General features: G+C 42.2%; 3 protein-coding genes across 9 annotated transcripts; 1 reads left to right on the top strand and 2 right to left on the bottom strand.

Annotated features, from left to right (window-relative positions):
- Positions 1-379: 379 nt before the first annotated feature.
- NFYA (nuclear transcription factor Y subunit alpha) lies at positions 380-34,367 on the bottom strand. 3 transcript variants are annotated; one of them, XM_004424170.3, is made up of 10 exons: positions 34,234-34,367; positions 27,918-28,065; positions 26,250-26,336; positions 23,273-23,419; positions 10,147-10,278; positions 9,849-9,954; positions 8,324-8,472; positions 7,011-7,184; positions 6,112-6,213; positions 380-3,050 (listed from the first exon to the last, which is right to left on the bottom strand). In XM_004424170.3, exons 2-10 carry the CDS (start codon positions 27,990-27,992, stop codon positions 2,997-2,999), a joined length of 1,026 nt encoding a protein of 341 aa, XP_004424227.1. In that variant the 5' UTR covers positions 27,993-28,065; positions 34,234-34,367; the 3' UTR covers positions 380-2,996. The 3 variants fall into 3 exon arrangements, with proteins under 3 accessions (XP_004424227.1, XP_014638221.1, XP_004424229.1); XM_014782735.2 differs by lacking the exon at positions 26,250-26,336 and having other exon boundaries at positions 8,324-8,490; XM_004424172.3 differs by lacking the exon at positions 26,250-26,336.
- A 267-nt stretch (positions 34,368-34,634) lies between these two features.
- Positions 34,635-40,380, top strand: OARD1 (O-acyl-ADP-ribose deacylase 1). 5 transcript variants are annotated; one of them, XM_087438557.1, is made up of 7 exons: positions 34,635-34,793; positions 34,988-35,088; positions 35,531-35,606; positions 35,967-36,111; positions 37,146-37,204; positions 38,215-38,327; positions 39,724-40,380. In XM_087438557.1, exons 3-7 carry the CDS (start codon positions 35,568-35,570, stop codon positions 39,824-39,826), a joined length of 459 nt encoding a protein of 152 aa, XP_087294683.1. In that variant the 5' UTR covers positions 34,635-34,793; positions 34,988-35,088; positions 35,531-35,567; the 3' UTR covers positions 39,827-40,380. The 5 variants fall into 5 exon arrangements, with proteins under 5 accessions (XP_087294683.1, XP_087294685.1, XP_004424230.1 ...); XM_087438559.1 differs by lacking the exon at positions 34,988-35,088 and having other exon boundaries at positions 34,642-34,793; XM_004424173.3 differs by lacking the exons at positions 34,635-34,793; positions 34,988-35,088 and adding an exon at positions 34,832-34,987.
- A 1,684-nt stretch (positions 40,381-42,064) lies between these two features.
- Positions 42,065-53,209, bottom strand: APOBEC2 (apolipoprotein B mRNA editing enzyme catalytic subunit 2). The gene is made up of 3 exons (XM_004424174.3): positions 53,013-53,209; positions 45,124-45,687; positions 42,065-42,697 (listed from the first exon to the last, which is right to left on the bottom strand). The coding sequence occupies exons 1-2, from the start codon at positions 53,141-53,143 to the stop codon at positions 45,144-45,146; spliced, it is 675 nt and encodes a 224-aa protein (XP_004424231.1). The 5' UTR covers positions 53,144-53,209; the 3' UTR covers positions 42,065-42,697; positions 45,124-45,143.
- Between the last annotated feature and the right edge of the window lie 5,655 nt (positions 53,210-58,864).

The raw sequence follows: 58,864 nt of genomic DNA, 5'->3' as shown, positions 1-58,864 counted from the left end.
TGTTTCTCTGCAGAAATAAAAACAAAATCTAAAAATTACATCTTTACTATCTTTAGTTCTACAATACCTAATAAATTAATGCTGTTTAGAGGGCTATTTTACTCATGAAATTACTTCATAGCATTTTGATTAACTCTTGTAGCACTAAGACGAAATATATGATCACCCCGCAGGTGACAGAAAATATTTCCTCAGCAGGGTGGGAGGGCCAAAAAGGAATAAAGAGATCAAGGGGAGAGGTACAGCTAAGATGCCTGGGCACTACAAGTGTGACTGACACTGTCCACAGAGCTCACGTCTGTCCACAGAGATCACAATTTCAACATCATAAACACAACCTAGAACCCAGGGGATGTAGATACCTCAAAATTCACATCACTTTTTAGTATTTTTATAAATTTATTTTAAAAAATAACAATTGCAATGACATCAATGATCGATCACCTGTACTCCCCCTACTGCTGGGGGAACAAAACCTATATAGTTGAGTCCCAAAGGAAAATCAAAACATTATTATCAGGCACCCAATAGCCAGAAAATGCTCTGTTGGTCCAGTGGTATAAGACACTGACATGTTCAATGTACCAGTGCAATTAAAATATATACATTTACAATTATCCTGCAAAAAAAATAAAAGCACTCAAGTGAAATGATGCATTAAAGCCATCATTCACTCATCCATTCACTCTTTCTGCATCTATGAAGTCATCACTACAGTCACAACGATAAATGAATAAAAAAACTTCTAGTAAAAATAAAGAAAAAAATCCAAACCTCAACCCCCCACTTTGTGGATTATTATGGTGTGCTAAAATGACAATAAAAAGGCCATGAGCTATCTGAAATGCAATGACAAAATGACAACTGAAGCATACCATTTCAAACAAAACAAAACTCAAACTGATAAAAAAAAATCTGCAACAATATGAGGTTGGTATTACTATGTACAAACTTACAGACACAAATAAATAGCATTTTAGAGCTGTTGTTGGCTTAAGTACTAGAAATTAGGTCTGAGGAATTTCTTTCTGAACTCTGCATCTTAAAAGACTTCTAAACAAAACAAGGCATATAAATTCCTCATTGTTTTTAGTAACCTATCATCTGAAAAAGTTGGGGCTTACTGAACAAGGTTAATATCTGAAACTCATGCCAAGAGCCAGAGGTTTCTAGTGAGCCTACCGAAGAATCAGCCCCTCCTGACATCTGGAAGCCAGGACAGATGCCTACATTCCAGAGACTAGGGAGATACTTCACTTCCTGATTTCTTTGCATAGCTCTGTACCTCTGTCTCTAACATTACAATGATTTCCCTTTGTGATGTTTTCTTTTAGAAGGTTTAATTCCTTTTCCCTCTTAATACAATTAGAATGAAATCAAAGAAAGAGCCAATCTTTACTCTTGGTACTTAAATCAAACCTAAATGTTCTTCAGAAGAATTAGGTTTTCTGTCTTTGTTTACAGAGAAGGCAGCAACTCCTCTGATATATCATCTTAGTTCTTTCCGGGTTCACCATCTAGAAAAGAAACAGACTTCTGAGGCACAACCCATTCTGGGAACTGTGGCCCAGTTCCTGACCCTGCAGGTATCTCTATTTCCAGTCCGTAGTTTATCCCCAGAATGTGGATGCAACGTGAAAACCTTTCTGCACAAGGACTATGGAGAAAAGGGGAAACAAATGGAAACTGGCACCAAAGAATCAGCTGCCACGAGAAGAATGAGAATGTTCACTCCCTGGGGCCAGCACAAAGCGCTGCAGGAGTGAAGCCAACATCCTCCTCAGCTTCTAGAAGGTAACTTGGAATATGTCCAGAATAGCTTGATTGAACAGTGCTTTCCAGAAATTGTCAAGGACCAAATCTCAGACTTCCCCCTTTCCATGCTTGTTAAGTTATAGTATAAATGTAAATTATTTTCTTCTTCTTAATGATCCATCCCAGGCATCCATCCACTGGAGAATCATGCTACACGACAACACATGGGTATATGTACTACTCTCTCTCTTCTTCTCCTAGATTGAAACACATATGAAGCCTCCTTTCCCCAAATGCTGTCATAAAGCCTATGACTGAAGATCTCTAGTTTGGCTTTCTGTTTAGGAGTTACTACAAATATCCTCAGCACTTCAGCATAGAATTTGTTGTATAGTTTTGTTCTCTACTTAGGAAAGGCAGTTTCAAGGTCCAATACCCTCTAAGTTGTCTTAAAAGTAGCCACAGCAAGAACTATGGTCCAGATGACCTGTCAACAGATGGACAAGCAGACCACAATGTGTCAAGCTAAAAAAAAAAAAAAAACGTTCAGCAATTTAAATTTTTAGTGCTTGAGTCTTTTATCATTCTTAAATCATAACCCAGGATTAGCTTTTTCTTGGCTGAAGTCCAAAAATACTAACCTATCATCTGGGTACACAGAGATTCTTATCATTACCACAGATTAGATGAATGTATCTCAGAGAATTTATTGTTTCCATATTATGAGATGGAACTTCCTTGCCTGGAAGCTGTCACTGAATACAAAGCATCCATTCAGTTAGTCAGGCTGAGATCTCCCATCAGAGGGCTGGATGCTGTTTAGATTCCATGGGAAGAAGTGGGCTGTGGCTTCCCTGATTGCAGTTTAGGTTGAGCAGGTTGTTCTCTCCTGCTGAGATGGCTGGCTGGCTTCACCAGTCAACATAAGTGCTATGTGTGGTACTGCTGGGCTGGCATGGTTCCCTTCCATCATCCTAATCCATGAAATGTCACTGTCATCAACAGTCTGAAATAGGTCCTGACTGAAAGGATGAGACAAAGGCCTGCAACTTCAATTTGCCAGACACTGCTGCAATTATAATACTGAGCCACTTATTAAAAACTTAAGTGGTTTCTGTCCTGTAGAAAAGGGCAGAATGTGATCGTCAGTGTCCCATGGGAAGAGTTGATCAATTTCCTGGAACAGTGGGAAACAGTGGTGAGGAACATGATCTTGATCAGCTCCATCACATGGCCTGGGGTTAGGACACTCGGATGATCTGTGTCATTGCTTCTTCATCTGCTTGGTTTGGATCCTAGAGACAAAGCATAATAATGATTAACATCCTTTGTAAAAGCAACAGGGAACTCGTGGCTCTCACTACTTATCACCAAGGGAATATACACAACTTAGCTAAGTAAACCAAAGGCCTGTAATGCATCAAAGTCCGCATACATGGATTGAAATGCAGCTCCATTAGGAAACAAGAGACAATAAACCTTATTCTTAAAAGGATTGCAAGTTTGGCCTGGCACTCCATTACTGAACACTCCAGAGCTAATAGTGTATCTCTTTCCTAAGAACCTGTGCTGTGCTCTACCCTTAAGGTTTAAGGGTCCTGAAGTGGCTAAGAAAAAGACCCAGAGAACTATGTCATGCTGTATTTTTGTGTCATTATTTTCCGATCGTATTTAAATACTGAGCACTCAACAGTGCTGGAAAGGACACTGGAATTTATTTACTTTAATGCACTCATTTTGGAGCTAAATCTGAAGTCCAGATGGGTAAAGTGATTTGCCTGGATTAGAGTAAAAAAAGTTAGTCAGGAGCCTAGCAAGGACTAACTCCTAAATCTCTTGGCTCCCCTGCTGCCTCTCACTTAAAATGTGCTGTGTTAAGATAAGGATCAGTCCTTGGAAACTTTGTGCAACACTCCACAATAACCTCCTTCAGTTCCTCCACACCAAGACTCTGAAGCCTCAACTGGCATTATCCAAAAAAAAAAGCTACATGATTTCTGGAGGTGGCAGGACCGGAGCTGGGTCTTAATCAGTGAACAAAGACAATAACTAGCATTTACTGAGTTCTCACCAGGCACTAGGTACTGTGCTAAGTAGGTACCTCTTGTGTCTTACTGCATGAAATCCCCACAACATTCTTGTGCAGTATCAACAGCACCTCACTTTACAGGTGAAGAAATTGAGGGTAAAAGAGGCTAAGTAACTTGACTGAGGTCCTATTGTTAGCACCCAGAAATAGGAATTCTTGGCACAATACCCATGGATGGTATTCCACATCTATACACTGCATGAATGAATGATGAGAAAGGAAGGGCTCTCAGACTACAGAGGAGGAGGAATTAGTGCTCACGTGTGGGGACACTGAGGAATCCTACTCTGACTATTGAGAGGGGTGATGAGGCAAAGTTGCTTAGATAGTAAGAGATGATGAACTAGCATGCCTCTTTGAGCAGGAGACTGACATGATTAAAAAGCATTATCTTATAAAGACTGATTTGGCAATAGTGCAGGTGAGATGTGATGGTCATACAGAATAAAGTATGAGTAAATGGGAGGGATCCATTAATTCTACAAACATTTACTGAGTGCTTGTTCTGGACTAGGCATTATGCTAAATCCAATATATACAATGGAGAACAAAATAATCCTTTACCGTCTACACAGCTTATAGTCTACTGAAGAAGACAACTACTGCATAATTACACAAAACAATTCGATTATTATTACACTCTAAAGAAAAGGAAGATGTGACAAAATAATGGGGTAGAAGAGACCTACTCTGAATACGGCCCCTCAGATTTAAACCAAAACCTAAAAGTTAAGAAGGGGATAGCTATGCAAAAAGATGGAGTGAAAAGCTTTGCAGATTGGCTATTTTAAAGACAAAGGTTCTATGACAGGAGATAGACCAATGAACAGTATAACAAGAGCATAAAGAACAAGGAGCAGGAGGAAATAAAACCAGAGGGAGGCAGGAGCTAGAACATGCAGAGCCTTCTTGGCCACGCTAAACATTTTGGATTTCAGTCTAAGCGCAAATGAGAAGGGGGTGTGGGACGTGGGTGGGGTGGAAGGGTAAGTTTAAGCAGGATGGTGATATGCTACGATATACATTTTAAAAAAATCACACTAAGATGTGGAGAATGGACAAGAGGGGCAGAAGAATCAAACAAGGGGGACCAGTAGGCAGCTGTTATATTAAGTGAAGCAAAGGAAGAGAGGATTAGGGCTGGCCCTGTGGCTTAACGGTTAAGTGCGCGTGCTCCACTACTGGTGGCCCGGGTTCAGATCCCGGGCGCGCACCGAGGCACCACTTCTCCGGCCATGCTGAGGCCGCGTCCCACATACAGCAACTAGAAGGATGTGCAACTATAACATACAACTATCTACTGGAGCTTTGGGGAAGAAAAAAAAAAGGAGGAGGATTGGCAATAGATGTTAGCTCAGAGCCAGCCTTCCTCAGCAAAAAGAGGAGGATTAGCATGGATGTTAGCTCAGGGCTGATCTCCCTCACAAAAAATAAATAAATAAATTGATTAATTAACTAAAAAAAAACAAAAAAAGAACAGAGGACTAGACCAGGCTGACAGCAGCTGGGAGAGAAAAAAGTAAACTAATTCAGATTATATTTTAGAGGTAAAACCAACAGGACTTCTTCAGAAATTGGACAATTCTAGCTTTAGTAAATGGGTAGATGGGTATGTCACTTGTTGAGATGAGCAACTGGTTTAGGTATAAAAAAATAAAATAAAAATCATGTTTTACTTTGGATATACTGACTCAAAAATACCGATAAGATACAATCAGTGGAATCAGACATCCTAAGAACCAGTATAATATAGTAGAGTAAGTTCTGGAATTATACTGCCTGGGTTTGAATTTCACTTGCACCATTTCATTAAGTATTTTACTTTAACTACTTAACCTCTCTAAACCCCAGATTCAACTGTAAAATTCTTACCTCATAGGGCTTGAAGTTGCTGTAAAGATTCAATGAAAAAAAACACATATAAAAATGCTAACATAATGGCTGGCACATAAGCAGTTAACTGTTAGCTGCTGCTGTTACTATTACTCTAAGAGACAAGAGAACTTGTTCTTTGAAAATCAAGAAAAGAATTTCAAAGAATTAATAGGAATAACTGGCAAAGATCAGGGGGAGAAAAAAGGCCATTGGATTAAAGACCTTTAGTGCTTTTAAGATGAAAGGGAATGTAAGAGACACAATGTTGCACATTTCAGAGAATGTGATTGGTCCCTAGTGTGAAAACAGAAAGAGGACACTGTGAAGATTTCCACCCAAGAAAATACAATACAGGCAATAAAGAGAAGAATGAAAGGTACAAGTCTTCTCACCTGCATATGGGGACTGTCCTTTTCCTTTGGAGAGAAAAATCGCCCACCTTCACCACGCTTCCGTGCCATGGCATGACGGTGCCGAGACTCATGCAGGTATTTCTAACACAAGAGAAACAAAATGACTAGATAGCTAGATAGTTATTTAATGCACAAATTCCATCCTCAAAAGTTTAGGACAACTGTGATCAAAGCCAGCAGGGGCAATTATGTCCTTGAATTATGGAGAAAACACTAGATAGCAGCTAACTATACATAATTATCATAAGAATGTGAATGATAAATGAAAAATAAAAAAAGATTCCCCAAAGGTATGGCAGAGATCACTACCTACCTCCCAATATATATCCTCTCCTTTGCTTTAATAACAGACCAAATTTTAGTAGGGCAAATGGCTACTCAGGAAAAAGACTGCATTTCCTAGCCTTACTTGCAGGTAGGTGTGGCTATGTAATTAAATTTTGGCTAATGACATGTATGAAACTTCTTGAAAGTTTCCTTGAAACAGAGGATGCCTTTCTTTTTCCCTTTGTCCCTAGGCTGGAGCCCAAGCATCCATTTGGATTATAAATAGCATACTAAGAATATTAGAACAGTAAGAGAGGAGGAGAATGAGTCTTGAGGATTGTGGAGATTTGCTACCAGCCCAGGACAATTTATCTTTGAATTTCTTTTACATAAAAAAAAAAAAAAAAAAATCCTTATTTAAGCTGCTGTTTTTTTTCTTTTGTTATTGTAGTTACAGCTGCATATAGCAATAACAAATGCTTACTTGTACAAAAAATAACAGCTAACTTCAATCGTTGGAATGTACTCAAGGAAACAAACCACATAAAAGGTAATTTCAAAGGCAGAACCCTGCTGTTCTCTTGCTATATCCTTCCTAATGTTATACATACCCTTCTTTCCTTTGGAATTTTCCCTTCTGCCTCTAGTTTAGCCCGGGCTTGTCTCCTCTTAAGTATACGGTGATACTGTTTGGCATTCACATAGAGAGGCTCTTCTTCAAGCATCTCTGCCCCAGGTAGAGGGATTCTTTGGATAGCTGGCACAGAGCCAGCACCAGGCACCATCTGTGTGAAGAGACAATCAAAGTTTATTACATAGTGGCAATGAAATTTAGACACAGGAAACAGTTTTTTGGTCTCTGTTAATCTGTTTTCTTCTGAATGCTACAAAGAGTTAACTTTTATAGGGCACTTAGTTAAATGCAGGTTCCTGGAGAACATTTACACTAAAGGTCTGCATTTTAAACAAACACTCCAGATGACTGTGTCATGGGGGGCCCAGGAGCCACACTAAGAAACGACACAACCATGTCCAAATTCTTGTCCATCTATAGGTCTTCTTTCTAGAAATGTGTGCTGCCATCTAATGGTCAGGAACAGAAATCATAAGACAATAAAACAGTACAAAGGAAAGTAGATACAGATTGACCAAGCACTACCAAATGCCTATGGTTATAGAAATAATTTAATCAAATAGTTAACTTACTGTATAATTCAATACTAATTTTTCAAAACAAACAAAAACAAAACATTGTACTAAATGTATAAGGAAACAAGTAACAGGTTCTTGTGCCCTACTCCCTTCCCAAGTATAACTGTTTCTTTTGGTAGCTTCCTCCACCTCTGTGTAAGCTTCTACTACTCATGTTTAATTTATCCATTTTAGGTACTGTATACTGACATCCTATTTTGACAAATGAGGATTTAGGTTTCACTCACACCATCCAACTCTCCTTCCCTATCTTTCCAATGTATTTACATCACACATTTTTTGGTTTCTCTATTGATTACAATCTTTCTAGTTTTTAGCTTATTTCTTATTTCATTCACTATGGGTAACATATTTTCCACTTCCGGAAGATTAGTATTTTATCCCTCCCTTTGTTATTTGAAGTCTGAATAAGATCACATAAAAGCACATATTTACATCTGTTTATCCACTGCTATCTCTCTCTAGCACCTAGAATAGTCCCTGGCACATATTAGGGGCTTAGAATGAATTATGGTTGATTGTAATGCTTATTGTAAAAGTACATCTCTAAGTACCCTAAGGATCAATCTCAATCCCAAGAGGTCAATATTATCAACAAGCTTTATGAGAGACATCAAATTTCAAGTTTAAGAAATTTTCAAAGACAGAGAGACATACGGAAAAATACACTACAGACATATGGAAAAGTGAGCTGAAGAATCAGTTTTCTTACCATGACCATCCCTCCTGAATTGACCACATTGCCTGCCACTGGCAGTGTCACAGTGACAGTCCCTTGCCCACTGCTGGTTGTGTTGGTGTTGGCTCCTGTCTGAACAATCTGTGCTCCTGCCAAACTGGCTGCTGGGATGGTGATCATGCCTGAAACAGGGACTGTAACTTTAAGAAAATAAAATATAAAACAAACAAAACACAGGTACACAGAAAGAAGGGAACACAGTTAGTCCCTCTTCTATCTGGCACGCACTCACTCACCCTGGAAAAACATACTAAACAGCATGAGGGGAGAAAAAGCACTCTCCCACTCTGCCTGGTTTGCTGTATATAATCCAAGTAATCACAATCTTTGTAATTCCATTAACTGTCTGGGTTCCAGTTCTGAATAAATCTATCCTTGAAATGGATACTTCCCTGGGCATCCCAATAACAGTTTTCAATGGGTGGTGAGAAAGTTCAGAGGCCTCCCCTTCTGTGGAGCAGTCTGACTACAGCTATACCTGCTGCTCTTGTACAATCTTGAACAATCTGCTTCAGGATGGAGATTTTATAAATTTATAATCTGTTTATCCTAAACTGACAATGAGCCAGCCAGTGGCAGGACTAAAACTTAAAATTAAATCAAGCATTCCGAGCCTCCAAACTATCAATAGCAGCACTGGAGGATTTGTCCACCACTCTTTTTTTGAGCTCCTGCCAGGGCTCGATCCACTTCAGGCCCTCTCCTGAGTCACATGACAGCACACTGTCACTGCACTCACTGGATCTTGTATACTGCTAAATTTTAATCACAAGTCAAACCTTTAGGTATGGAATCTAACTGAGATGCCCTTTCTAGATTTAACCGACAAATGCTTCCAAAAGCTCTCAAGTTCAATTTGAGTCATCTCCTCCCCTCTGATGTCCATTCTCCTACCAAGCCAAACAGATTTCATCTCTCCCTTGTTTACGCAACATCTATTCCTAGAACGTACCTCTAGAAGGGCTCTGCACTGTATTTATTTGTTCACATGTGTGTCTCCCTCATTAGACTAGAGGCTTTTTGAGAAGAAAACTCTCCTTTCCTAGCAAACTGTTACATACATGGTAGGCAGACAATAAGTCTTTTTATAATGATAGTGATAATGAATAACGAAGTGGCCCAGAAAAAACACAAAAAACATAAGCAACAATACTCCAAATGCAAACTTGACTTCTGATCTATTTCTCCCTCTAACAATAAAAGAAACTCTGTATTTCCAATCTTCTTTTTAGAAACATTTCTTCCCAGAAAGGATTAAAATCTTTATAATCCCTAGGACTAGTCTTCTAACAACCACTGTAGGAACTTCTACAAATGGAATCAAGGTTGGTCATGTACTGGTGACAAGAACTATCGAAGGAGACTTAGAGGAAATCTTTTTTTGTTGCTAAAAAATATGTTGTGTAGAGGTCACCACAAAACTTCTGAAGCAGTCATTTGCTCAAGGGATGAAAAACATGCCCACAAAAGTCCCACAGAAACAAATGGGCACACTTACCTTGCTGGAGAATGGTCCCGTCTGCATTAACTGGCTGATAGACAATGGTCTGCCCTTCAGCAGTCTGTGCCACTTGCTGTCCCTGAACAGCAATCTGCTGCTGCGTCTGCAGGAAACAGATCATGAGATAACTTAACAGATTCCAAAGACACCACAAAGAACAGGACCATGTAGTTTTTTTTTTAAACATTTTTAATGGCTTTCTTCCCCATTTCTACTACATGTGAAATATCTGGCTTAGCTGTCTGACCCTTCCAAATCAGTTGTGCTGTTGTATTGGGAGAGCTGGTGAAATTACCTGGGTCTGGCCAGCGGTGACGGCTGTCTGGGGCTGCTGGATGATGATCTGCTGGGTCTGGCCCTGCTGGCCCTGCACCTGCACAGCCTGCCCACCCTGGATCTGGATCTGTCCAGGTGGGACCAACTGTATCTGTGGAAGAGAACACAGAGAAAGGTTAGTACCCTGCTAACGCTGGTCTCTTGGTCCTGGAGCGTTAGTTACCAAATTCCTCTAGAAAGCAAGAAATGCTCTGATAAGGAAAAAAGACAGAAGTTCTGTTCTATTATGAATTAGAGATAACTTGTTTTCCATTTTTGAAACAATGCGGGAATTCTGACCACTAATAATTTGACCACAATATCTCAATCTTGGATGATATTAAGGAATCAATGTCAGTTTTTTAAAAGATGATAGTGTTGGCATAGTTATATATTTTTAAAAACATGTTCATTTAAAAATACACTCTGAAGTATTTTTTACAGATGAAATGATACTATATATATTCAAGATAATCCTTGCGAGAGTAGGGGAATACAGACGAAACTAGAAAGAAGACTGATTATGTGTTGAAAACTGTTGAAGCTGAGTGATGGGGATTTATCATACCATTCAGTTTTTGTCCATTTGAAGTTTTCTATAATAAAATGTTGAAAAAAAAATTAAGTTATTTCTAATTTTTCTAACTCTAAGCTGGGATTCTATAAATATGTATATATAGAATTCTTAAACATTAAAAAAAGTTCAAACTATCATATTAGACAGCCTGCAGTCATCATGTAGATTTAACAAATTAACTTTCTTCCATATTAGCTTCATTTCTTTTAACATTTTTAGATGGGAAGAATCCCATCTAAAGTTATAGTGATTACTATAACTAAATAAAACTGGTGACCACCCTTACAGAGCATATTTTACACATGTATATCCCTAAAATATATGGTACTGTTTCATACGTTTATAAATTTCATATAAATGGTACCATATTGTATCTTTCTGCAATTTGCTTTACTCAGTCAACATTGTTTTCAAGATACAGTCAGCTGAAACAGAACTAGTACATTCATTTTAACTGGTATAAAGTATCACATTAAATAATTATACTCTAATTTATTCATCCATTCCCCTTAACATTTGAGTTTTTCTCCAATAATTTTATTTTTACAAAAAAAATTTCACACACAAAAAAAATCAATGAACATATCTCCTTATGCAAATGTAGGAGTTTCTGAAGTATGTAAAAGTAGAATTCCTGGGCTGGCCCGGTGGCATAGCAGTTAAGTTCATGCACTCTGCTTCAGCGGCCCGGGGTTTGCAGGTTCGGATCCTGGGCGTGTCAAGCCCAGGATCCTTGACCAGCTTGTCAAGCCACGTTGTTGCGGCGTCCCATATAAAGTAGAGGAAGATGGGCATGGATGTTAGCCCAGGGCCAATCCTCCTCAGCAAAAAAAGAGGAGGATTGGCATTGGATATTAGCTCAGGGCTAATCTTCCTCACCAATAAAAAAAAAAAAAAGAATTCCTGTGTTAAAGGAGAAGTGTGGATGGTAGGCAGCCTCTACAATGGTTCCTAGCTGCCTTCTGGTAATCAGCTCTTTGTGTAACTTTCCTCATGTATGTGCTGGACGTGGTAACTCATTTCTAACAAAAAGAATATGGCAAAACTGGGATGTCACTTTTGAGATTAGGTTATAAAAAGACTGTAACTTGCATCTTGCCAACTTCTCACTCTCTCTCACTCCCTCTGAGGGAAGACAGCTGCCATGCTGTGAGCTGCCCTATGGAGAGGCCCACGTGGCAAGGAACTGACGTCTCTGGCCAATAGTCAGCAAGGATATGAGGCCCAGCAAGAGCCATGTAAGTGAGCCTGGAAGTAGATTCTCCCCCAGAGAATCTCGCATTGAGGGCAGCCCACAAGGGTGTCAAGGGAAACTCCGAGTCAGAGGACCTAGCCATGCTGTGCAAGGACTCCTGATCCACAGAAACTATGAGATAATAAATGTTTGTTGTTTTAAGCCATTAACTTTTAGGATAATTTGTTATGCAGCAATAGATAACTAATACAATGTGTCAAATTATATTCCTCTTATTCCTATGTTCCAGCATCCTCACCAATACCCAGTATTGTCATTAATGTTTTCTAGTCTTTCACTGCTTTAATTTGCGCATTTCCTTTTTGGCTCCTGGGCCTAGATAGCTAAACCTCAGATAGTAATACTGGATAGAGAGGGATCCCGTGTTATCCAAATCTATGTTCTTTCTTTTCTTTCTCTTTTTTTGTTGAGGAAGATTCACCCTGAGCTAACATCTATGCCAATCTTCCTCTATCTTGTATGTGGGTCACCACCACAGCATGGCCAGCGCCAAGTGGTGTAGGTCCACGCCCGGGAACTGAACCAGGGCTGCTGAAGCGGAGTGCACTGAACTTTTAACCACTAGGCCGTGGGTTTGGCCCCCCTCTTTTCTCTCTTTTTTAATGGCTATGGCTAATTTATTAGGAGGGTCATCATAAACCTGACAAGAAAATTGAAAAATATTACTCAGAAATTTTTTAAAACTAAAAAACCCTGCAACATTTTAACTGTTGGGTGTATAGAATCTTGTTTTCACATAACAGCTACTAGACACATTTCTTTTTTTTTAAGACCAAAAGAGAAAGCATTTAGGAATGTCCCACAGTTCAAAATTTCTATTATTTTCTATACAAGTACACTCCCAAATGCTTCAGAGTCAGAGTACACAGCTACTAAACACACCTTTCCCCCACAACACCCTCATCTCCCTGCTCTTCAGTTCTTGAATCAATCATTCATTCATTCAATCACCAGAAAATTTTGATCTGGGCATTGTTTCATCAGAACAGGGAGTTTGGAAGTAGAGAGGGTACTCTCATCTATCCAAAGATGGATTTCTATACACAGGTTGCTTTTCCATCCATGACTTCATCCTGGGAACCCCCTGGTCTGGAGAAAAGAGGACTCACCTAGAAAGCCTTAAGTTATCACAGAGCTAATCAATTGTAGGTAAAAGGCCTGCTGATGGAAGGGAGGGAAATCAGGCCAGTGCGTTCCATGTCTCCAAGACATTCATGGATCTTCCTTTGTTAGGAGATAGTTTGCCCAATCTTTTTTTTTTTTTAATTGTGGTAAACTATACAACACACAAAATCTAGCATCTTAACCATTTTTAAGTGTACAGTTCAGTGGTATTAAACACATTCATAATGTTGTGCAACCATCACCAATATCCATCTCCATAACTCTCTTCATCTTGTAAAACTGAAACTCTATACCCTTTAAACAATAATCCCCCATTCCACTCCCCTCCCCAGCCCCTGGCAACCACAATTCTACTTATTGTCTCTAATTTTGACTACTCTAAGTACCTTCTATAAATGAAATTGTATAGTGTTTGTCTTTTTGTAACTGGCTTATTTCATTTAGCATAATGTCCTCAAGTTTCATCAACATTGTAGCATATGCCAGAATTTCCTTCTCCCCTTTTTTTTTTGCTGAGGAAGATTCGCCCTGAGCTAACATCTGTGCCAATCTTCCCCTATTTTGTATGTGGGTTGCTGCCACAGCATGGCTGATGAGTGGTGTAGTTCTGTGCCCGGGATCTGAACCTGCACACCCAGGTTGCCGAAGCAGAGCATGCCAAACTTAACCACTAGGTCACGGAGCTGGCCAGAATTTCCTTCCTTTTTAAGGCTGAATAATATTCCATTGTACGTATATATCACTTTTGCTTATCCATCCATCTATTGGGTTGCTTCCATGTTTTAGCTATTGTGAATAATTCTGCTATGAACACAGGCATACAAATATCTCTTTGAAATCCTGTTTTCAATTCTCTTGGGTATATACCCAGAAGTGGAATTGCTGGATCATATGGTAATTTTAAGTTTTTGAGGAACTGCCATACTGTTTTCCACAGTGGCTGCACAATTTTACATTCCCACCAATAGTGCACAAGGGTTCCAGCTTCTCTGCATTCTCACCAACACTTGTTATTTTGTTTTTTTTGTTAGTAGCTATCCTAATGGGTATGAAGTGGTATCTCATTATAGTTTTGATTGGTATTTCCCTGATGATTAGTGATGCTGAGCATCTTTTCAAGTGCTTATTGGCCATCTGTATACCTTCTTTGAAGAAATATCTATTCAAGTCCTTTACCCAATTTTTAAAATTGGGTTGTTTGCTTTTTTGTTGCTCAGTTTTAGTTCTCTATTATTCTGGATATTAACTCTATATCAGATATATGACTAGCAAATATTTCTCCCATTCTGCGGTTGCCTTTTTACTCTGTTGATAGTGTCGTGTGATGTACAAAATTTTTAAATTTTCATGAAGTCCAATTTACCTATTTTTTTTCTTTTGCTGTCTGTGCCTTTTGGTGTCATAGCCAAGAAATCACTGCCAAATCCACTGTCGTGAAGCTTTTGCCCTATGTTTTCTTCTAAGACTTTTATAGTTTTAGGTCTTACATTTAAGTCTTTGATCCACATTCAGTTAATATTTCTTTATGGTGTTAGATAAAGGTCCCGCTTCATTCCTTTGCATGTGGGCTTTCGGTAGTACTGAATTTTTTTTTTTACTGAGAAATAACTGACATAACATTATATTAGTTTCAGGTATACAACATGATTCAATATTTATATATACTGCAAAATGATCACCACAGTAAGTCTAGTTAACATCTGTCACCATATATAGTTACAAATTTTTTTTCTTGTGATGAGAACTTTCAAGATCCACTCTCCTAGCTACTTTCAAATATGCAATTCAGTATGATTAAATGTAGTCACCATACTGTAAATTACCTTCCCATGACATATTCCTTCTATAACTGGAAATTTGTACATTTTGACCCCCTTCACCCATTTTGCCCACCCCAACCCTCTCTTCAGCAACCACCAATCTGTTCTCTATGAGCTTGGTTTTTTGTTTGGTTTAGATTCCACATATAAATTAGATGATTTGGTATTTATATTTTTCTGACATATTTCACTTAGTGTAACACCATTAGGTCCATCCCATGTTGTCCCAAATGGCTAGATTTCATTCTTTTTTATGGCTGAATAATATTCCATTGTGCATGTGTGTGTGCACGCCTGTGTGCACACTGATGGACATTTAGGTTGTTTTCAAGTCCTGGCTATTATAAATAATGCTGCAATGAGTATGGGGGTGCATATATCTTTTCGAATTAGTTTTCATTTTCTTTGGATAAATACCCAGAAGTGGAATTACTGAATTACATGGTAGTTCTATTTTTAAATTTTGGATGAACCTCCATACTGTTTTCCATAGCGGCTACACCAATTTACATTCCACCAACAGTGCATGGTATTGACACATTAACAATATTAAATCTTCCCATCCATGAACATGGGATATGTTTCCATTTAGTTATGTGTTAATTTCTTTCAGCAAGGTTTTGTACTTTTTATCATACAAGTCTTTCACCAACTTGGTTAATTCGTGAGTATTTTATTCTTTTTGAGGCTATTGTAAATGAAATTGTCTTTCTAATTTCCTTTTCAGATTGTTGTTAGTGTAGAGAAATGGCACTGATTTTTTGTTGACTTTTGTATCCTCCCACTTTGCTGAATTCATTCATTAGTTCTAACAGTTTTTTTGTGGAATCCTTAGGATTTTCGACATTTAAGATCATATCATCTGTGAACAGATATAATTTCACTTCTTCCTTTCCAATTTGGATGCTTATTATTTCTCATTCTTGCCTAACTGCTCTGGCTAGAACTTCCAGTACTATGTTGAATAGAAGTGGTAAAAGCAGACATCCTTGCCTTGTTTCTGATCTTAGAGGAAACACTTTCAATCTTTCACCATTGAGTATGATGTTCACTGTGGGTTTTTCATATATGGCTTTTATTATGTTGAAGTAGTTTCCCTCTATTCCTAGTTTGGTGTTTTTATCATGAAATGGTGTTAAATTTTGTCAAATGCTTTTTCTGCATAAACTGAGATGATCATGTAGTTTTTTTCCTTTCATTCTGTGTTTTTGGTGTATTAACACGGTAGATCAATTTTTGTATGTTGAACCATCCTTGCATTCCAGGAATAAATCCCACTTGATCATGGTGTATAATCTTTCTAATATACTCTGAATTCAGTTTGCTAGTATTTTGTTGAGGAGTTTTGCATCAATGTTTTTAAGAGATATTGGTCTGTAGTTTTTTTTTTTTTTTTTTTCTCTTGTAGTGTCTTTGGCTTTAGTATCAGGGACCGGCTTCAGAGAATGAGTTAGGAAGTGCTCCCTTCTCTTCAATTTTTTTGAAAAGTTTGAGGACTGGTATTAGTTCTTTAAAAGTTTGGTGAAATTCACCAGTGAAACCATGAGGACTTTTATTTGATTACTGATTCAATCTCCTTACTAGTTATAGCTCTATTCAGATCTTCTATTTCTTCTTGGTAGCTTTGTGTTTCTTGGAATGTGTCCATTCATTTAGGGTATCCAATTTGTTGACATACAGTTGTTCATAATACTCTCTTATAATCTTTTTTATTTCTGTAGAATCGGTAGTAATGTCCCAACTTCCATTTCTGATTTTAGTATTTTAAGTCTTCTCTGTTTTTTTCTTAGTCCATGTAGCTAAGGATTTGTCAATTTTGTTGATCTTCTGGTTTTACTCATTTTCTCTATTGTCTTTCTATTCTTTATCTCTGCTCTAATTTTTATTATTTCCTTCCTTCAGCTAGCTTTGTGTTTAGTTTGTTCTCTTTCTAATTCTTCAAGTTGTAAAGTTAGGCTGTTGATCTGCAGTCTCTCTTGTTTTTTTAATATAAAAGCATTCATAGCTATAAATTTCCCCCTTAATACTGCTTTTGCAGCATCCCATAAGTTTTGGTATGTTGTTTACATTTTCATTTGTCTATATGTATTTTTAAAATTCTCTTGTGATTTCTTCTTTGATCCATTGGTTATTTAAGAATGTGTTAATTTCAATAAATTTGTGAATTTTCCAGTTTTACTAATGTTGATTTCTAACTTCATCCCACTGTGGTCAGACAAGATACTTTATCTGATATCTATCTTTTAAATTATCGAGACTTAATTTGTGACCTATACACGTATCCTGGAAAATGCACCACGTGCACTTGGGAAGAATGTGTATGCTGTTGTTGTTGGGTTGAGCATTCTGTATACATGTGTTATATTTAGTTGGTCTATTTTGTTGTTTAAATCCTCTATTTCCTTGTTTATCTTTTTTCCAGTTGTTCTGTCCATTTATTGAGGAGGGTACTTAAGTTTCCAACTATTGTAGAGCAGTCTACTTCTCCCTTTAACTCTGTCAGGTTTTGCTTCATATATTTTGCTGGTCTGCTATTAAATGCGTAAAAGTTTATAATTGTAATATCTTCTTGTTGTATTGAACCTTTTATTAATATATAATGTCCTTCTTTGTCTCTTGTAAACCTTTCTGATTTAAAGTCTCTTTTGTCTGATACTAGTATAACCAACCCTGCTCTCTTCTGGTTACTATTTGCATCAGGTATCCTTTCACTTTCAGTCTATTTGTGTCTTTGGATCTAAAGCGAGTCTTTCATAGATAGAAAATAGTTGGATCATATGTTTTTATACTTTCTGTCAATCTCTGTCTTTTGACTGGAGAGTTTAGTCCATTTAATCCATTAAAGTAGTTACTGATAAGGAAGGACTTATTTCTGTCATTTTGCTATTTGTTTTCTATATGCCTTATAGGTCTTTTGCCCCTCATTTCCTGCATTACTACATTCTTTTCTGTTTAGTTGACTTTTTGTAGGGAAAATGTTTAAATTACTTTCTCATTTCCTTTTGTATATATTCTATAGCTATCTTCTTTGTAGTTATCTGAAGATTACATTTAGCATCCTAAAGTTGTAAAACTCTAATTTGAATTTATACCAGCTTAACTTCAATAACATATGAAAACTCTGCTCCTTTATAGTTTCATCCTCACTCCTTTTGGTTGTCGATGTCACAAAATTACATCTTTATACATTGTGTGCCCCCAAACATAAACTAATAATTCTTTGAAATGCATTAGTCTTTAATATTGTACAGAAAATGTGGAGTTACAAGTCAAAGTTCCAACATTACTAGCTTTTAGAGTAATAATTCAAAAAATATACTAGTCTCGGGCCAGCCCCGTGGCTTAGCGGTTGAGTGTGCGTGCTCCGCTGCTGGCAGCCTGGGTTCGGATCCCAGGCGTGCACTGGCGCGCTGCTTCTCCGGCCATGCTGAGGCCGTGTCCCACATACAGCAACTAGAAGGATGTGCGGCTATGACATACAACTATCTACTGGGGCTTTGGGGAAAAAAATAAATAAATAAAATTAAAAAATATATATATACTAGTCTCAAATCATGTATAAAACAAAAAGTGGAGTTACAAATCATTGTTACAATAATGCTAGTTTTATAAATGCCCATGTGTTTATCTTTATTGAGGCTTTATTTCTTCATGTGGCTTCAAGTTACTGTCTAACGTCCTTTCATTTCACTCAGAAGGACTCCCTTGAGCATTTCTTTCAGGACAGGTTTATTTGTAATAAACTCTCTTAGCTTTTGTTTATCTGGGAATCTCCTAATTCCTCCCTCACACTTGAAGGATATTTTTGCTGACTACAGGACTCTTGGTTGACAGTTATTTTCTATTAGCATCTTGAATATATCAGACCACTGCCTTCTGGCATCCAAAGTTTCTGATGAGCCATCTACTAACATTTGTATTGAGGATTCCCTGTAGGTGACAAGTCACTTCTCTCTTGCTGCTTTCAAGATTCTCTCTTTATATCTGACTTCTGAAAGTTTGATTATAATGTGTCTTGGTATGGGTCTCTTTGAGTTCATCTTACTTGGAGGTTGTTGAGCTTCCTGGGTGTTTATATTCATGTCTTTCATCAAATTTGGGAAGTTTTCAGCCCTTATTTCTTCAAATATTCTCTCTGCCCCTTTCTCTCTTCGGGGACTCCCACAAACGTGCATGTCAATCCACTGGTTTTCTATCTCTTTGTTGATATTTCCTTTTGTTCACACACTGCTTTCTTGACTTTTGAGCATCTTTCTTTAGGACCGTTATTTTAAAGTGCTTGTCTAATAAATCCGTCTTTTTCAAGGACAGTTTCTGTTGATTAAGTTTTCCTTTGAATGGGCCATACTTTCCTGTTTCTTTGTATGCCTTGTGATGTTTTGTTGAAAATTGGACATTTGAATCAAATAATGTGGTAACTGTGGAAATCAGCTTCTCCCCCTTCCCCAGGATTTGCTGTTCTTTGTTATTGTTTTCTTTTGTTGTAGGCTGTCTCTGTACCAAGAATCAGCCTGAGGTGTAAACTTAAGATCTTCTCAGGTCTTTTCAGAGCCTGTACCTTTCCCTGGGCATGCACGGTCACTTTCTAACCTTTCCCATATATGGAGTTGCTTTTGAATATCCTTTAGTATCTTTGAATATCCTTTGAATATCTTTAGTATCTGACTCTCAAAAAGGAGAAAAGATGGAAGGTAGGGAAGGGGAAGCGTGCTGGCCTTTTAAATGCCCTGGAAGTCACCTTAACTGGAGGGGGAGGAGCTTATAGCAATGGGGGAGGTGCAACAGAGGCTGCCCACCTCTTTGTCTGCATCTCTGTCATCAGAAGCAGTAATCAATGATCTCTGATATCTGGAGGACAGGGGCCATTTTGCCCACCCCAGTTTCTACAAGCTATGTGCAAGCTGCTCCAAGAACCATGCACAGTTGCCTGCCAGGGGGCTGGGTAGCTGCTACTGGTCTACCAGTTGAAACTGACTTCAAATTACCATCTAAGTTTTCTCCTAGATGTTACAAGCCTTCAACAGATTCTAGAGTTCCAAAATAGTTATTTACATCAGATTCTGCCAGTGCAATTGTTGTCTGATTGGGGAGACAGACTCCTGGGGATTCCCCCTCCACAATCTTGCCAGCATCCTCTGCCTAGGTCTTCTTAACTACTTTTTCCAAATACTAAGCTCATAGTTGGCACTTAGCAAGTGTTGGTAAAAGAAGAAATAAGTAAACAAATTTATTTGGTGATCCGAATCCATTTTCTTGTGTTCTGGATAGCAAGGAACACCTGTTATTGGTCATTAGGGTTCCATCTATTTACATTCTTTGCCCATTTTTCTACTGGATTGTTATTTTCACACCAATAGATAAAAGTTCTTTATGTATTCTGGATACAAACCCAGTTATATGTGTAAAAAATATCTTTTCCAAGTCTGCACCTTATCTTTTACCTTCACTTGTGATACATTTTGATGTACACAAAAATTATAGTCAAATCAATTTGTATTTTTTATGTCTTTAAGAAATCTTTCTCTACCCCATACCATAAAGAAAATTCTCCTATAAAGAGAATCTAAAAGTCTCCAAGTACGCTTTTTTACATTTAGACCTTTAGTCTATCTAGCAAGTATTTTTGTATATAGTAAAAGGTAGAGATCAACTTTCCTTTTCTTTATCATTCTTAAACCATTTCTTCACTGATATTTTATATTATTTTTTTATATATCAACTTCCATTACTCTTGCACCTATGTCTGGCCTCTCTACTGCAGTTCCACTGTATATTTATAAGCCAGGGATCTTAACCTAAAATTGTACACAAAATTTTGCACATATCTGGACATCTGCACCTCTTCTAAGAAGAGGGCATAGGTTTCACTGGAATTCTGAAGTAGTGAATGCAATCCAAAAAAGGTCAAGAAGTACTGTTCTAAAAGCAATGGTCATTCAAAAAACACTAATGAGAAGCAAACTCTTACAAAAAGGGGTTGAAACTTTAAGCATTCTAAGGAAGGCTATGGAATCTTATCTAGAGGCTTATTATATATGTTAACAATAATTTTTCCAGGATGGTTTGATTAGTTACAGTGCTGCTTGGAGGGAGGGGAATAAAATAAATAATCTTTTCAAAGTCTCTCAAAGGCAAAAAAAAAACTCTCCATAAAATCATAGAATTTAGAACTGGAACGAATCCTAAAAATCACCTGATATACACTGGGTTTTCAGGTGAGAAAACTGCCTATTACATGACTTAGCCAAGATCAGAAAGCTTGTTTAACGGCAGACCTGGGAATGAAAGTCAGGTCACCACAGTCGCAGTACACTGTTCCTAGCACTACATCACACTGTGTGGAGAGGAAGTCGTGGTAAAGGGGGTGGAGAGGAGGCAATAAGAGGAAGGACAGAAATGAAACAGCAGTGTGGAATTGAAGAAAGTACACACACTGAAAATGTACTTAAAGCCTCATACATTGATGCATGGAGAAATGGGGAAACTATTTTTAATCCTAACTACAACTCTATCTTGGCAAAAATATGCCAAAAGCCTTAAAAATGCTATTACCTTTTGCCCAAGCAATCACCCTACTCCAAAGAAATTATCCTAAGAATTAATACAACTGAAAAATAAAGTTATCATGCTCAAATACATTTACAGTAATCTTACCTACAAAAGCAAACAAAGAAAAAGAAAACAAAACAAAACCCTAAATATACTTTGTAAATTGTAAATTCTGATTCACCAAATTGACCATTATGAAGGAATTAAAAATGAGAAAATCATGTGGAAACAAGTTAAATTTTAAAAAAAGAAAAGCAAAAAGAAACTACATGCATGGTACAATTGTGCTCAAAAAGTATGCATAAAAACCACAAGGGAATATGCAAAAATTAAAAATTTAATTTATCAAGCAGTGTGATATGGCTGATTTCTTTCAACTTATATTAAATTCCTCCAGAAAAACTAAGACTTTAATGTGATCATTATAACTGTTAAAACAAAATATATAGATATAGTAACAAGTTAATAGTCCTCCCTCATCCCTATTTCCATACTCATAAACACATATACCCATAGGGTTTTGGCTATTAATTACAAAGATGCAATCACATAGTATGTATTTTTCTTCAAATTATTTTTCACTAAAAATACTTCAATAATAATCATCTCCATGTCTACAGTTCATCTTTTTTATCAATGACATAATACTCCATGTATCGATATAGTATGATTTATTAACCATTTCCTTATTCTTTTCTTATTAATAGACATTCAGGTTACAAAATATTTTGTTTGTACAATCCTGCAATAAATATCTCTGTAGATTTCTCCCTATGTATTGATGCTTTTCTTCCTAAAGGATAGATGCTCAGAAGCGAGTCAGGCAGATCAAAGATTTATGTATTTAATAGTGAGATGCCTTTCCAAAATGACTTCAGAATTTGAAATTACCAAAAACAATGAGTGTTTCCGTTTCTCCACACCCATTCCAGCACTGGATATAATCACTCTAAATTAATTTTTGCCAATTTCACGATAAAAATATCCCTCTAATTTCAAAATTTGATGCCACAGAGTTGTACCTAACATTCCTACATAATTTTAATCTCTTATACATCTTTGTGTTGTTTACCTTTGTGTTCTGTTTCTGAATCAGTCTTTCCAGTGGATTTATCTAACTACTTTATTGGTCTGTTTCAAGAATCAGCTTTTATTTACCCTTTTTACATTTTTGTTAGTTTTCTACTTCATTAATTTTAACCTACTTTTTTGCTCATTTTGTTCTTTTCCTAACTTCCTCAGAGAAATACCATTCATTTATTTTCAGTTCTTTTAAAATAAAGTATATAAGGTTACAAATTTTACTCTAAGTACAGCTTTAAGTGTGTGCAATGGGTTTGGACTAAAATATTTTCTTTTTCATCACTTGCTAGATAACTCAAATTATAAATTACATGGAAAGAAATGAAAGGGTAACACCTCTGACCAAAAACAACAATCTCCAAAGCAGATTGTAAATTCCCTTCCCCTGTGCCTAAAAGTGCGAACAAAGGTCACACCAATGAATTACTTCTATTAAACAGAGATTTTCATCTCTTTATAATCTTTACATCGTTTCAAAATCATGCCTAATATCTCAGTCCCTATCAGAGATGTCCAATTTCTGTATAGTTCTGCTTTATATCACTGGTACAACAAAGGTGGAAAATCAACTACATACAAATATAGAGGGTAGGAAGCAATTAAATGCAATATCAATTGTCAAACAGTTTGTAACAAACTATTCTTTAAAACCTCTCTTCTGATATTCTGTCTAAACATTTTTTTTAATACCACTCACCTGCTGCAAACCCTGTGTCCCAGATACAGGTACTTGCATGATTGTTTGACCTTGTCCACCAGGGACAGCCTGAACCATGATGGGCTGGCCAGTTGATGTGATTAACTGGCCTCCACTGACCTGTACCATTAATGGCTGCCCCTGGACCTAGAACAAAATAAAATAAGAACAATGAAATAACATAAGACACAAAATGGTTTTTACCAAAAGACAATCACTGGAACTATTCTGTTGCCTTGCTAGAAGGGGAAAAGGTAGGAGAGACCATAAGAAAATAGGTCTCAAGTCCTTGTCCTCAAGTTATCTTCTTGAAATATCTACGATATCTTTGACTAAATGCCAAGTTGAATACTTTAAGGTCAGATATAATGGAGTATATCCAGAGTCTTTGGGAAGTCTCAACAGATATAAGGCATTTATCACCAAATATAGGCTAAATCCATGAGAAGCATTTAATCAAAACATCAAGGCTATTTGTCTTTTTAGATCAATACCTGGGAATGGTCTCTACTGAGGGCTGGAGAGCATGCCCAAGAGGGATAGCTGATGGTGGTTGAGTGCAAATTCTAAATAACCCGGAAGGAGTAAATCAAACTGCACTCAGCAATGACTCCAGGAGGCTGGGTAGCAAACAGCCCTAGAAGTTTACGTGGAAGACCCTTTATCCCCATCGTCAGTCTCTCAAGCATAAATGAAATGTACACCTTTTACCCTCTTCATGTTACGCTGGGAATTCTAGTCTGGTGGTTGTTTGAAGAGCCCACTAGTAAAAAATGCGTAGAAATATTTTCTGGTCAGTTTGTAATCTCTGTGGTGGAATTCCTCACATTAGCTATTCTGCAATATCTGCACAGTTATTTTAAATTTAACAGAAGCAATGACAAATATGGAAATTACATAGAGCACTCAATCATACTAAAAACCTCCCAACTTTCAAGCTACTATGAGGAAACAGAATATTCTGGAAGCCAGGACATTGTAAGTGCTCTGTAACATCTTGAGTCCCAATATAAAAATACCTAGCTAACAGAATGCTTTCTGGAAGTAAAAAAACAAGCCACGTTAGAAGTGAAAAGGAATGTTCAAGAGAATAGCTAAAAGTCCGAAACTTTCATTTTCAGATTCTATCTTTGTTTTGAGGAATTATTTGTAACAGAACAAAAGAATATTTGTATGACTAAAACATTCAGTCTTAATGCCAGCCAAAATATGTTCAAATAGAGGTAATTAGTTAACATAAAAGATCAATCTGTCCTAGATGAGTAGATTAGATATTAAGACTCCCTCCCCTCACCACCAACACCAATGTATCAGAATCTTCAGGAACATTCAAATCCTAGGTTTTGTTAAACTGTTCATTGAGAAATTCCACTTCACCTTCAAGGACTGTACAATCTCCTTCTCTCATGTTTTCTCCTTCCCTTACATCCCCATCCCAAATCAAATTCCCTTTGCTAAACCAATGCTTGCATATGCTCTATCAGGAAAGATTTTTCAGAATATTTATTGCATGAATAACTGAAAGAACTATTTAAAATTCTCCAAAATAATGAGACCCCTAGAGGAAAGATTTCCATAAAGTGTTTCCATTTCTTTGAAATAAAATCTACCTAAGTAGGAAACATAAGTTTTAAGGCACAACTATTAATAATTTTCTGGCTATCCATCATCTTAACTTCTCCCCTCATGGACATGTTATATGTGCACACAATAAACCATCTGAGACTCTATGGAGCCCACTGTGTTTACAACATATGAATGACTACAAGGACACATGCATCAGACAAGAAGCCATACAGTTAAGAGCATGTTACATTCCCATTCCACAAGTGGTTAATGACAATACTGTTTTATATATCAATAAGATGAAGCAAGCATGAAAAACATGAATAACAAGCTATTGAACTTTGAGATTTGAACATAGTTTGGGAGTACCTACAAGCTCAGCTTCTTTCAGCCTAATTTATGTTCAGAATTCGCTGTATACCATCATCAAACACTACGGGTGACAGGTGCGGGAGTGGGGCTGAAAGGGTCAAGTGAAATGATTATAACAAGGGGTAGTTAACTGCAGGATGCCTAGAGCACTAGTAACAAAGTGAGATGCCAGTTATACATTCTAGGTCCTACTCTGAGTTATTTCCATTCAATGGAAGAAAAAAAGGGCACTCAATCTTGCCAATTTCTCAAAATTATGGTCAGTCAAAGCAACCTACAGACAGAGAAAAGACTAACGCTTCTACTCCTATTTTTATATAGGAACTGGCCAAAATACAACCCTAATTTAGGATGTTTAACTTCACCATACTAATGTTAGGAAACTGCAATAGTTAAGTAAGAATTCTTATGGTGGCTTTAACACCTAAGACTTAAAGAAAGCGTATCCCACCTCTGTCCAACCACTGGTATGGGGTAATCTTTGCAGATCTAGTAGTAAGGTAGGTCATGATTTCCCCAGGAAAGATAGTGAAAAGGCAGCAGTTAAGAGATCAACAAGATTCAGAGATTAGATAAACTTTGCCAAGTACAATGATTATTTTGCAGCTGAGTTGCCTTTTTAATAAAAATAAAACACAACCTAGCCTAGTTAATGTGCATATATTTTCTTATCCACCAGTATAATACAAATTTATGGAATTATACCATGCACTCTGATTACAGAGTTTGAGCTCTAAAAACGTTCTAATGCTGCTTGTAAGAATTTCTTCCTGTTATTTACACTGCTTCTTTCCCAGGCATTCCCAAAGAAACACACTAGCCAAAGGCAGTTTTCAGAAAATTGATACTAGGGTCACTATATGACTTGGCGTGAAACATTAGGAAACCAGCAGCTTGTAAGCCTCAAAGACAAGTTAGCAGCTTCAAAGACATGCAACTGACTTTGCCATTCCTCCTTGAGATCCTACCACAAACAGCACCAGACATGAGGAGAGGAGAAGTCCATGCAGTGCTTACAGAGAATCAGAGAGGGCACCACTACCTGGAGGGTCTGGACTTGCTGGCCTGAGGCGGATGCCACCTGGGCCTCAGTCTGCAACTGGACAGCAGTGACACCACCCTGCTGCTGAGAACAGGAACAGGAAGAGCTTGAAATGTGTCAGGAAGGAAATGTATAGTTCAAGACATGAGATCACCTTACCTCTTGCAGGAGAGGGAGGGAGTCTTCTTTCACCAGTCCCATCCTACACAGGACTTTCACACTGTACAGACTCCCTATACTGAAGCTGTTTTGTGGAAGGTAGCACGATTAAAGATAACAGCCCTTTGTTGCCAGAGTGGAACTCAAAACACTTTTATGACTCAAAAAACATCAAAATAGTTGTCATCATTAACATAAAAATTTTTAACAGTCTTTCCCTCCAGAAACAGGCATCTGATCCTTCCGCTTATAGTTATTTTAATGCTCTTTTTATTTCCTCAAATGAGTTCACAAGAACAAAGTTATCAGGTTTCAACAGCCTTGAAGCTACAATGAAGAATTTCTGGGACTCAACGCAATCACCAGAAAGAAAGAAAGAAGGAATCACTGTGAACCAAAATCATCTTCATGAGGTCACTGCTCTTCTGCCCCAAATCTAAGATTACTTCTACTCAACTGGACTACCTTAGAAGCAACGTTTTCAGTGATCCAACCTAATTTTTATATCCTCTAATGGTAAGTTCTGACAGAACAAGAATTCACCCACCAGGACACTGGTATGGATGGAGGGCCCTTTGTGGAGTCCCCTTTTCTAAGCAGGCAGTAGAAGGAAGCTGCCAGAGCCACAGCAGCTGTGTGGAAGGAAAAGCTAGAAAAGGAATTTAAATAATTAATCTCTTGCTCAAGAGTAGCTCCTTCCTTTGATCATTAATTAGCTAGGAACAACTTACCATCAAAACTTCCTTTGCCCTTCCTACTAACTGCTCTTCTATATTATGTAAGTTCCATTTTGGAAACAAAACACTCCCAATCTTGGCCTAAGGTCAAATAAATAATAATAAATTTCTTCTAGAGAGAAAAACAAGTGAACTTTTACTAAAATAAAGCCAGGTATAAAGCATCAGAAAATGTAACCTCTGTATGAAATTCAAGAAAGCAACCTATCTTAATTAGGAATAAACCAGCAGCAGGGAATTCCTTTCTAATATGTGCTTATCCATTAAGAGCGGCTGTCTGAATGTTATCCTCATACTAAACTAGAGCTTTGCAGAGTAAGCAACTGTGGTGGATCAAAGCAAGGAACAGTGGATTTCTTGGAAGCTGACTACCTTGGTTTGTCTGTCGTGGCCAAAGTCTCACTAGATCACAAGCTTAGCTTAATCAAGAAGAGAAACAACCAAATTGAATTCAGAAAAAACAAAAACTCCAAATTTCCAGCTGAAAATAGAGCAGGTGTTGTGACTTTTAATAAGATGAGAGGGACAATTTACTATTAAACCAGGCTCCCATGAAGAGCAAATTCTAAGTGGTCATGGACTAGATAAAGCGTTCTAACACAGAGAACAAAAGAGAAATCACAACAAATCCAATCTTCAAAAAGCACTTCAGCACAAGTCATCAGACTCGTTATTCATAAGATCTGATACTTCTCAAATCATTCCCCAATTTAGTGGTGCTGTTATCAGCTCCACTGCTGTGATGTTTAAAGCAGTTTTACTCCCATACCTGCTGCTGAATCTGTCCAGCCTGTACAACAATCTGCTCTGTCGAACTATTGCTGTTTGCTGTATACTGCTCCATGGTCCCTCCAAGGTAGAATCCTGTCCACAGTGAGTTTCACCCCGGAGATCCAAGAAGATTGCGAGACGCACCCCTATTAAAAAGTTTGGGAAAGAAACTAAAGTGAGATTGTCAATAAAGGACCTGCCAGATGATTAACCTGATAACTTATCACTGTACTTTATTCGCGAGAAAACAGAATAAGAGAATGGGAAATGTTTATATTCAGGATCATTTTGAATTAGTATTACATGGCACAACCATGACACTATCATAACGCTATTTCATGTTTTTAAAATGTTTTTAGTCATTTCCCATCATCAACCTTACTTTTAAGTACTATCAAGCTGCACCTTAGAAACACTCATTAAGCTACAATATCACTTTGTTACAAGGCCTATTTAATAGGATTTTCAGGTCTGCACAGGTACTTCAGAGATTAAACTGTTTCTTTAATTTGTAACACACATTTGCTGCTAGCCATACCAAACTCTAGTCCACTACATATATATAGTAAGCAATTTAAAACTTCAGGATTTATTATTTAGTAAGTAAATTACCTAGACCTGAAGATTTTTCTTTTGCTTATCAAAATCTCCATTAAATAGTGTTAAGAAAGCAAGCCCTGGTGAAGATTTAAGAGCTTGCATTTTAAGCAAGAGCAAGGAATAAAAAGGAATTATACTAATGCGAAAATGATATTTATAGATAAGAGAGAAGGAAAAATTTTACATGACATATTAAGACTATGATTTTCTAAAAGGAACTTAAGTCTTCCCCACTCTTGAATTTGAATGCCTAATAATATCCCATCCTTTATTATATAATTTTAACTTTTTATCATGGCAATTTTCAAATATATACAAAAGTAGTGAGAACATTGTAATGAACCCCCATAGCCATCATCCAACTTTCAACAATTTTCAATTCACGGTCAATCTTGTTTCACATATATCTAATCCACTTTCCACCCACCCCTGGATTATTTTGAAGCAAAACCCAGTCACTATATTATTCCAAAAATCTGTAAGTACTTGAGCACCTATCTCTAAAGACTCGTTGGTCTTTATGATTTTATCACAATGATATTGTGTCTCTACAATATCATTTCAAACATTAAAAAATTAATAAGTCCTTACTATCATCAAAATACTCAATGTCCAAATTTACCCTTCTCACACACCTTAACAGCTGAAGACTCCTTTTTGAAATGAGGACACAATTAGGTAAATTGAAGTGATATTTGAGAACCTTAAGGACAGACTTGATTCAAAAATTTAAAATTATAGAAATTACCAAAGGAGGGGAAGGTACAGGTATATACAAACAAAATGTAAATAAATCTTTGCCCCTCAATTTTTCTCCAGGCCTTCATAAATTCTAAAATTTAAATGATAAAGTTATGTGAGCTATATGAGCTGCACATTACAGCAGCAAACAACACACCACTCTCCATAAATCCAACATGGTGGATGAGATTAATCACTTGTAAGGTGTCTCAATATGGTGTGAAAGAGATCAAAATATATTCAAATGCATGTCCACTATTTAGGAAGAAGTGTACTGATGCCTAAAATTCACATTGAAATGCATCATAAAATAAGATGGATTGATGGATAAACGGATGGAGAGATGGACAGATATCTGATAAGGCAAGTATGGTACAAATTTAATGCTAAACTCTAGGTGACGGGCATCCAAGTATTCATTGTAAAATTCTTTCAACTTTATGTTTGAAAATTTTTATACTAAAATGTTGGGGAAAAAATACTGTAAAAATTAATAGAGCCTATTACTCATAACCAAAACATACGTAGTATAAAACAGCCATAAATAAGTGACAGGATGACTATGCCATCACAGCACCATGACCTGTGGCCATATGGTTCTCCAACTCACTACCCTTGCTCTAACGGAATTCTCACCAAGCAAATATCTAACTGTAACGAGGATTTACATATAAATTAGCCAACAGGGAGCAAATACGATCTGCAACACAAGTAAACTTGTTATTCTCACTGCATATTGACAAACTGGCTTTCTGATTTTTATATCCATCTCTTCTGAATTGGTTGACTGACTCAGCTCCAGAGAGATTCTGGAAACAGTAAAGAAGTTGGGTTTTTCAGCCAGACTAAGGGGCTCTGCCAGGGAAGCGAACAGTCTTCCCTAAACTCTATTTTGCAGTCTTCCCTAAATTCTAACTGCAGTACACACAATACACTTATGTTTCTAAACTACTCAAACTAAAGAATTAAAGGTCATGATACAAAAGTGTATGGGATTCCATTTATGTGAAACTGGTAAAAGACAGCAATAATCTAGAGACAGAAAGCAGATCAGTGGTTCCCTGGAACTGGAAAATAGGGGAGAGGCGAAAGTGAGAAATTCATTGGGACAGAGCATCTAGAACTTTCTGGGGTGATGAAAATGTTTTATTATTTTTATTGTGGTAGTGGTTGCATAAGTGTGTAAATTTCTCAAAATTCATCAAAATGTACACTTAAAACGATTACCCTTGTGTCTAAACTATCATCTCAATAAAGTTGATTTAAAAAATAAGGATCATGAAGGAAAGTCCTCCATTATTTCAACATCTCCTCCACCCCAAACCCCTTCCTGTATGCAAGTTCCTTGACCACTAATTCCCAGAAATTTACATTTGGAAATGTAAAGAAATATATCATTGACATGGCAATGACTAATATATTGTCATGCAGATTTTCTTCTTAACTAGTTCATCCTAGTAATACAAATGCTCCAATTTTAAAATATTTAAATCTATTATCCTTCGAAGGGTGAAAAAGGAAGCAGCTTCAAATCTAATAGTAACTCTCTCTCACACGAAAGAGGCAGTTCAATATGAGCATGATATTGAGACTGCTAATGGTGAATGCTGTGTACAACTTGGCTTCAGTGAATCCATGTTCCCACTACTGTGAGTCTCAGGTAGCAGAACTGCAATGTAATCCACTATGGCTTTTCCTCAAGTGCTTCTCTGCCCACGATTCTGATCAAATTGAGTCAGCCAGATTTAGTCTGCCTACCTCTTGCTCCTAACCCAAACTTTTGAATGATTTTTCCTCAGAGACAAAGAGTATGTGTTTATTGTGGCTAGCATGAAAATTCTCTTCCTCCCCAATTCAAGCTGCAGAACCTGAAATGTAGCTAACTCATATGTGGCCCTACATACATTTTACAGCTAAGACTTCCAGAAATTCAACTATACACATGTGAAAAGCCCCTCAAAATTACCGGATTTGACAATCACTACCAGGTAAAGACTAGAACAGTAGCTTTCAAACTTTTTTGACCATGATTCACAGTAAGAAACACATTTCGTATCACAAATCACTGCACACACAACATATAAAAAAAGTAACTGAAAGAAACGTTTCACGAATACTTATCTTTATGTAACATAAGATGCACTTCGATATTTTCTATTTTATTACAAAAAAAATCAGCATTGGCCCACTAAATTGATTTCACTAAATTGATTTCACAATGCAACCAATGGGTCCTGATCTGTTTGATAAAAGATTAGAGAACACAGCGTGTCCAGCTTCCGCACTGTCTGAGGTTTCTGGATTGGAGTTCCTAATTTGCTCCTCCTCTCCACTAATGATGTGCCAGACACTGTCCTGAAGGTTTCAGAAATAAAAAGAAAACTCCGACAAAGATTCTAACTTCAAAGAGTCTTTAAGTTTAGTGAAGGAGTAAAAATGTACTAGAACCCTAAAAGAGGAAGAAGGTAATATGGGAGTTTGGAGAACAGAGATTTCTTTGTGAGGACAGAGATTTCTTCCTGCTGGGAATAGAAAAATCAAGAAAGGCTTTAGGAAAACATGACATCTGACCTGGTCTTAAGTGTGAGAAGGATTTATACTATATGATGATGTGGGAGGGGGCAGAGTACTCCAAACGAAGAGAGAGCATAAAAACAAGGACAGAAAAATTTCAGCATAGCACAACAGACTAAAAGGCCCCATGTCAAGAGAAGGCTGGCGGCTAGACCACTGCTCTCAAAATTCCAGGCAAAGAAGTTCTTCTTGCAGACAGGTGGAGGCCCTAGAGGTGTTCAGCAAAAAAGTGACCAGACTATAACTGCCTTTTAGAAAGAAGTCTAGCGAAAGTGTTGAATGGTTTTCAAGTGACCAGATATACCTGTTTTTGAATACCAACGTTAAAACATGTATTCCAAAGGCAAATGTAAGTGTTCTAAAAAATATCTAAGACATGCTTCTCCTTTAATATGGATAATGTAGTAAGAATTAAATGAATTTAAGAAAACGATTTAAACAATGAAAAACATTCTAAAAAGTGAAAACAAAAACTGTTTCCAAAGTTTGACAAGTAGAGAAAGCACTGGACTAGTTGTTTTCTGAAACCTACCAGTTGTATGATCTTAGTAAATGTGATTAGAAAAATGGGCACCATATACTGAAGACCTACTGTGTGTGCCAGCGACTGCACTAGGTGCTTCAAAGGAGTCAAAACTTCTAAAGGCCTAGGAGAAAAATCTCCCTCTCTTCCCCCAAAGAAGTCAGCCGCTGTTACCGGGCAGAACCCCACAAATCAGAAACTTGTTTTTCCAATCTTAGAAAAAAACATACTTCTAGATTTCTTCTATCTGAACCTCCACAAAATAACTGCTTCCGCAAAATTCCTCATCAAGATATACAAATGCTCGTACTAACTCGGCTTTCCAGTCTCAACTCGCACCAGCATTGCCCACTGCCCTATCCTATCTTCGCCTCAAACGCACGGCACAATTTGCTCTTCTCTGTGAGCAACGCTCTTCCATTCTTTCCTGTTCGAAAAAAATACCATCGTCCTTCATGGCCAATCGAAAGTGTGGCGATGTTGAGCCTTCCACCGAGGCTGTTGGTAGCTCACACATCAGTCCTTCACTGAACTGAACTTGGCCCCGTTACAGCCATTAGGTACTAATCAGCTGTTCACCTGTCAATCTCACCAGGCGGAAAAGGTTATTTCCCTCTACCTACTTGCTGCCCAGGACACAGATCTATGCCCGCTTGATACTAACTGCTGGAGACGTGGTTGTCAATGGAGAGTCCCTTCCACCCTAACGAAAACCCCACAACACTAAGTTTCTACAAACATCTGCTAAAAAAACGTTAACACGGGATTAGAAAGTATATTAGAAAAAAAGTAAACCAAGACATGGCTATGAACTGAGCTAAGAGACAAGCCTTACACATTCAAAGCGACAAAAGGTGAAAGAAAAGAACTGTACATTCCCAAGGACGGGAGAGTTCACAAGACGAGGAGTGGGTAACACTAGTATGAAAAGCAGGTTGTGCAGCCTTCGGGAAAAGGAATGAGCAGGGCTAAGAGTCTTCTACGATGAGGTTCCAAGCACCGAATGGACCGGCCTTACAGCCCAGCCAAGAAACGGAGACCGCTTGGTTGGACTCCAAGCCGGAGGTGTGCGGTGCTGCCCCGGGAGCGGGGCGGGGAGGAGAGGAAATGACGAGCCAAAAGGGGGTGGTAACGGCGCGGGGCCGAAGACCCGGGCCGAGCGTGCGGGAGGGGCGGCGGGGCAGGGGAGTGGGCGCACTAACGGACCCCTCCCCGGCCGGGGAGACGGCGGGGCGGGCCCGTGGGGCGCCGGGGGGGGCCCGCCCCCTCTCCCGCTGCACCCGAGGCCCTGTGGCCGCCGCGCGCGTCCTGCCCAGGCCCCCCTTCCCGACCCCGGAGGGCTGCAGACGGCAGACGAGGCTCACGGAGGGCTGGGGACGCGGGCCCCGCGGGGGGGACTGCCCGGCCCGAGGACCGGAGCGTGGAAGGTGCAAGGGCGGGCTTAAGTGTGAGGCCCGACCGACCGGGAGGAAACGGCCGAGGCCCCGGGCACGTGTGTGCGCCGGAGCGGAGGAGCATCCGCGGCAGGCAAGCCCACCACCCCGAGCCTGGGGTCTGAGACCCTGGACCTAAGACTCGGGGAACGAGGACGCATCCCCAACCGGCACCAGCACCCCGCCGGGGTCTGGACCCCGAGGTGCCAGCTCCCGAGGGCGCCATGCCCGCACGGGGCGGCCCCCTGCAGGCCTCGGCCGGGAGTGCCCCGGGGCGCTCGCAGGCTCCGGGCCCGCACCGCCAGCCGCCCGGCTCGGCGAGGCTCAGCTCGACTCCCCGGGCTCGACGGGAGCCTGGGCCTCTCCTGAGTGGTCAGCGAGACCCGCCAATCGGGGCGCTGGGGCCGGCTCTGGGCCGCTGGATATTGGCTCCTCACACTCACCGTGCTTCGCTCCCCCGGTTCGCTGCCCGCGCTGATTGGCTCCAGTACCGGACCCCGAAACCCAATCAGAGGCTCCAGCCGCCGCTGCCGCCGCCACTGCCGCTGCCTCGCAAAATGGCGAACCCGAACAAAGGGGAATCGGGCCTCCCTCCAACCGCCTCCGCGCAGGCGCCTCTGAGACCACGCCCACTAGCCTCTGCTCGGGGCTCGCCCCACCCCCACCTGAAGGAGCATTGCGCAGGCGTCCCCTGCGGCCACGCCCACTTCCCCGATTTGACACCACCCCCCGCCGAAGGATTACGCAGGCGCCTTCTGGAAGCGCCAGACCCTTCGACTCAAACACCGCCCTGAACATAGTACTACGCAGGCGCTAACTAGCTCCTGTGCCAACTGCCCTCCCCCTTCTATGCGGCCACTGGAGACACACCCCTGGGGCTAATGCGCAAGCGCCGTTCTGCCCCGCTCGCGGTGGGCTGTGTCGTTACGCATGCCCGGGCGGCGGCGGGAGACTCCGCGGAATTTACCGCCGGAAGTTCGGCGGCCACGACCAAAGAGTGGAGGTTCGGCTAGTTAGCTAGAGGGGCTCGTTTCCGCCCCGCTCTCGGGGTTGGGCGGCCATCTTAGGCGCGCGCAATTAAAGGCTGTGGCGGGATTGGTTCCGCGTATGGGCTCGTCCCCCGCTCCCCACCTACCAGGGCCGGATCCGGAGCCCTTCCCCGCGGGGCGGGACTCCTAACGGCCGACTCCTTTCCAGGTGAAGGGTAACCGCGGGACGTTGGGACTCTGGGCGAGCCTCCCCGCTCCCTCCCGCGGGACTCCAGGACAGGCCCCACGCCTTCGCTGACCCGCCTTGGGGTAGGAAAAGGGGAGGTTCTCTAGACTCCTTCCCCCCCAAAAAAGAGGGGGTGAGCCTTCCCCGTCCCCTGCTTGCGGCTCGGCGGGACACTCCCCCCGCCCCGCGCCCTCCCTCGTTGCGGCTTAAGGGGACTGTGGCCAGGTCATTCCTTTTTGCTTCTAGGCCATACCCGCTGGGGAAATGCTTGTGCGCGGTGCAGGGAAAAGGAGATTGTCCTAAACCCGCCTGGCTCGGGCGGGAGAAGGGAGGAGGCGTGGCTCGGGAGGCAGGCTGCTGCTGCTTGCACCAGAGAGTTTTGTGTTACTTTCTAGAGGCCGAACGAACTCAAATTCAGCGATAAACGTTGGGGGGGGGAAATTACTAAGTGCGTGGTCGGGGCAATCTGAATGTATAATATGTTCAGGCTGCCTAAGCATCCTAGCTTCCTTTTCCTTCTCATAGCTGAAGAAACACATTCTGGAAATAGCCACTCAGTATCATGGCCGGCAGCCCTAATGAAGATCCTGAAGGAAGCAGAGTGCGTAACAACTATTAACTTATTGCTGAACTGAAGTTCAGAAGGATTGAGGTCAAATGCATAAACACTTTTTAATTAAAGCAATAATTGAATTGCCTTTTTTTTTTTTTTCTCTTTCCAGCTGATTTACTTCTGAAAGGCTAATACAGTGCTAGGCAGAGACCATCCATCTCTTCCCTTTTACATGTGCTTTAATTCGTGGTCGTTAACTCCTTAAATTAAATTCTGAGGATTTGGCTTTAAATCAAGGAGGGGCAGGGGAGGAGAGGGAGTGGGGGACACAGTAAAGGAAAATGAGAGAAATAGCTTAATATGTTTTTGAATCTAATAAAACATTTTCTTTCCTTTTGCATGTTTTAGATCACTTATGTGAAAGGAGACCTCTTTGCATGCCCCAAAACAGACTCTTTAGCGCACTGTATCAGTGAGGATTGTCGAATGGGTGCTGGGATAGCTGTCCTCTTCAAGAAGAAATTCGGAGGAGTGCAGGAACTGATAAATCAACGTGAGTTTTGAAAACAGCTTAAGTCTGCTGCCCTAGCTAGAGCATCTCTTGACCTCCTGTTATACTTTAATTATTAAACAAAATATACATGCAAAGAGGGAGTTCCTAATCGCTGAGTACTTTTAACTCTTCAGATTGTTTCCTCTACAGAAATGGCCTCTAGTCTGAGTCCTTATCACATCAAATCTGAATTGTAAAAGTTTCTAATCTTTTCCTCCTCTGTCATAAAACTTTCTTGATAATATTACTCCACTTCTCTGAAACCTTTAATAACTCCGAAGTGCTTAGCAAAGTCCACAGGTGTTAGCTTGGCATTCAAGATTCTCTCTTTATCCACATTGTACTTATTCTTCAAAGAGGAGTTTAGAAACCTCCTCTTCCTATACAGACCCTCCCATCACTTTTCTACCAATGATTTTAAACCAGAGATGTGTATTCGCATCACTTGTGGAGCTTCTGAAACAGTTGCTCAGACCACAGTCCAGGCTTACGGAGTCAGTTTCCACTGATGATTCTGACCCCAGCCTTTAAAAGAGCAATTTCTTACTGCTTTGTATTGTAGTTATTTGTAAACATGACACCTACTCTTGATTGAAAACTGTTTAATTAGGAACTCTTTTATACCTCTGTTTCCCCATAATGCTTAACATGTTAGCTTTTTGTATGTAAAAAAGATGATTATTGAATGAACACACATTTGGCGGGTAAAAAATGCTGTACATTCTAAAACATTTCAAAGCAGTAGACATAAAAGTTTCTTTAGTGAACAAATAAGGATGTATTTGAAAATAGGGGCAGGAGAAAAGATGGGGTGAGAGGAAAACAATTAAGAAAGCTGGAAGTTAAGGAATATAGTATTTAGGAAGGCGATAAGGAGCAAAATGTTCGTAGGAGACAGTAGGTTTCTTCAGAGTTGAAAATTATTTCTCCTGAGGTAAACTCAGATTTGTAAAGATTTTTTAAAAATCTAAGAGTGGAGATCAGTGTTTTGGTTTTCTTTTTTCTTTCTGCTATTAAATAACTGTTTTTCTTAGAAAAGAAATCTGGAGAAGTGGCTGTGCTGAAGAGAGATGGGCGATATATATATTACTTGGTAAGACGGGGCTGATTCTCAGTACGCTCTGAGGATTGGTGAACAGATGGGCTGCACTGCAGTTGTGTTGATCGTGATGTTCCAGTCTAGACGAGCCAAGGATGTCAAGAGCTTCTGATCTCGATCCAGTGGTGGTGGCTGTTTGGAGCACTGGATTAGAAAGAACATGAGGCTGCATCCCAGTTCCATGGAAAGAGTACCGTGACATCCGCCAAAGGCCTGGGTTCTAAGACTTGCAGAAGTTAGGGATGCCTTCCATACTTAATTCCTTCCTAATCATGGTGAGAGAGAAACAGTAGTGTCTCAAGAGACAGATTGTCCAAGGAGGTTTCTCTCTCATTCTTCCCTATCAAATCCAGGTAATACTCGGCTCCTTTCCCGCCTGCTGCCTCAATGGGATTTTTCCACTGTCCAAGTGGTCTTCAGCCCCAGAAGGAGTGTGGTTTCTTGGTGATGGTGCTGGGTGACATACAGCCAGTTCACTATAAGCCTGATTTGGAAAGCAGGCTGAGTGGGGACATGTCCTAGCCCCTTTGAATGCTGTCTTTAAGGCCAATGGGACTTCTTGTTTGGAATGCTACCAGTTTCTCTGTTCTCTTATAGAGAAACAAAAAGCAAGCAAGCACAGTTTCTAAATAAATAGACTTAACAGGAAATTTTCAGGTGGTATGGGTTCTTACAGATACGCAGCTTATCTCTTGGAAGTGGCACAAAGGCTTGCACCTACCTTGCTTAAAAACAATAGACAATAGGCATAGCCTGCTAATCTCCTGGGCTTATTGGGAGAAGGAAAGAGTATTACATGGCAGTGTCTGGGTTTCTCAGGCCCTATTTAGTGGATTTTCCTGAGGGCCTCACATAACTGGAAGGGACAGTCTGTGACATTTGTCATCCTTGCTCTAGACTATTCTATAAAAATATACTTAATTAGGATGTTGGGAGAATGTGATGGTTTTTCTTTGGCTATCATTTTGGATTAACAGAAGTTTGAATTTGTTCTTTGTACTCAGATTACAAAGAAAAGGGCTTCACACAAACCAACTTATGAAAACTTACGGAAGAGTTTAGAGGCCATGAAGTCCCATTGTCTGAAGAATGGAGTCACTGACCTCTCCATGCCCAGGCAAGGAAATCCAGGGCCCTAAATGAAGACTTAATTTAGGTGGTGGGGTTTACTGTCTTACCCAGAGAAAAATGACTTAAAAGCTTAACTTAACCCAAAATATAGACTTAAAGGTGGACAAATTTCAAAACTTTTTAAAATCACTAGTGAACCAGTTGTCAGGCCTTAAGTTAAGGCATACCTATTTCTTAGCCTGGGTTGAATGAATCAGGATGATTAAAACACACACCTGCCTCAGCCTACTTAGTAGGGAGGAACCATTGTTAGTCACCTTGGTTGAATTCTGGGTATCCTCTATCTGAAGCTTAGCTGCTCTCCCTAAAGCAGTATAAGCTAAAGAGCCAAGACTGAGCAATTGTGATTTCTCTCTGGGCCACTTAAGATGTCCCAAACCTGTTAATCCTATGTGAAGAAAGTTGTAAATTCTCACTGCCTTTTAAATTGCATGCTTGTTTGTGGTCAGCGTGGGTTGTAGCCAGAGAATATGTTCCTGATGTAACATCTTAGATCCCAGCTATTGAGAACTTAAGGGAATGACACTGAGGGTTCAGTATCCCCTTTGCTTCCTTTTCAGGAAATAGGCTTGGAGTCACCATTTCTTGTTTTCTCACTCTGGTTTTGAGTCAGTGCTGACCATGCAGGTTTATTCTAAGCCCAAGTTACTTTATGAATGTGGCTCAGGGTCCCTCATCTTACACTGATCTTAATATGTTCATGGCTTATGTATCAGGAACTTTTTTTTTAATCACAACTTTTGGGGGGACTTAATTATCCCATTATATGAAATTAGCAATTTTAAGCCTTTCGTTTTTCCCTGGGGATGTTGAGGGTCAATAATAACCTGTTGGAAGGAAGGTGCCAGGTAGTAGTGTTGTGGGCTGGTTGAAGTTTCCCACCAGCATGTTGAGAAGACCTGAATTGCAGTCAGCTTGGCATTTCGCAGCATTCCATCTCGACTTCCTTTTCACAGAGATCCTGTCCTTTGTCCCTCTTCTCCATTTTATCTTCCTTAACGTTCTGTTATCATAAGCGTATTTTAAAAATACCAACCTTTTTCCATCCACCCACAGCTAGTTTTCATCAGTAGACACAGAAGGATAGTGAGTCACTCATGTCACGGCAGGTATACATTTTTAAATGTAGTGGAAATAATCGGGAAGTGGTACCTTATTAGGCAAAAGAGAAGTGACAGCTATAGGATGATAGGGCTGTCTAGGAACAGTCTTGGGTAACTCTCAACAGGAATTAACTTTCAAACTCCCACTATGGCTGCCTATCAGTGTGAGACCAGATAGTTTGTCTTTGTGCTATGGGTAGATGTAGCCTAAAGAAGAGGGAAGGAGCGATTTCCTAGATACCTTCATCACAACCAATGGAGATGTTTTGTCTTTTTCAGGATTGGGTGTGGTCTTGATCGTCTGCAGTGGGAACATGTATCCGCGATGATTGAGGAGGTGTTTGAGGCAACAGACATCAGAATTACTGTGTACACACTCTGAACAGAGGAGCATTTTGGATGTGTCCACATTCTGTGTCATCCCTGCTGGGCCAAAGGACTGGGAACACTGACCTTAGAATGGTCAGAGGAAAGTTTCATGTGAAGTAGTCTGTGTCACAGGCCAGACTTGGGTTGTTGTATTCCCATGATTGTTCTGGAACCCTGGAGGAAGGATTGCTTGGGAAATGTTGCTGTGTTTTTTTTTTTTTTTGCTGGAAGGTAAGGAGTAAATGTCCTGATAAGAGGCAGGGAAACCAGATGTTGGGCCTATGACTCCTGTTTTGCTTCAGGATGCTAGCTGATTTGTTTGGCTTGCCACTAGGTGGCAGCATTGATCCTACTTCTCTGCTGTTTAAGAGAAATTTCAGGAAGGATGAGTATTTCAATTAATTTTGCATCTTTTGTCATTTGTTCACTTGGTAATATCTTTATGTCATCAAATTCATTCTAGGAGAGCATTATGGGTTTTGTTTTGTTTAAATTACAAAGAAGAGTTTTATGTTGTTAAGGAATTTGTGGTGACAAAAATGGAAAAATAAATAGCTTTTTCTTGGGGTCCAGTGAGGTTCTGTGCACATCTCTGTGTTGTTCTGGACTTGGGTAATGGCGGATTTGCCTGTAACTTAATTTGGAAGAGTCATACAGAGGGTCCAGTGGGAAGAACAGCAAGGTAAGAAATAACTAGAATGGATAAGAACTGTGGGTCAACATAGTGGAAGGGCAGGTTTTTAGAATCTCCTCGTGGTAAACTCTTCCTCCATTCTGTGCACCCCATAGTTTCTGTGATTGAATCAATCATGAAATAAATGAAATAATATGTAGTATGTTAAATGCCTGACAAAGTGCTTCGTGCGGAGTAATGACAAGTGATGACAATAAATGAAAATAAATCACAACAAAATCTGTGTGAATCTTCTTAAGAAAAATAAAGGTCTACTTGCTCCAAAAAAAGTTCTCATTTGGTATAGAGGGAGCTGGGGGATGGCCGGCTTTCTTGGTGTTTTTAAGCTCCAGGGGATTCTGGTGTGCAGCCAGCTGGGATTGAGAATGGTAAATATTAGTCTTTTCTTCCTCAGCCAAGAGAGCAGCACTTGTCCACTCTTGTTTACATGGTGGGGGAAGAAGGCTCATGGATTTAGCCAGTGGTTCAGTATAAGAGGTGTTGGGAAAGCTAGTGGAGTTTCTTTTTTTTTCCCCTTATTGTGGAGTTATGAGTTAAAATAGCCTGACCTACTATTGATTTTCTCCCCGGAGTGAATCGGTCTGTCACGAGACTTGTTGCTTTCCCACGTGTAAAAAAACTGGATTCTAGAAGGGGCTTTTTGAAACACCAGGAAAACACTGGTTAAATATAATCTCTGTACTTTAGACTTGTGTTCTTATCACATTTCAGCCTGATATGAGGCCACAGTTTCAGAAAGTATTGCACTTCTTTTGTATCTCTGGAACAGAAACTTTCCATGTTGGGGTAGGGGCAGTGCAGGGGCAAGCTCTTTGTCAAGCTTTTACGCTAAGGCTTTTCTTGGAGCTTTGCTTCTGTCCACATACAGTAAAATTGAAGGGAAGAAAAGGAGGGAATGTCTATATAAAACTGAAAATAAGAGTAGGGTGATAAGCGGTAACTTAGAATTAAAGTATTTTGCTTAACTATGCAAATAAATCTTAACACTTGGGTCAAAACATTGGTTTTCTAAGAGCCTACGTTTAAAAGGATTAGGGTTCATTTTTTTCATGGAGTAAACCTGGTCTCTTGGAGGACTGGCTGTTAAGTGGAATTCTGGGACCAGCAGGGATGTGATAAAGTGGTTTGTCATTTGCAGATAGTCTTGGGGTCAAATTCTGATGACATCACACTGAAAGCCTGGGGAAAGGAGGCATTGCCTGATAATCAGAATGAACACATTATTCCTGGAAACCTAGTTAGAGTTTGGCAGACACCCAGAAATGCACATGTGAAATGTTGCCTCTACATAGGACTCAAACAGGCCTGTTAAGAAATAAGCCTTGACATCATCCTGTCATCACCAAGTAACACGTATTGACTACTCTTACGTTATGTGTACCTGAACATTGCCATCCCACTTCTCACCGTCCCCTCTTTAATCAGGAAGCTAATTGCTTATTAATTGGCAATTGGGACCTGGATACCTTATAAGCAGATTTCCCATGCCTTTTGTTTCACCGTCTGTCATAGTCCTTGTTTTCAGAGAAGGGAAAAGGAACTCACAAGTAATCTCAGAAAAAAATATTTTATGAAGGTCAAAACCAGGGTGGGAAGTCTGCATGGGAGAGTTAGTGTCCTGTGTCACCTGGACAAGTCCTGGGTTAAGCCTCACCGTACAGCGTTGGCTTGGTTTATAGCTGGGGACATCCCTATTCCTGGGATTTGCTCAGTGTCCATAGTAACTTCTCAGTGTCCAAGCTCCTTAAAAAACCTGGTCACAGAAAAGCCACACCACTTCTTTTATTAATGTTGCTGTTTTTCTTTCTTAAAAAAAAACCAACTTAACATAAAATGTATTTCTGGACATATTTCAAAGATCTGGCAGAACTTCGGTCTGAGGCTCTTCATCTTAAGCAGCCCATTTGGGGCATAATTAGGACCTTCAGCCCCACGATGCCCGGTGCCCATATATGGTTGCCATTTCTCCCTTTGCAACTCACTTTCCTCTTTCCCAGGAGCAGCCTTAGAGAGGGAGGCACGGCTTAAACGATTTACAGCATGAGAAGTGTATTTTGAGTCCTCGGAGGGCCTTGTGCGGTAGGATTGGTTGGTGTCACATGTTGTCTGGCTCCAAGTGGTATTAGGAAGTCAGGCACGTCCCAGATGGCGATACATGTCACTGCTGTGTCTCGGTGGAGGCAGGCAGACCTTAGTGAGAAAACAGAAAGCATGTTACTGAGAGCCCTGCTGGCCCCAAACCATGAAGAGTATTCCCTTTGAGCTAAGGTTTCTGTGTGCCTTCCTCAACAAATCCCTGAATTTCTCCTCCATAGTCTCCGGTGCTTTCTAGTTGACTCAGGATTGGATTTGTTCTGTTCACGTTTTGGTATGGTTCACACAGAGCCCCAGAAGAGATCCGCTCTAACTGTTCTCTTGAGTTAAATATATGGTTAAATCCTGTTCTGTCATTATTTTTAAAAGATGGAAGAAGAAATATGAGGCAAATTTTCTTTAACAAATGCCCATTTCTTGGAATTATTTTAATTAAGCAGAATTGTTCTTTTGGCCTTTTAGATTACAACTCTATCTCATGCCAAAAAAAGTTTTTTTTTAACTTGGTGCATTTTAACTTTTCTCTTCAGGAACATGAGCAACACAGAGTACAGGGAAGCATGTTAATGGGTCCAGATAATACAGTTATGTACACTAATGGAAGGAGGCTTATAACGTGACAAACGTCCAATAATATTTTATTTTAAAATAATTTGACTTAGAAATGAACTTTTCCCCTCACACTGATTTATCTATTTTACTTCTGTTTAGATTAATATATGACCCTCAATTATCTAAAATAAAAGCTCTTTTTAATTCTTCTTGAAATGCTTAATTTTATAGCAAATTTAGCTGCCTAATTATTTGACTTAATGGAAAACAAACAACACATAACGCGCACACAATTTCCTGAGGACTTGCTAGTTAGGCAGTTGGAAGAAGTGGCCCGTGTCTCGGAAATATGTTTAAGAAGAAAGTATACTGGAGTTAAATTAAGCTAGCGGTCGTCATCCTGTAGAATCTATGTAGAGTTTATAATTACAGTGATAGTGCCTACACTAATAAGATCTTCAAAAAATTTAAAAGTTAATTCTGTATTTTCAGAGGTCACCCTTAGAAACCTGTTTTTATGACTATTCACCACCACTCAGCATGGTGTCTTCTTTTATGTGAGTGGAGAACCATGTGACATTACCCCATCATTATCTCACTGAATTCTGTGAATGGGTCCTGCTTTTTGTAAGAAATGGCTGAAAATCGTGACTTCATGGATTGGTGAATGCTCAGCTTGAGAGTCACCAGACACCCTGTGTGCGTGTCTAATACCAAACACCTGCCGACGTTAAGCTCTGGAACATGGGCATTTCCAAAATGTGTCTACGAAGTGACATCTTCTCTTAAGAGTATTAACAGTAAGAGACACCATAAATCAATGGAATATCTTCATGGAAGCATGCTGCTTTTGTGTTTTATTAATATGTGAGTTGTTCCAGAATTAAAGTTGGATAAGAGGGCGATGAAGACCCTTTCTCCGTTACTGGGGGATTTTGATCAGTAACTTAGGCCTTGTAAAGGGACTTAGTCATAGCATTTCTGTGGGAGCAAACTAGATCAGACCAAATTCAAAACAGGATAGCAAAGGATCCTTTACCCTCTTTCCTGAGGGTAAGCAGCCTGTTTCTGTAAGAGTCTAATTTACCCTCAGCAAGAGGCCCAAATGGCCTTAATTGTGTCCTAATTATTTGCTTAAATAGCTAATCTTTACTTCCAGTTCTATCACATCCTGGTATCTGTAGGAGGCTACCTCTTAGCTGCCGCCTAATTTACAAACATCTTTTTAACCCTTTAAAGATTCCCGCATAGAACTTGTTGCTCTATTATCCCCATTCCTACATTCAGCATTTTTCTGTGAGTTCTGCCGAGGTCTTCTCAACATAAGAAAAATGCTCTTGCATTATACATGCACATAGCAATTACTAGTCTCCCTCAAAGTGGAACCATTTGTTTGAAAACATGAAAGCTTCCCTGGCCAAAAAAAAGGTTGAATACAAATCCATTTGGGGAATTTCAAAAGTATCAAAAATGAAAAAAATTGCCTCCAAAGGACTGAAAAACCGGCTTTCAAGAAAAATGGAATGGTAAGATCACAAATGGTGGGAGCAGGGCATCTAGAAAGCGTCCAGAGTGTAATAAGTCCAGACACAGGTACACCGGGGGCATGCTTAGGGGACTGAAATATCTTCTCTGAGGTTGTTCAGGAACAGGACCAAGGAACACCATCTAAATCTTACTGTGGAAAGTCACTGTCTCATCAGAGCTTTCAGATTCCTGTCAACCTTGAATATTCCAAGTCTTAGGGAATGTTAGTTTGACATAAAAGGGTAGGAGGGAAAAGGATTTAGGGAGGATTTAAAGGAAAGAGAAAAGCAGACGGGATCTACTAGAATATTTTTACAACCAACCAAAAGCAGAGAAATGAAATCTTTCCAGAGGAAAGTCAAACATATTACTCGTTCCACCTGACCTCAAGCCTTCTACCCAAGTTGACAGTTAATGGAGAGATAGATGGTGCCTTGACTCACGTGAGGCTGAGCCCAGTCGCCTACTTCAGGATGTCCGCCAGCTTCTCCTCGTAGTACAGGAAGTTCTCCTGAATGTCCTCCCAGGGCTCAAAGGCCTTGGATTCGCCCTCCTCTTGCTCCACAAAATTCTGCCAGACGTACTCGAAGTCCTGGGGCTTCATGATGCGCAGTCTGCAGCCAGCCTCCTTCAGCTTCTTCAGGGCAGCCTGGATCTCGGGCTCCTCCCACATGAAGAGTCGCCCCACCAGAATGAGCAGGCGCAGGTTCTTGGTCTTGCTGAGGGTTTTGACGATGCGGTCAGCGCAGGCTGCGCAGGGGCTGGAGGACACATACCAGGTGACGTTGTACCGCAGGGCGGGGTCGAAGGCGGGCATGATGGTGTTGAAGAAGGCTTCCTCTGCATGGGCAGCGGCGTGCTCGTCCTCTAGGTATCCCCGGGACGCCTGCACTTCGCCTCCCTTGCTCTGCGCTTCGACCACGTAGCAGAGGAAGGTCTTGTTCCGCCCGGAACTGTACTCCACGTTCCGGAACTGGAACTTAAAGAAGTTGACAGGCAGCCGCTCCCTGTGGGTCAAGGAGACAGAGAGACAAGGAAGGAGAGAGAGTGATGAGTTCTTGTTGCTAGGACCAGACTGGAGTAGGTAGCTCTCCAGGATCAGTGCCTCAGAGATATATTCACTCTTGCTATTAAAATAGGCCTTGCCTACGCTACCATCAGTGACAAAAAGGCATGAAAGAATCCAAAAGGGTTTATGTGGAGGAAAGGAGAGAATTTGGAGTGAGCTGTGTCTTCTGGTTACTCATTAGGAAGGGTCTCCAAACACTCCACCATCACTCCCAACACACAACACACTCCTACATTTCTAAATCAGTCAATCTTTAAGCTGGCTATACATTAGAATCACCTAGAGGACTCTACACATGTCAATGCCTGTGCCCAACACCAAACCAATTAAATCAGAACATCAGGAGGGGGGCCCAGGCATCAGCATTTTTTTAAAAGCTCCCCAGATGATCCTAATATGTGGCCAGATTTGAAAAGCAGTGTTCAAATAGTAATTTTACCAAGTAGTACCAAACGTGTAAAATTTCTTGTGACAGAGCAAGACCAAGATTTTGCAGAACATTTCATGCTTTCAAGTCTCCTCCTTGTCACTCATGCATATTGCATCTTAGGCATGGCATGGCCTACACCTTGCAGTACCTTGCTCTCCTAGTGACTGTTTCTCAAGTCTATCTTTTCCCTCAGGTGAAGGAAAGGTTGTCACAACAATGTCCAAGAATCTTTATCTGTGAAGACAGACTACCTAAGGGCACCTTGATATGATTTAGCTTGTATATAATATTGAGTCATTTCATAATCATAAAAGACTTGGCCTTTGCCCTTCGGATGCTTATTATCTAGCAGCTAGATTGTAGCTAGACAGAGAAGATGTAAATAAGATAGCTGAGAACGTTAGAAGACTGCTAAAAATGAGTAGTAGAGTGGAGGATGTATGATGAAGGTTCTCGCAAGCTTAGCCTTGATTCAGGAGGCGAGAGAGAATCGTTACAGGTCCTTAAGTAAAGAAAGGCATAATAAAAGTGATGTGCCCGGAAGAGTACCGTGTGGCTTTAGGCAGATAGAGTGAAGCTGGGGAAAACCCTGAAATTTAGAAAGCCCCCTGGGTGTCTGAGGACACCAGACTTGGTGATGACTATGTCCAGCTGCTTGAAGGGGGAGGTGGGTGATAAGGAAATGAAAGCAGCAGAAAAAGGCCAGGTGTTTTGAAAAGCTTGGTAGTAATAAGGAGAGAAAAAAGGAGAGGGGCTAGAGAGGGCCTCAGAGTTGAAGATTGTTTTCATCTTTATGTGGATGTGCGTGTTTTTCTAAAATAGGGAAGATTTGTGCTGTTTGAAGGCCAAGGAGAATGAGGAGGCTTTCACAGGAGAGACTGAACATGTCAGGAGAGGAGGGGATGTGTACCAGCTGGAAAGACTGAACGTTTTCTTTTTAAAAATGTAATCTCTGTGGCTGCCCTGGAAGATACCCTATGACAACCATTAACTCTGCTGTGGCTTCTCTACACCCCTTCCCTCTCCTCAGAGAGGTCACCCAACTCCCTGGGCTGCAGGGGAATCCCTGGTGTCCCAGGGCCTGGGCTTCTTAGGGATAAGCAGCAGGTGCCAAAGAGCTGAGTGAACTTGAGCTGTCTCCCTGCGGTCCTCCTCTCGCCCCATCACCACATTTTCTCCACCCAACTTTCCATGTCCCCTGCTGTCAAGTTAAGTTTCCACTGTGGAGATGGATGTGTTTGAGGACCCACCCCTGGGATTCCTTCGCATACTATATTTAGCTCTCTAAGTCCCTCTGTCCCTGGTTGGATGTGTTTATTATTTACTTAGCATTCTGGGAGAATGGATGGCCTGATGACTCCCCTCTCCTCTTTCAATCCCTGCTGGCAATTCATGTATGTTGAGCTCTCCCCATTTAAACTCACCCCACCAGACCACTCCTGGACTCTGCCAGTTACTAAATGGTCCCTTCACGTCCTGGAGTGGCTTTTTCCTCCTGAGAAGCACAGAGCTTTCCCTTCTTGCTCAAACCCTATTTTGCTCTTCAAGACCTTTGGCCAAACCATCCCCCTCCCCAAGTCCAATCCAGAGCCACCTGTGTGATGGATTCTCAGGTGAAACCCTTGGAAGTATTCACGGCTACTTGGTTGGCTTGAGGGCTTCAACCATAGCTGCCTGTGTGTTCCCTCAGGTTTCCTTCTGGAACCCCCAAAAGTATTGCTTCAGGTTTGCCAAGTACAGCCCAGCCGAGAGTATGAATTTGGCCCAGCATGCAATTGCAAGTTGGCTGGATGGTCTGAGACTGCTGCTTCTCTCAGCCGCTTTTAAGCTCTGATGTTTTCCCCTCCTCCTATTCTCTAGGCAAAAGGAGAGGACCCAGAGAAACCTGAAACCCAAGGGAGAGGAAGAAAGTTCACCTCTCTATAAATATCAGTTTCCAACCCCTCCGGCCAGCAGCCCCAAGGTCTACCCCGTCCCTCAGCAGGGCCTTCTGGACTAGGTGCCTCAGAAGAGAAGTGCTGTCAAGGGGCAAAGGAAAGTCATAGAAGGTCTTGGCTCCCAGTCTTTCCTTTGGGCTTGCTCAGAGACTGAACTTGCTTGGCTTCTCAATGGGCTTCTTGGTTTTCTAGAAGGAGCATAAAGGTTGAATGAGGTTCTTTGGGACTCCCACAAGCTGAAACAGCCAGGCCCTGGAGGGAAACCAGGAGAAAAGAGGTGGTACAGGTCTGAAATTTCTCCAGGGAGCTAGACAACATGGCCATCTTGGGTGATATTACAGAATCACAAAGTCAGTCAACACTATTATGCCCACTAGTGGAAGGAAGGAAATAGTGACACTAATTTCTTGGATAATCACAAACATCTTTTTTTCTTTTTCCTAGTAGCATGATATGCCTGAGTACCATATTCACTTATATTATAGCCCTTTACACTCAACCTCAGCAGGTATTTTACTGCTAAAGTGGGATGGGTGTGTGTATACGTTACAGCGGTGGTCAGGAGAGAGATGCCAATGGTAGATTTCTTCACCTGGGCTCAGGTACTTCTTCAGGCACAGAAACCAATTGCGTTATTCCTACTCCCGCCCCCAGCCTCAGAGAGCACCTCTTTAAGCACCACTTCCTCATACTTTCTGTAAACAAGGCCATTCACACTTCATCTGCTTAGACCCAAACTACTGGGCATCGCAATTCTCTAGGCAGGAAACTGAGAACCCTAATATCTAGAAAAAGTTGAGAAGATGGTCTGCCTGATGGAGGGAGAAGGGATCTGAATAAATGTGATACATGTATTTCTCTCATGTTCACATTTAAAAACATTTGCATTTCCTATGCATAAATCTATACAGTGAAAGGAAGCTAACTGGAGCACAGTAGAAGCTGATCTGAGATTAAACATTTGCTCCAAAATAATCCATGGAGTGGGAAATCTACTCACAGGTAACCGAGTGTTGACTGATCCAGCTTTCCTTACTAGACCTTTCATGACCTGCTCGAAAGAGGCAGAATTGCCGGTTTCAGCTCCCTTTTCCCTTTGGCAGCCCACTTTCAAAGTGGATGCTAAGGAGTGGGCATAGCCAGAACAAAGACTGTAGAGAAGCAGAGCGATCTAACAGCCTGACTTCCTAGAGCTGAGAAGGGGTTTGATGTGTGCTTGCTCCTGATTTGCAGTTCTGGAAGGGATTCTGCCCAAGGCCATCCCTGAGCCTGCCCCTTCACCCCAGGAGGCACCATCTTTACACCTTCCATCAACCCTCAGTGGAGGCCAGCGTGGCCAGAGTCAGTGGCTATCTTCTATTCTTAATGGAACACTCCTTCCCAGCATGCTCCCGAGTCCAGGGGAAGGGGTGAGGGGGTTGTGGCATTAACAGTGGTGTCGAAGGTCCCCTACTCCTTGCCCATCCCTTCTCCTCTGAACCCTGCCTCTTCTCTGTGTTCCTCACGTGGCCAGAGTAAACCACTGATAGCTAAAGACTTGGTTGAAAGGAGAATCACTGTGCCATTTATCTCTGTTCCATAATAACAGAGATAACATGATAGCAGGTTCAGCTTTATCCACAAGCATACACAACACAACCCGAGACAAAGACAAACATACAGCAAGGGGTCCTGCCAGGCAGAGCCACAGTCACTCATCACTGGAATGGAGGGATGAGGAGACAACAAATTCCAGGGCCCCAGAGCTTCCCTGTAGCGTGCTGGTTCCGGCGCAGGTGGCAACCAGTCACGTTCCTTCTCAGCCCAGCACTCCTGGATCTTCATACATCCCAAACTTCTCTCCTCATGAAGCCCTCCCCGATTAATTCCGTATCCGAATGCCTGGCAGAGAGCCTAACACGCTCATTTGTTAGTTCATTCATTTATTCAACAAACATTTACTGAGTCCCTATTAGGAGCCGGTACTATTCTTGGTGCTAGGATAAAGCAGTTAAAAGGCAAAGTCCCTGTCCTCACGGAAGTTAAATATTAGTGGGGAAAATGAGTAGTAAATAAACTATTCCTAGTCAGTAAATATTTGTTGAGTATAAGAAGACTCCTCTTTATGGCTTTTTTAGATGCAGTGTGGTGATCTGGGGTCAGACAGTCCTGGGGGTCACGCCCTACTCCATCCACTAGCTTTGGGCAAATTATTCATCCCTCTGAGGCTTGGTTTCCTCATCTGAAAGAGTAATTTAGCCTCTCAGATTTTAGACAATGGTCAACACTCAAGAAATTAAACCTAGAATTGATGGATGGTGCCTTCTCCGTGCCTCAAATCTCATTCCTCAGAGCTCCATCTTAAGAACTACCAAGTGTTCTCTACTCTTCCTCTCATTTTCAGAGGGTTCTCTCCTTCAGTGGCGTGCTGGTTTCACACCCAGCTCTCTGAGAGAAACTTTAAAAAAACCCTGATTTCCACCGTGTGCTGATTTCTGTCAACACTCCCACTACGGAGATTTCAAGAAGCCAACGTGAAGTCACTGAACTCAGAGTTGGGAAGAGATGCACACAATTGACTCTCAGTTTTAGACCTTTTTCTAGCACTTTCCACCACATTATTTTGTTAATGTGCTTAGGTCTGCTTTCTATCCTGAGCGCCCTATTCAAACCAGAATCACGACAAGCGGGGCATCTCTCTCCTTCTTCCTACCTGGTCCTCCCTCCTCACCTCAGACTGTTTCCTGAAAAGCTCCCTGCTCTTCTGCTATTCTGCAGCCCAAATCTAAGGAGCAGTGTGGGTAGACCCATCCCCTGGGGGAGTCCAGGCTGGAGAGGAGCTGACCCCTCTGACTCCAGGGCGTCTGGAGAGAGAAGGAGAGGAAAGCTCCTCCCTCATCCCGCCCCTGCACAGACACCGCCACACCTCTGGGCTATTTTAAGCTGTCTGTTTACCCGGAGGGGCCCAGGAGACAGATCTCCACAGCTGTTACTGTGGCCTGGAAACACTCAGGGCTCCACTTCCCTCCTGAACGGCTCTCAGAGCACCCAGGAAGCTGCCCACTGGGCCTCGTTTTCTGAGCCTTGGGTCAGGGAAGCCTCTGAGCCTCACTACCTCGTAGATGGAGATTGGGGGATCTCTGCTCGGGAAACCTGGGACCCAGAGTGCATAAGAGAGCAGTGGAAAGGACACTGGGCTGGAGTCAGAAGACTTGCCACTTACTGGTTCTGTGGTCTTGGAAAAGTCACTAAATTTCCTTGACACTCAGCTTCCCCATCTGTAGAGTGGCAATAACATATCTCCCTCTCCTAGCATTGCGCTGAGGGTCGAGTGAGCTCGTGCGTGTGAAAGTATGCCGTGGTGATAAAGCCCTGGACAAATGTAAATGACATCAGGGGATTTAATCTTTCAAACCCACCACCCTGAGACCCCAAGGCATGTTCAACTCAACAAACATAGTCTAATTCTGTTCTGGACCTACGCTGCCCTGTGCTGGGGAGATCACAACACTGCACAGAGCCGAGTGTGTGCACGTGTCTCTGTATGTGACCAAGGGCAGCATGGACCAGCATGCTTAGGTGTCAGAAAAGGATCCCCTCCATAGAGAGCCACTAGAATCGAGGACTCTCTTGGCCTGGTGGCCCTACGCTCCCCATCAGTCTATATTAATCTGTGCCCTGCTGCTCCTTCAATCCTAGGAAGAGGGTGGCATTAGCTGGTTGGGCACAGGACCTCTTACCTGAACTCTTGCTTCAGGAACTAGGATCATTTTCCCTCAGGTTGTCTTAGAAATCAGAAAATATCTGAGTTGGAAGGGACCTTAGGAGTCAACTAGTGTCACTTCCTTGTGTTACAAAGGAAAAAACTGAGGCCAGGACTAGAAAATCACTTGCCAAGCTTAAACAGCAAGTACAAATTGCTACCCAGGGCTCCTTCTGCCTCCTGAGGGCATCATGCCTCTGTTCTTTCTGAAGTTTCTGTTAGTGTGGCTGCTACTCTGCCTGTCTCTTTGCTGGAGACTCCCATGAAGGAAGCTTTAGGGCTCAGGGAGGAAATGTGGCCCCACGTATTCTCTTCTTATTCTTTGCTGTGGGACTTAGCAGAGTTTTGTGCTAAGGGGACAGAGAGGGAAGAGGAGGAAGATTGCTTGGCTTTATTCCTGGAGATGACATAATCTGGACAAGACAGAGGGACCCTGTATGCAGCCCCATCTTTGGAGCCTCTGGACCCTTTGCCCTGGTCCTGGTTCCTCCAGGCTGTGGCTGAGGGTGTGGACATCCCTCCTGTCTGGAAGCTCCTGGCCCCGGCCTGAGTTACTGGCACTGTAATTTCTCTGTTTCCCTGGCGGCGGAGGTGGACAGCCCGTGAGGACACTCAGAAAAGATTCAACAAGAAACAAACTGCTTCTCACTTTGCCTTGGGAAAGGATGGATCTGTCTTCCCTGTCTTAGGATCTTCTGCTCCAGAGAGAAGCTCTCAAGAAAGAGTGAGAGACATACAGATAGAGGAGAGGCCCACTCAGAAGCAGAGAGAGAAGCTGAGGGAGGAGGTCCTTTGACTGGGGCCATATTTAAATGTGCCAGTGTCGTCCTCCGTCCTTACCAAATCCCTGGGACTAAAGAGCCTCTACCAAGAGAGGCAGGTGACACCTCAATACCGTGAGGCCTCAGGGAGGTTTCAGGCTCTGAGCTCCATGGACCTCTTCCCACCTCCCCTGATTAGAGGGTCCAGGGCGTCACCGCGAGAAACCAAGAGATATCTGCTGGGTCCCCTGCAGCCCCTACCCTGCACACCTGTGCACTCCCAAGGCTGTAGGATTTCGACCCTGACTCCTGCTGTTACCATCTTGGTTCCCCCGCCTGCCCTCAGCACACACTCTTCCAGGGAGGAGGACCCTGGCCACACCGGGCTCTCACCCTGTGACAATCTCAAAGGGCGGCAGCTCAATCAGCTCCTTCAGCTTCTCTGGGTCATCCAGGTCCTCTAGATCCTCGCCATTCTGGGAGGCAGGCGCCGCGGCCGCAGCGGGCTCTTCTTTCTGGGCCATGGTGGGGCTGTGGCACCGGAGTCACTGAGAGAAAGGAGAGGCGACGGTCTGGGCCAGGGCCTGGCAGCAGTGTCCCAAGCAGCTGTCAGCAGCTAAATCTGCCTGGGGATGACGGAAGAGGACAGGGCAGGCCAGGCTGAATGTGCTCACCCCCTGGGCCACAGGCTTTATAACCAGAGCCTTACCGCCCCTCCCCCAGGCCCTCTTCCTCTATCTTTCTTTAATTGAGTGACAGGAGGGTGCGGGGTGAGGGGAATGGAAAATCTGGCCATTAGTATCCCCTATTTATCAGCAGGCAAAGACAGGAAGCTGGCAGGTGGGGATGGCTTGGCCTGCTCCCCTCCCCCCACCGGCTCACACAGTATTCATATTCTCTCCCTCCTCCTCCCTCACCTTATATCCTTCCCTCTGTTTCCCACCCAACTTTCCCAGCTCCACTGGGGGGACTGTGGAAGGGGCCCAGGGCGGGCACCCTGAGATTTGGGGGAGAAGCTCTCTCAGAGATTTAAGCAGGATGAGGCTTGCATTGAAGGGAGTGGTGGCCAAGAGACCCAGGACAGTTTGGTTGGGGAAACCTGGGTTCAGAAAAGGAGGGTCCTGAGATGGGATGGGATCAGAACTGCCGATTTGGAAAGAAACTGTGAGTTGTTACCCAAAGGGAGCGGACGCTGATTTGCCTGTTATGGACACATAATGCTGTGTCCAATCGACTGGGGGCCTCCAGGAGTAACAATACTGTCATTTACTAAGCTTTGAGGTTTGGAAATAGGCCAGGCAGTGAGTTTAGTGTTTATGTGTGAAATTGGACTTAATGCTCTCAACAGCCCTGGAGGGCAATGTGTATTATCCCCATTTTACACTTGAGGAAACTGAGGCTCATGGAAGGGTTCAGGGCCTTGCTTAAGGTCATAAGCCCCTAGGTGGAGCCAGGCTTAACACCTAGGCCTTTTTACTCAAGAGGACATTCAACCACCGTGCTATGTTTCCTCTCAGTCAGTCCTTTATTCATTCAACAAACATTTATTGAACATCTGCTATATGCCAATGCTGTTGCAGGTACTGGGGAAATGGCAAAGAACAAAACAAATGAAAACCCTTGCTTCACAGAGCTTGAGGGGGTTGGACAAGAAACAGGGTAAGTAATATATGTGGTCTGTTTGGTGGTGCAAAGTGCTAAAGAGAAAAGGCAGGAAAAGTGGACAGAGTGACAAGGATAGGGTTATGTTTTTATAGGGTGGCTGGGGAAGGACTTTGAAAAGGAAACAACAGAGAAGATCTGAAGGAGGGGAGGGAAATAATCATGTGGATATCTAAGGGCAAAGTCCTCCAAGGAGGGGAAGAGCAGGTGCAAAGGCCCTGAGGTAGGAGCATTCCTGGCCTGTTTGAGGAATAAGCAAGGACACCTGTGTGGCTGGAGGGTCCTAGGAGATGAGGCCAGAGAGAGAAATAAGTCCTAAATAGGCAGGGGCCTCATGGGCTGTCATAAGACCTTGGCTTTTACTCTGAGTGAGATGGCAAGCCATTGTCTATGAACAGATGAGACGTGTTATATTTTTATGGGATCACCCAGGCTGCTTTGTTGACCATAGACTAAAGATGGGAAAGAACAGAAGCAGAGGGAACGGTTATTAGTCTGTTGAAATGAATGAGAGATGACTGGTGCCCCTAGAAAAATTCCTGAGCTGGAACAGCATCGAAAGATGGCTGGATGATTTTTGCAGTTCACATGATGGCTTAGCAGGATCCACAAGTTTTTGTGATTGGGGCAGTGTAAACACTCTAGGACATCCTCAGGGCAATGGAAGGGTGGGATCAGGGTCCTGAAAATGAGGAACCTAAGAACATTGGGGAACTGGTCTGAACTCAGCTCCCAATGGTATTGGGTGAGAAGGTAGGGTACCTTTTCCAGGTCTGACTAGAAAATAGGAGTCAGGATGGTTTGGAGGATTTGGGGCTCTCTTCTGCAGAGAGTTCCGAGCAGCACAGTACCCTGTAAGATGCCCAAGCATTTTGGTTTGCCTGGGACAGTCATAGTTTATACTTACTGTCCAGACAAAATTACTACTAGTGACCCCTTTCACTCCCCAAAATGTCCCAGTGTAGACATTACACTATATGGTCACCCTATCCATTAGGCTTATTACTAAAAGCATTCTTGCCCAGAGATTATTTTTTCAGGCATTTTTCCAGGGGTGTAAACACGGGGTGGTGGTGGTAGTGCCCGTGTCCACAAAGAAAAGGCAGTGATAGCTGATCCAGCAAATGGACATTATTATTATCATCGTCACATACGCACACAACATTTAAATGCAAGGAGTTTACGTCATTCTTTTATTTGATCAACGTTTGTCGAGGGCTCCTGTGTGCCAGGCACTGTAGCAAATACCAAAAACACAGAGATGAGTGAGGTGCTGCCTGCCCCGGAACTCCTGGTCTTGATGGCATTGGGGGCATTCATCAGGCGCTCAAGCGTGCATTATCTCAGTTAGTCCTCACACCATCTCACTCTGGCCTCTTTTGCAAGTTGGGACTGCGGCTCAGAAAGGTGAAGCGATGTGCACGAGATCACACGGGATTTGGGTCCAGGTCTTCTGAGCCTATGCTGGTCTTGTTTCCAGGGCTGCACCCAGCTAGCTCTGATGGATACATCTCTAACGCATTATCAGCGTGCATCCCTCCCCCACCTCCTGTTGCAGCTACAGTGATGCGCTGGGATCAACTGAGGAAAGTAAACGGTCTAGGGGAAGGGGAAGCAGTTTTGATGTTCGATGTCTTTCAGTTTGATATTCTCCCATGGGGAAGGCTTCCACCTTGAGGACAGGTTCTATGGCTGTCATGTATAACCCTGGATTGGGAGGAAAAAAAAGTCCATGTTCGTATGCCCATCTCAGCCCTTGACTCACTGTGTGATCTTGGCCAAATCACTTAGCCTCTCTGGGCCTCGGTGTTCCCACCTGTGACGAAGGTCAAGTTATTGCTCTCTATTCCAGGATGGTCACAGGGATGAAAATGAGGAAGCAGGGCTGGTCCCGAAGACCTGCAGGGTGGAGACGAACAGTGCAACAGTGTGCTGAAAATCTTCTGACTCTGAGCCATGCTGGGAGATGGTGCAGAGGTGGTCCCAGGCTGGTCCTCTCTCAAGAGGTGACTCCTCGCTCCCTTCACACCCATATAGTTTTTCCTTTGACACTTGGGAGAGTGCCCTGGACTCTCCCCTGGACTGATGACTGACAGCTTCCTTTTCCACTGCTCCTTTCCAGCACCCCCCCCACACCCCCCACTACCCCTACCCCTGTCCCCCATCCCTGGAGGCCCTCTGACTGCTCTGGCTATTTATGGCACCTCCTGGGGGCCCGAATTCCTGGCTGGTCCCTGGCTCTCCTTTCTCCCTGGCCGGCCTCAGAGTGCAGCAGCTAATCTGAGGGATCAGGTGCCAGGAGCCTGATCTTCCCCCTGCAGCTGCCACTATACTCTTTTTAGGGCAGGCATTCCCCATCCCCCATGTTAGCACTGTTGGGGAAGTTTCTATCAGCACGCCCTCCTGCACAGGAGGAAAATAGGAAATACGGCATCCAGTTCAAGGTCACACAGGAGTCAGTGGGGTGCTGGGATTTGAACCCAGGTCTGTCAGCCTCCATGCTCTGTGCATTTCCCACTGTGTTATGCTGCTCAGAATTCAGTGAGAGCTGACACTAGCACATCCCTTACTGGGGGCCTGACGCTGCTCAAGGCAGCTCACGTAAATTAACTCACTCCTCACAAACATGTGGGGGTAGATACTATTGTTATCCACATTTTATTGGTGAGGAAATTGAGACCAGAGAGGTTAAGTGACTTGCCCAAGGTCACACAGCTAATGAGAACAGAGCTGTGTGCTTCCAGAGTCATGCTGTAACCTCTTCACCATCCAGTCCCTACTGCTGCCAGGACCCCTGAGGCCAGGTTCTGAAGGAGGAGGGGAGAGAAGGGATGAGGGGAGAAGTTCTTGCAGGGAGATTGGACTCTGGAAGCAACTGGTATATGAAGGGCGTGTGTATGTGTGTGTGCGTGCGCATGTGTGTAGGTATAGAGGCACCAGACAGCTGGGGAGTGGGGATGGAAACCACAAAGGGCATTCTCCCAATCTGTCTCTGCAGGTGGCAGCCCCCTTCTGTTGGGTGGCAGTGGCTGGACGGGGCTGGGTTAGGCCCAGGATACGCTGCAGCCTGCCTCTCCCTGTCCCGTTTCCCATGGTCATTTTGGAGGTTGTAGGAGGTGGCTGAGGAGGAGGGGACGGGGTCAGGCACGGCCGGATGCTGAGCCGCCCTCCCTGGGAAGGAGTAGAGAGGCCAGCAGGGGGGCTGGTGGAAAATAGAAGCCTCACCAGGGGAAGGTTTCAATTCTTGCTCTGTGAAAGAAGACACCTCGGGAGTGCGTTGATGGAGTGGGTACTTTACATGCAGGAACAGCTGGGACCCCAACAGCCTGTTGCCCCAGAGACCCAACCTGGGCGTGCCCGCCCCTCGGTCACTACTGAGATGAGGTACACAAACAACAGGCCACAGGCTCCAGACACCCCTTGGCGGGCAGGAGCCCGTGCCCTCCAGCAACCACTCTGTTGACATAAACATGGGGGTGTCCAGAGCCTGGGCCGGGAGGGGGGGTGGGGCCAAGGGTCTCCCAGAGTCTGAGGCTGGGATCGGAGAAAGCACTAGAATCACAGGGCAGGCCGGGGTTTTCAATCTCCTCCTGTGCAGGACACATGATCAGCTCGCCATGCAGGACACGCTGCCCCAGGGTAAATGGTGACACCTGGACTTTAGTCCTGGTGGCCGCGGTCCTCTGTTCCAGCAGCCACTCCCAGCGCTGCCCACAGCTCCTACAGGTAAGCGCTTTGAGTCTTTGAGGAAAATGATCTGATAAGAAGCATGCACATTAAGGTGACTAATAGTGTTCCTTTTTGAAGCGGTGTTTGCAGGGCCAAAGAACCTACTGAGAGAAAGTGATAAATTTAACAATCAACTTTTGAGAGGAGAATTCCAGCCCTTAGAATGAGAAGTGGGTTGGGTAGGGGCAGGTGGAGGGGATAGGTGCTTTTCTGGCGCTCCTCTGAGCAGATAATTTCTGGGTGGGCTGGGAGACCTTGGCAGTACGGGCACTAGAGGGATGAATGATGCTGAATAGGCACCATTGAGGCTCCCGGTGTGACAAAGAGGGCTTTTCCCAGCTTGCACGCTGGAAGCTAGGGCCTAAGTGGGTGAAAGGTCCTCGAAAGCTAGGGAGGGGTGGACTCTACCTGAGGATAAAAGAAGGGGTCCAGATCTGAGGTGGTTCCCACCAAAGCCAGGCTCTGTTTGGACAGGTAACTTGTGCACCACTAATGAGGATCGGCAATAAATCCTTAAAACAGAAGGGTCTTGTGCTTGTTTTCTGGAACTACAAGAAAGAAGTCTGGGAAGATCCCGAAATGGCTTGGGGTGCAGGGGAACCCCAGGAAATGGAATGAGTAGTGGCTACCTTTCTGCAGAGGAAGAAAGACTTTGGAGCCTTGGCCTGGTCCTGACAACACTTAGGGGACCTTAGCTTCCAATGGGACATCACCCCTCCCTGCCCGTAGGTAGGAGGGGCCAGAGATGCAGAGAGAAAACACTTTCTGGACTCTGCTCGCTCCCAGCCCAGCCGACCAACCTGTGGCCGTTGGCCATACCCCTAGCGGTCTGCCCCCCATCACGTCGCCCCTGT

This window comes from Ceratotherium simum, chromosome 13, assembly GCF_057802395.1.
Source record: "Ceratotherium simum simum isolate JZ-2026a chromosome 13, ASM5780239v1, whole genome shotgun sequence".
Taxonomy (NCBI): Eukaryota; Metazoa; Chordata; class Mammalia; order Perissodactyla; family Rhinocerotidae; genus Ceratotherium; species Ceratotherium simum.
The sequence above is the reverse complement of the archived record's forward strand: the minus strand, read 5'-3'. Positions and strand labels throughout refer to the sequence as shown.

What these genes read in the sequence shown, in the direction of transcription:
- APOBEC2 (XM_004424174.3), bottom strand. Translation starts at nt 53,143, where the DNA reads ATGGCCCAGAAAGAAGAGCCCGCTGCGGCCGCGGCGCCTGCCTCCCAG. An exon ending in CCCTTTGAGATTGTCACAGG is followed by an intron (nt 45,688 to 53,012) that starts GTGAGAGCCCGG and finishes CTTGACCCACAG; the next exon opens with GGAGCGGCTGCCTGTCAACT.
- OARD1 (XM_087438557.1), top strand. Translation starts at nt 35,568, where the DNA reads ATGGCCGGCAGCCCTAATGAAGATCCTGAAGGAAGCAGA. An exon ending in AAGATCCTGAAGGAAGCAGA is followed by an intron (nt 35,607 to 35,966) that starts GTGCGTAACAAC and finishes TGCATGTTTTAG; the next exon opens with ATCACTTATGTGAAAGGAGA. An exon ending in GCAGGAACTGATAAATCAAC is followed by an intron (nt 36,112 to 37,145) that starts GTGAGTTTTGAA and finishes TGTTTTTCTTAG; the next exon opens with AAAAGAAATCTGGAGAAGTG.
- NFYA (XM_004424170.3), bottom strand. Translation starts at nt 27,992, where the DNA reads ATGGAGCAGTATACAGCAAACAGCAATAGTTCGACAGAGCAGATTGTT. An exon ending in GGACACAGGGTTTGCAGCAG is followed by an intron (nt 10,279 to 23,272) that starts GTGAGTGGTATT and finishes TCTCTTCCACAG; the next exon opens with ATACAGTTGGTCCCACCTGG. An exon ending in AGGACAGTCCCCATATGCAG is followed by an intron (nt 3,051 to 6,111) that starts GTGAGAAGACTT and finishes CTTTGTCTCTAG; the next exon opens with GATCCAAACCAAGCAGATGA.